A 72,089-nucleotide genomic window follows, 5' to 3' on the forward strand; every position below is an offset into this window, starting at 1 on the left:
TTCAAATACACATCAAAGCTTTCAAGCCATGAATAAGAATGACGGTAGTAGTCCAGACGCGCTCTGTCACAAAAACTCTACTGTCTATTACTAAAATTATTGTTTAATGTCTTAAAATCAATAACAGTAATTATATTTCGATCCGTTAAGCAAGCGACTCTCTCCCACACTATTAAGCTCTGGCTCTCAACGACATCGACAGCTCACAATAACTCACGACATGCCGCCTCCCTCGTTAGCGAACTGTTCCGAGTTCAAATTTTAAATTCATCGCGAGTCATTTGCTGTTCGCTTGCGATCGCGCTGCGCGGGACACATGACGTCATTAGTCAAGACTTGCAGTGCGACTGCATAACTTTGATACTTTGTTCAATTTTTTTTTCAATACTACACTACACCCCTTGCACTATTGTGGACAGGACAGGTTATAGAATGCTCCCTGCTTATACAATCTACGCTGATCTAATGCGAATTGGTGGGGTTGGTTCATAATATTTGACTCTATATTTAATTATTATTATCATTATCAGGTGTTGATGACGATGAACTTTGAACTGAGAAATTCTTAGAAGCAAGAAAAGGCCAATATTTTATAGCTCAACTTTATTTAATTAAGAAATTTTTATACATATTACATTACAAACACTCAAATTAAATTAAGACTAAGAATTAGAAGAATAATAAAATCTAAATTTTAAATAAATAAAATTATTTTATCAAATACACACCATCCAATTGTTCACCCATAGGCAAGGTACCCAATACGCTGGCGCTGTTACCTCTCTGGATGGCATGGCATGACTTATCCTTACAAATAAGCACCAGCTCTTGGGTCACCTGACGCATGGATCAATTTGTCGGACATAGAATTGAAAAAAAAATTGGTATCTGATGACCAAGGGCCTAAAGTCTCAAAGGCAAGCGCCGCAAAAACATAGTCATTAGACCAACTTACAATTCGACCTCATGATCTGAAGCCACCATAAGTAAACTACGAGGTACTACGAGGAGCTACGAGGTAGTTAAAAAACTTATTTACATTCCGACTTCCTTATTTGACACGTTTTGCTTATATTACCAACTTTCCTCTAGAGGACTATATGATTTAAATAGTTTTTTTGATTCAATTAATTTTTTCAATTAATTAATGTTCTTCTATTCATTATTTTATATTGTGTTAAAAGTAATTTCTGGAATAATTTAAATGTAGGTAACGAATATAATATTTTGCATGAAGATCGGGCGTGATACAGAACAGATTATATTTATTTGATAAGACCTTGTAAACTGTATCAGCAAATAAAGGATTTGATATTTGACTTACAGTAATAGGTAGGTACCTACTTACGAGCAAAAATTGAAACTAGATATTTGTGCAACGTTGCAAAAATATCAAGATTAGTCGGTCGCCGTGTATCGTGTCGCATTGGCGGCGCAGTGTCGCGGGTTGGCGGCGACATGACGAATGGCAGCAGAACGTTCCAAATTTAAAATCTGCCGCGTAACGCTCGCGTTAATGGCATTGTTTATGGAAGCGTTCCCGCGCAAAACTGCCAGTGACTTACGAATTTGCACAGCTGAATTACTCTTTTCCTTTGCTTTGGGAGTTCGTGTATTGTAATAAAAAAATACCTACTCAAAAATTGACGTCTTCTGTGGTCCTTAGACCTTAGTGGGTAGACTCCGCGCCACGAAAGAAGTCCCACGGCTAAAACCTAAACTAATTGATTGCCTTACACAAATGACAATGAGACCGTTATTACCAAATAATAATGAGCGTTATTAAGACATTAGCGTCGCGTCTTCCGGACTTGTTTCGTGGCGCGGAGTCTAGGTAGGTATTTCATTATAAGAAATCGCAATAATTTTACTATTACATTTGAACATTAGCTATTACCACGTTCTAGACATCCTGACCCTTTCAATGTCTTTCTAAAATAGTATACCTATTACATAAACCTATCTACAGTAGTAAGATTTCAAAACAGTGGCGGATCCAATTCTAGGCACTAAGGGCTCGAGCTAAAAAACACCGCAAAACAATTTTTAGCCTTTGAATAGACTTGATTGGTAATAAGCTGGTTTGTTTATTGTCATTTGTAATAGGCAGATTACTTGCCCAAAAAAACTATTGGTGACAATCGTATGATATGCTACCTTAATTCGTTTTTGATTTTCTTGCCGTCAGAAAACAGACATGAGAAAGTCGTTTTACAAGTTGTAGAATTTAGATACGATAATCGATATGTAGGTATGTCGAGAACAATCGATAGGCTTGCATAGGTAGTTTTAATCAAGAGACTTTAACTACCTATGCCTGATGAACAGCAATATTAAAGTCTAAGTTCTAATGCATTTGCCTAGCAACGCCTATTCTTATTCTACCGACTCTAATCTTGCTTTATCTCAATATTATTCGGCTCACTGATAAGCACGAGTCTCCTCACAGAATGAGAGGGGTTAGGCCAGTCCACCAAGCTGGGCCAATGCGGATTGGCAGACTTCACACACCTAGAAAATTCTCAGATAGGTACAAAGGTTTTCTCACGATGTTTTCCTTCACCGTTTGAGACACGTGATTTTTCCTTATTTGCACATAACTGAAAAGTTGGAGGGGCATAGGCCGGACCGGATTTGAACCTACACCCTCCGAATCGAAGGAAGAGGTCATATCCACTAGGCTATCACAGCTCATTAAATTCAGGCTTTATTCGGTGGCCAAAGATAAATCCTGAATCCACCCCTGTCCTAACTCACAGCGGGTAGCAAGTCAGATGGACATCGGAACCGACGGTTGCGCAAATTGGGAACTAGAAAGCTAGATTAACACGTCTTGTATGTAGTAGGTATCTACCTACAGGATTGCTAGTCTTAAATCATTTCAATGATCAAACCATGAATTTATTGTTTTTAAATAAAATATGCTTGTTTGTTCCTATAAGACAATTTACAAAATATTTTACTCATTACTAATTAAGCATTATCTTGAGATTAATGTTGTTTATTTTTATTTATCTACTAGCTGATGCCGCGCGGTTTCGCCCGCGTGGTTTCCGTTCCCATAGGAATACGGAGATATTATATAGCCTATAGCCTTCCTCGATAAATGGGCTATCTAACACTGAAAGCTTATAGATGGGTAGTTTTGCTTCACAAGACGTAGGTAGGTACCTAACTACGTGTGTGATTTTTTTATTTTATTTAACTATAATTACCTAATGATATGTAAGTTGGCACGACCAAAAACTACCATCAATGCGATCTGCATTTAGGCACAGAATACATTCTGTACCTACAAGTTAGGTTAGGTTTTGGTCGTTTCTAGTTAGGTTAGGAACAGACCTACCAGAAATAGCCTATATAACGTAAGTTAACATGTAAGCGAGAGGTAGGTCTATATATTTTGTTTTCTATTGTTAGCTAACATTGGTATGGTGCTTATCTATACCTAGGTCCTAACTAGCTAGGTATCAATATTTTTTTAAACGCTGCAAGTTACGGGCAAAAACCAACTTAGGTAAATAAACAAAATCATTCATTCAACTAACTCAAAAGAAGACCTATTAACTTTATAGACACACCGGCAATTTAATCCAAAGGAAAGAAATCTTTATTTTCTTTATACCGCCACTTCTAACACTCGGGCCGTTATCCCAAACTCATAAACCCAAAAAACAAACTGCTCAGCCCTTGAAGTTAACCCTCGCAATAATAAAAATAAAACGACAATAAAACGGGGTATAAAAGTGTCCGGGGGAAAATGAAATGGAATGCAAATGTGGGTGAAATAAACAGGGTAAGGTGAAGTGGCTAGTTATGGAGAGTGGCTTGGAAGGGTGCTCAAGATTTGTGGCCCGGGGACACGGAAATCGTGCTCTTATTTATTGGGTGCATCTAGTGGGTGAAAAGTGGGTGAAATCTTGCTGAAGTGTTGAAGGAAACTATTCAAAAGAAGTTGCAAATGTTTATTTTTTTTTTAATTTAGTTTTTGGAGTAATGGTTACAATTTTTTTAATAAACAGTACCTATATAGAGTCACAGGGTTCTTTGCGGCACCAATACAGAAGTACCTCGAAGTCGAAGTATTTTCCTGACTTGAAGACAGCACTTCTAAGACGAGGTCGTTTAAGTGCGTGCGAGTCGGACATGCCCTGTCCGAATTGGCAGAAGTTCAGAAGGGATTTGAATGAATTAATGAATGAAATATACTTTATTGTACACAAAAAAAAAATTAAAAGCACGAAATGAGACGGATATGACGTCGCTCGATCTCGTGTTGGCTCGTGCCGACACTAGGTAGCGCGACTTGTTTCCGTAAAGAGTAGAAAGTTAGTGTGTTGGTCACGATGTGCATGTCATCATGCCGATCGCGACCAACACACGATCAGTTTTATAGGACGGCAACGGGCGGACGACATTTTGTAGCGGTGCAGTCGCGATGCTATCGCGCGTAGCATCGATACAGACGCGAAGCTGTCGCTAGCTGTGTGCCCTCACCCACGGGACCAGATTCAGTCGCGATGGAAACGCGATTCGGTCGCGATGCAGTTCCCCCTCCGTTCTCTCTACCGATGTCGTCCGACGCGGTCGCGCGTTTGTATCGATACAATCGCGATGCACTAGCGCGTTAGTAGCGCGTTGCAAATGCGACTAACACGCGTTAGAAGAGATGCTGTCGTGCATTTGCTAAACGCGCGACTCCATCGCTACAAAATGTCGCCGTGGGCGAGGGGCCTTAGCGCTGCAGGCATGTGAGATTACTTGACCGTCAGTGGCTGACATTAGGTAGATACAGTTATAGGTAAGGTATTTGAAGTGAATGAATGTGATTTGATTCGGTATGTATTGAAGAGTGTATGTACCATAAGGTCAATCACCGCTATAAAAGCTAACGGCTTGCTGTAAACTGAAGCCCAGTCGGACTTAACGCGATTTACACTCCGAATCACATTTACAAAGGGCTTTCGAAAAAGCTTTTGATACTATTAACTAGCAGCAGGTATTTACTATACTATACCTTTTAAGTAATTAGGTAAATATCACGTGTCTCAAACGGTGGAGGAAAAACATCGTGAGGAAACCTGCATACCAATCTGAGATTTTTTTTAATTCTTTACTTGTGTGAAGTCTGCCAATCCGCATGGGGCCAGCGTGGTGGACTATTAGCCTAACCCCTCTAATTCTGAGAGGATACTCGTGTTCAACAGTGAGCCGAATATGGGTTGCTAATGATGTTAACTGTCTCGTTGTTCCAGTGGATCACGAAGTCTTGGGTTCCAGTCCCGGACCGAGCTATTTAATATTGAGTTATGTTCTTACAAGAAATTTTCATTATACTTAGAGCCTCAATAGCTCAACCGTAAAGCGGTCGGACTCATCACCGAGGGTTGGTGGTTCGATCCCCGGCCCGTTGGACTTTTGCCGTACCGACTCCTAATACGGTCTTTCCCGACTAGTTGGAGGGGAATGGGAATATTGGTCATATTTAAAATAAAATATGGCAAATATTCTTTTAACTAAAATTTAAAATCTCAGAGAGCACGCTAAGGCTTTGTTTCTCGGTAATAACATTACCATTTGAATAGTCATCATCATTAGGTATATCATTATCAACCCATATTCGGCTCATTGCTGCAGCGCTGCTGAGCTCGAATCTCTTTTCAGTATGAGAGGGGTTAGGCCAATAGTCCGCCACGCTGGCCCAATACGGATTGGCAGATGTCACACACGCAGAGAATTAAGAAAATTCTCTGGTATGCACGTAACAAACAAACGAACAAAAAATCAAATTAAGTAAGGTTACATTTTTGTTAGTTTATAATGCCTCCCACTATACCTACCTGCCTATGTAGGTAGTATACTACGTAAGTAAACATTTTAGGTAGATAGGTACCTAAGTTAAGTTATGTTTACATTAAAAAAAAATCAAAACATCAAAATTCTTTTATTTCAATTAGGCTTAGTTTTCAAGCACTTTTGAAAGGTCAAGTATAGGTATGTCAAAATTTAATTTAACCTAATGGTAATAATAGACGAAAACTTAAAATTAAAGTTACGAGGGTTCCAAACGTGCCTTGGTCCGAGAAGAGCCCCCAACAAACTCAGCCAAGGTTCATAGGGTAGGTATACTTATGTATACCTACCCTATACCTTATGGTATAATACCTTATGGTATAAACCAGTATTCTATCTGAAGCTAAGTGGCAGTATCAGGAATTAGCGGCATTTGTCACCGGAGCGGATCAATAGTTCCGCGCAAGCCTGCGCCGCCCGCCCGCCCCGCCGCCCTGCGACACGGCTGAAAAACCGAGCTCAGCTTAGATCAACTGTCCACCATATTTACGAGTATCCTACTAATATTATAAACGCGAAAGTTTGTATGGATGTTTGGATGTTTGTTACTCTATAACCCCGCTACTACTGAAGCGATTTAGCTAAAATTTGGAGTGGAAATAGATTTTACTCTGGATTAATACATACTTTTTATCTCGAAAAAATCCATGGTTTCCCGAGAATTGCGACAACGGATTTTGATGATATGAATGTTTGTTACTCTTTCACGCCTCAACTACTGAACCGAATTAGCTGAAATTGGTATTAAGGTATATTATAGCCTGGATTAACACATAGGCTACTTTTTATCCCGGAAAAATCCATGGTTCCCGAGGGATTTGTGAAAAACTAAATTCCACGCGAACGAAGTTGCGGGCGTCCGCTAGTATGATATAAACCTTTTCCAAACTAATGTTAAGAAGCTTAACTAGGCTAGACGCTTTTTTAATGGTCTTAAGTTGTTCATTAACGACAATGAACAACTTCTAGATTGAAAAAATAAAAAAAAATCATAAAAAATAGAACGACTTCAAAATCAGAAACTAATAAGCGAAAAATAACATCACACGTGCTACCTTCTGATCACTTTGAAGGCGGTGCTAACACAGGGATGCATTAACTGAAGCCGTTTATATTAGAAAGTTTTACGATTTTCAGATAGTTAGTTCCCGTTATTTCAGAGACGGCTTTAATTAATATTACGTCACTGGTTTGGCGGTTAAAAATTATTATAGTTTTTTGTGAACCTAGGTAAATGAAACACAACATTATCAGCCTAATCTACAGACCTTTTGATAGAAGAGGGAATATGGAGCTTCACCCCAGCACGCCTCTACAATGCGGGTTAGCGGATTTAGGGTGATAATGTCTGACTCGTTGAGGAGCACTGTCAGATGTTATCGACAGTTAAACATGCTCTCTAAGGCACGGGTGTATCACCACCTACTTTCTAACTCCGAGTTGAAGATTTATAGGTACTGAAAAATTATTGAAAGAAAAGCTTAGTATTCTATAGTTCGACATAAAATTGGAACCCAGGACCTCAAGATCTAAAATCACATAGCCTATATAAACAGTTAGGTATAGTAATACAGTTACAAATATATCTAGGTACATATCTTAAGCTGTAACTCTCTGAAATACAAAATAAATCAGCTTCACAAAATTAAGCGTTATTAACGTGCTACCGCAGTTTCCAATGAATGACACAAGAATTTGAAATTTAAAATTAGAACACGCGTGGAGGCGTGGCCGCACCAATCGGGAATGTCACGCACTGTGACACGGTGACACTTCCGACCAATGGGAGCGCGCGGAAAGTCGGCGGTGACAATTCCAACGGACCAATGACCGCCGCCCACGATGTTTGAATTGAACTAGAATGACATTCATTGAATACGTCCGGAAAGTGGGTGTTTTCCGACGTGCGCTGAAAACTTTTGTGTAAGTTACTTTCGTAGGTATAAATGGATTACATATGCTTCCTTCTTTCTTCTATTAGTGTTTAGGTAGATACTTTGACGGTGGATTTACAAGACAGAGGTCCTGAGTTCGATTCCCGGCTAAGCCGATTGAGGTTTTCTTAATTTGGTCCAGATCTGGCTGGAGGCATCGGCCGTGGCTAGCTACCACCCTACCGGTAAAGACGTATCGCCAAGCGATTTAGCGTTCCAATATCGTGTATAGAAACTGAAAGGGGTGCGGATTTTCATCCTAATCCTATCAAGTTAGCCCGCTTCCATCTTAGATTGCGTCATCATTTCATCAGATAGATAACGGCAATCTTGTAAAAGAAATGCTCGCTAATATTTGAATTTATTTTTAGCTTATGAGAGTTCAAGCTTTGGGTAGGGCTATTATCTGAATAAGGAGTTGCACCCATGTTTTTAAGGTTAAGTACTTAGCCTTTAAATACCTAAATGAATAAGGACAACGTAGGCCCTATACTGGGCCATTAAATAATCTGATAATACCTATAGCCTAATGTGAGAGCTACCTTCATATGTATCACTCATAAATGTGACTTGTTCTGACTACGTCTAAGTAAGAGTTAGATTAAGAAAAATTTGCCTGACTGGCATTTTCAGAGATTTGTGCGTATAAACAAACATACCTAGTTACTCTTGTGCTTTATACCTAATATTAGTTTAGTACCTACCTACAGAGGTTCCCAAACTATTCTTTAGTAGACAACGTAGACCCCTATTAAGTCTCCCAATTTGGGAACCAATGGGCTAGAACATAGATATATTAATTACTCCAAATCTATTTTAGAGCGGATATTGTAAGACACAGCTATTTTTTTTTAGTATAGTAGGATGAATATCCACACCCCTTTCGGTTTCTACACGACATCGTACCGGAACGCTAAGTCGCATGTCGCTACGTTTTTGCCAGTAGGGTGGTAACTGTGAAGGAGAATGGGAATATTGGTCATATTTAGGTACAAGATATGGTAAATATTCTTTAAAAAAAACCGTAATTTCCCACCAGCCACACCTGGACCAAAAAAGAAAACTCTCAAGGACTCAATGAGCTCAGTTGGGGATCGAACCCAGGACCTCTGTCTTCAAAATCCACCGCGCATACCACTGCGCCACGGAGGTAGCCAACGGCTGCCGAATTCTGAAAATGAAAAAAAAAAAATTGGATTAAAAATTGCGTGAACATCCACAAAGCGTGCGGGCGAAAATTTATCAAATTGAGATCAATTTGACTATCTCGGCACGAGCTTCTGATGTTGATCGCGGTCAAATTGCCCAACTTCACCAACTAGCCGTCTGTCTGTCCGGCTTCCGTGTGGGAATTTGTGCGTGTCCCGTCTGATTAACCGTCTGCTGTATCGATTTGATGGGATAATGCGGATTTTTTTTAATAAAACATAGTTGTACCTAATTAGGTACATATACCTATAGAGCCGTGATAGCCCAGTGGATATGACCTCTGCCTCCGAATCCGGAGGGTGTGGGTTCGAATCCGGTCCGGGGAATGCACCTCCATTTTTTCAGTTGTGTGCATTTTAAAAAAATAAATATCACGTGTCTCAATCGGTGAAGGAAAACATCGTGAGGAAACCTGCATACTAGAGAATTATCTTAATTCTCTACGTGTGTGAAGTCTGCCAATCCGCATTGGGCCAGCGTGGTGGACTATTGGCCTAACCCCTCTCATTCTGAGAGGAGACTCGAGCTCAGCAGTGAGCCGAATATGGGTTGATGACACCTATAGTGGAGTCTTGTATTAGTTACCTCAATCTCATAGAAATGCTCAATCTACAGTAATCTGTGCTATTATTATAAAGCTGAAGAGTTTGTTTGTTAGTTAATCTCAGGAAATACTGGTCTGATTTGATAAATTCTTTCAGTGTTCGATAGCCCGTTTATCGAGAAAGGCTATATGCTATATATTATCCTCGTATTTCTACGGGAACTGGAACCATGCGGGTGAAATCGCGCAGTGTCAGCTAGTAATATTCTAAATACCTAGGTAAAGTTTTTGGTGTTTTAAGGGGTAATCTCTGGAACCTATTTTGGAAATTTTCTTACCAACTATAACCACGTTATTTGTGAGTGTCATTGACTATATTTTATCCACGCATTTTCACGGGAAAGGGAACTACGTGCAGAAAACCGCGGGGCGTCAGCTAGTATTTCATAAACTGATTAGAACTCTATTAAAAAAGAATATCAACTGGGTACCTACTTCTTACTGGCTCTTTACATTAGACCTTGCGTTCCTTACCGGTGGTTGCCTTTCCTACCTATACCTACTTATGTAGTTTAACTTGACATTCCCAAAGTGCTTGTAAATTAAGCCTGTTTGAGACAAACTAATTTTCATTTTGAACTGATATAAGCACGTCTTACAACTGGTAAGATGTGTAAACATGGCCTTATGGTAATATAGTCTAATAGAATTACCTATAGACAACATATAGTAGATGCAACTGTAGTCGCAACTGTAGTGTGAACACCAACCATTAGATGCTACTAGAAATAAACAGTCAATCTAAAAATAAAATCGAATATTTAATTTTAAAAACAAAATGACGAGACACGTAGACTCAAAAGAATGTCGAGCGAGATATTTCAGTTATTCGTCGACATTTGAATATCGAACATCAGAACTTTCTCACGCGCTGTCAAACGTCAAATGCGCAACTTCGCTACTTATGCCAAGAATTTGAATATTTTTCTTTCGAATTTCGCATTATTGGTGATTTACCTGAAATTGTACCTTGAAGCACTATTTAATATACTTAAATACATGCTAAGATTTTTCAAGTTTTTATTAGGTAACAGAGCGGAAAAATATAAGAAACTGTAAACTTTTTGATAAAATATAAATTATTTGAGCTTGATGTTGATATTAATATGTGAAATGAAGCTTTAAGCGTCAATTTTTTGTTCTACAGTTTCAAGATCTAAAGTATTATTAATGTAGTATCAATATTAATATTTTGTTTAATTAGAGTTAGACAAATTTTTAACAATAATATTTAATTCCATACCTAAGTACATAAAATAGTAATTATTTTGTACCTACCTATAATTTTTTTAGATAACTTATTTCGGTTTAAAGATTTTTATTTATCCAAAAAAGAACGAAATTTAACATTAGGTACCTACTTACTTATAAGTAGCTAGGTATTGTAACTTCTATATCTATTCTTCTCTACATTATATTTTCAAACTTCAATGATAGGTACAGCGAATTTTGAAAACAAGGAATGTATTCGTATAATAAGTAGTATAAGCCGCTCTAAAGTTTTATTAAATCTCTTTAGGGGATCTTATTTTCAATGTAATTTTCATACTTTAGTGACAGCTCGGTAGGTACCTACCTAATGTGACTGAATGTTAATAGTCCTTTGCCGTCAGCTATGTATTCCATCGATCGCGATTTGAATAAAATATTTAAATCAAGTATTTCAAATTCGGTAGGAACGCTTACTGAAACGCAATTTCAAAATTCGAATTCTTTAGAATTTTTCAAGACACGCTTGTTTGTTCCCACAGAATATTATTAAACGTTCAAATTTTTTAATTCCTACTATTTTTTGAGGAAGGATATCGATTATCAATGGGGACAAATTTGAAAAAAAAAATAGATATCGATTAGAAAGATAATATTGAGAATTTCTATGGGAATAAAACCCACAGTCAATACCTATCAGCTTTGGCTGTTGATATTTTTTGGCTGGTGGGAGGCCTCGGCCGTGGCTAGTTACCACCCTACCGACAAACACGTACCGCCAAGCGATTTAGCGTTCTGGTACGATGCCGTGTAAAAACCGAAAAGGGGTGTGGATTTTCATTCTCCTCCTAACAAGTTAGTCCGCTTCCATCTTAGACTGCATCATCACTTACCATCAGGTGAGCTTGTAGTCAAGGGCTAACTTGTAAAGAAAAAAAAAGCTGTTTGCTCGACCAAGGAACCGAACCCAGGACGCCATGACTTCAAAAAAAAGGAGGAGGATCTCATTTTTTTAACACCTTTCTAATCACCTAGCCGTAATAGCCTAGTGGATGTGACCTCTGCCTCCAATTCCGGAGAGTGTGGGTTCGAATCCGGTCCGGGGCATGCACCTCCAACTTTTCAGTTGTGTGCATTTTAAGAAATTAGGTAAGTATATTAAATATCACGTGCTAATTACTCGTCAAATAAGTTGCTGCGATTACGGGACCCTGTAGGTAGGTAGATTCTATCTAGGTATATCCACTGATTTATTTTTAGAGATCAAATAAAATACACTGTATTTATAAATATATTAATATTACTCGTAACTTTAATATTAAGTTTTCGACTAACTTATCGCCATTATTATCATATCATAGCCTGATGACGTTTCAAAAGTGATTATAAACTGAGTCTACTTGAAATAAAATGGATTTTGACTGACTAAATAATTTTTGTATGACTCAGTTATTAAGGCGTCGCGTGCTATATGACGAAAATGCTCGCGGCGATGGCTTCGGCTTCCAAATTCAAAAATTCGAATTGTCCGAATTCGATTGTTGCGCGCCTTCCCCGCGGCCAGTGCTCGCGTGATCGTTCGGAAACAATGCTTTGAAAAAATATTGTGCTCTATGGTTTGAGTGTTTGAGGTTTTTATTGATGTCGCGTATGCATTGTTATGGCGTTTATGGATTGCAAAAGATTTTGTCATAAAATATCTACTGAATCTTTAATTTAGAAATATTTCTACCTATGTTGTGCAAAAATATCATTATTTTTAAACAGTTTGCAATAAAGTAGGTATCAATTTAGTATTCTTATAGATATTTAGCCGTCTGTGGTACCTACCTAGGTATCTCAATAAGTAGCTAGGTACCTGTTGTATATTATTGTCTATCATAAGTTGTGTATGATAAATTATCTATGAATAATATTGTAAAGCAATTGTACTAGCAACCCCAAAAGTCCTTCTTCCTCCCGGCTTGGCGAAATACCTACAATATGGTCTTTAAGAATTAATATGTCTTTTATCGAAACACCACAATATAGTACCTACCTGTTAAGACCCTATTATAGTTCTCTGCGAGATGGTGATAGAGACCGTAGATTTATCTTTCGTCCAGAAAAAAGTAGGTAGTCGGTTCTATCTTAGAAAATACATACCATACCACGTGCATCACCGCGACGGGTAAAATCTAGTTTAAATAAATAATTATTTTTTTCTATTTAAGATAAGACTATCCTAAAAATATTTTTTTTATATTGATTCTACGGCTCTAGGGTTTGAATATTGAAACTTTTTTAAATGACTTACCTACCACGGGTAGTAGGTACAAAAAGGCATTAAGTTTGTAATAAGTATACTAATCTAGGGTTAAATGGAGATGTGTAGGTATTTTCTGTCTTTCTTTCTGTCTTTGTTTAAAATTATTCGTCCTGGTAACTTTACCTGTTCATTAGTAAGACACCAACTCTAACATTATGGGTGTTTCTACAAAAATTGCCGAAACCAAATTGCCTATGGAAATAACCCGCGCTCCCTAAGAAGCCATATTAGCGGAAAAAAGAAACAAACCTTCTAGAAAGGTTTTCATATTCAAATTTCGAATTGGTGCCTAAAGGCGTGATCATATTGTTACAAATACGTGTTTACGCTCGGCACGTAATAAACTTTTGCAAACTGGATTCAGCATTAGATAATTATGAAGGTCCGTAAGTACTTAATACTTTAAAATTTTGTATTAAATGGGGCCAATATTGTAATTTGTCAAATTTTTTTTAATTATATCTATACTATCTCTACTGATGGGAACAGCAACCTGTCAAAGAAAGAAGCGTAAGTACCTAATATGGAGGTATCCGCTATATTTCAAGTCCGCTCTGAACACAACAATCAATTCATTATGATAATATTCATAAAAATTCGAAATAGTTCAGTGTCTACATAATATGCACGAGCCTTTACGTTCGCGTGACGATACTTTTTTAAACATAGGAGCGTTCTTTTTGCGAATTAGAAGTGTTCTCTCTTCAAAACAAATTGCTGACAAGCGAGACGTTTGGATTCTTATTTTGAATGCGCCAACCGCAACTCGTCCCGCAACCATAGATTAAATAAATGAAAAATATAGACGGAACAAAATAATCACGGGCAAGTTTTTACTATTTTTACATAGATACATATTATATACACTTATGAGGTACATCTTACGAGGTATATTATCTTATGATAAACCTGCTTCTTATTTGTGGTGTAAGTACCTATGTATAAATGAAGTATATAAATAATATATTATAATACAAGGCGATAGTACTTACTGAAATATGATAATGAAAGCTATTTAATTCGCCTATAGATCTTAAACGTTTTGATTTGCTAACCCGTCTATTATTTCTCTTAGTCACTGTTTGTGGCACTCTAAAATTATTCAATTTTCAATTTTATGATTTTAAGCTATGGTTCAATTTAATTTGTAATTCAATTTACGATTACAATGAAATTTTAGAACAGGTGAAAAACCAAAGGCTTTGTTTACAGCCGATCGTGCTTTATTTTTTAATATTTCGTTCATATTTTTAAAAACGAAGTTTGATCGATTATTTTGTTTAGGAGCAATGATTGAATGTTTGTTTTATTTATTTTATACTTTTTAAATAATAAAAAGCAGGAAGGTATCTAACCTATGTCTTTGCTGGTCTAATGGCTGTTAGTCTGTGAAGCTTCAGATTACGAGGTTCTAGGTTCGAGCCTGGGTCGCGTTTTCAAATTGGTTGGTCCTGGTCATCATTAATGATTAAATCTTTACTACAAATATTATAAAGCTGAAGAGTTTGCTTGTTTGCTTGAACGTGTTAGATAGGCCGAGGAAGGCTATAGGCTATATATTATTTATTTATTTATTTATTTATTTATTTATTTTCCCCGTATTCTTACGGGAACGGGAACCACGCGGGTGAAACCGCGCGGCGTCTGCTAGTAGTAAATAAACATAAAAACTGCATCTGTTTCAAATTATACCTACCTATGTATATATATTAATATCATTTATCTGGCGGTTTACCCAGGTCATACACCTTGTGCACACCTCTGCTTACCTTCGCAATCGATTTTAGATTATGTCGATTTGTTTGCTCAGTGCTTACCACGGTCACGCAACCTGTGCACGCCACACTACAAATCGATTAGTCAATGCATTATAGATGACAGTCTCCTATACTAATAGCATTAACAACTGAGTCTTAGGGCCATAAATCATTTCTCTATATCTATCTCGCTTGCACTTATGGGTCTTATGGAGCCGTCTAGTGAAGGGTGTAACAATGAAAGACATATTATCGATAAGTAAAGTTTATTATCGTATCTTGTTCACAAAATTAAAAAAATTAACAATATTTGATTTAATATAATACATATTTCATATTATATAATTATTAACTAAATAAAATTAATCTTCATCTGAGTCTTCATCATCAGAATCTTCGTCTTCTGCCAAATTTATTATATATTAGTATCCATAGTGCGCAACGAGTAACACATGAATGTATTTATTTAATTGCAGTAAACACATTTATAGCAAAAAAAATACGCAATGCAATTACATTAGAAACCGACCAATCAGAATCGTCCAAATCATTATTGACTCATCATTAGCACGTGCGCAGGTAGCCGTTTATCGATAATTAGGGTGCGCAGGTAGGCGCGCTGCACATTCCTATCTTTTTTGACTTTTATGACCGGACGACTCAGATGATAATGCGCATACTATAGCTACAGCGAGCGTCAACCGGCGTGACATTTCCGTCACACGGCCCGTCAGTGTCACGTCATGACGCGTGACGTCGCGTGCTGTCGCCGACGTCCATTATTAATCGCTCCATTACCGGGCGAGTGTCGGTAAATTGGTTTTGTTTCCCGGTAAACTGCCACCCTTGTATTAATGATGACAAAATAAACTGTGGATCACGGACTCCTATTGAGCTAGCATGCCGTTACTAACAATTATGATTTTATACTATAGATCGGTTACGTCCCTACAAAATCACCGCATAAAGTGATCCGAATAGGCTACAAGACTGAGCGCACACATGCACAATTTTGTCTTTAATTCCATTATTTATTTATGTATATATAATTTTTACACTTCCTGAACACACAACTCGACATTGTAGACGATATTTAGGTTTTATTTGTTTAAATAACATTGAGATGTGGAAATTTCCTCTTTTGAGCGCCTCATTTTTCATGACCTAGTATCTAACGTTAAGCGTTCCCAAGATATTTTGTGCACCCATTTGCCACACTTTTAAATGTCAAAGTAATGTCTAACGAGGCAGGTCTTTATATAGTTAGTCTAAGATATTTATCCTGATTTTTAATTTGTTTGTTGGTAAACAGAGTACATAGAATATGGCTTAAATAAAGGTATTTACTGTAAGACCGTGCCTACAGAGGACGTTACAGTTTTACCTACTTAAAATGCCACAGACTAATTAAAATACAGAATTCCAACTTTAAAGAAGTCTTCGATTTTAAAGACTAGGTAGGTACCTATGTGATTATGCATTAAATAGTAGACATGTGGTTTTTTTTATATCGGTATGCATAAAATTAAAATAAGAAATAGAGGTGTTGTTAAAATTACTTGTATTGGTGTAAGCGGCACTCGCTAGTGTTGTGTCTTTATAATAGTTCAGCCAATTTATCTACACAACCCTGTATTCTTATACCTACCTTATTCATGAAAATTATTCTTATTGGTGACATAAATTATTAACATGAAAATCCGTTCAGTAGTTTTGATATTATCAGGTTCAGAGAGATGAACTAACATCACCATAATGATGACGTAGCACTTATTTAAGTAAAATAATTATGTGGGAACTAAATAATTGAGGATAAATAAAAGAATGTGTTTACATATTGTAATTGTTTTAAACGTTTTATTTCATATACTTAGTAATGTTTGGCAAAAGGAAGAATAAAATGCTTCTCAGAGCGTTGGATACACTCGTCTTAAATACGTAATACTTTTTGGTTCTTACATTATATACTTTAAATTATTATTAATGTATAGTGAATTTATTCCAGAAAGTCCGTTTGGCTTGAATGTATTGACAGACAAAGCACCTTTGTATATATAAACTGATGGTTTGTTTCATAAGAACATTCTTTCAATATTACACACCAACGCTATATCTGTCTTCTGTCAAATTATATAGTTTACCACTACATCTAAAGCCAAAAAGACTTTCAAAAGTAGATAAATTATAACAGTTGTTTACACTTATCATTTAACACAGACCAAAGAAAAAGATATGTATCAAATTTTACTAAATTCAGGTAGTTCTTTTTATCTTTTCAGAGTAAAATATAATTTTTAAAGAAATCTTGATTTCTATAACACAGAAGAACATACAAATTAGACACTCAAGTGTTATTAGTTACATACTTTTTTTACATTTTGAAGAGTAACTTAACCAATAACTCCGTCTATCTTTTTACTTATGTCTGTGTAATGATATTTATTCACTAGGCAACATTTAACGCTATTTTTAATAATTATGTACATATTATAATGCGATGAAGTTAAGCTCTGTAGGAGAACTAACCAAAAATAGAATAACTATACCTACTGTAGGTATGATGGTAGTGTTTGATCTTTTTTAGAATACAGGTAAATGCTTCGGCAAATAATAATAATTATACAATTGCAAAGTGCCTACTTTGCACATCAGGAATTTCTGCAAAGTAACATCATTAATATATACATTAAATGTAGCCTAGTAAATATTATTGGTTTATTCGTTAAGTATTTGAAATTATAATTTTGTTGTTTAGCACCAAAATATTGTAGCTAGAATAGGCCTAAAATGGATTTACAACACATTAATATAATACTTAATGGCTAGTTTGACTCTAGTGACTAAAATCACTTTGATTATTTATTTATTTTAGAGTTAGATTAAGTCTAAGGACTAATAAAATACTCATACAAGTTAGACCTATTTACGATTTTAAAAAAAGGAAAAAATAATAACAAAAATTTAAATTCAATGTAGATTAAAAAAAAAAAGAAATCTCAAGGTTTTTTTTTCAGATATTGTGTATTTTTGTTTACGTTAATTTTAAGTAATCAATCATAATCGCTTAATAGTATTCAAAATTAATGTAAACATAAATCTCAGGTAAAAAAATGTTTTTGAGTATTTCTAACTCATTTATTGTCCCCTCTACATATATTTTCGGATGCCAGTAAGTCTTGTAAGTATATATATGTATTTAGCGATATAATAAACAGTTTTTCAGACGAATTAAAAAAAAATGATGCACTAAGCGCCAAACTAGCCTATCGTCAGTGAAAATGCTATTCGAGGTAAACAATCGGGTAACACATTTTGCTAATTTACTTATTTTATGAATCTCATAATTTTGATGGTGCCTAGATTCGCGTTTTCTCTTTCTGTAAACATTTCCGCTAACGACAATATGGGCCTAACCACGTTTGAGTAGGTTTATAGGTAGGTACATTACCCAACGAATTAAATAAGTAAAAACAGTTAAAGTTCATGTAAGATGATAGAATTTTAACATAATATTCGACTATTTTTAGATTTTCAAAAGATTTTGGATAGAAGCAGGCGTTACTTTGCGGAAGTTCATCATGATTATATAATGATTTATTTATTTTGCTATCATCCGCGAAAAGTCGACAACGTCACCCAGGTCCGACAAAATATTCTCTCTACGTACGTTTCACCCCGAAACCGGAGCATCCTCAGGAGATGTTGACTCTACAACGTGCAATTTCATCCGGTTTCGGGGTGAAACGTACGTAGAGAGAGTATTTTGTCGGACCTGGGTGACGTTGTCGCATGGGTTCGTCGACTTTTCACGGATGATAGCAAAATAAATAAATCATTATATTTCAAAAGATTTGCAAATTTTACCAACTAGTAGGCATTCAATGTATATTACCTAGAAATGTAATATGAAGCATACATTAAAAAAAAAAAAACAAAAAATACATTACAGTTTCGTATCTACAAATCCAGGAAGGCCCATACTATATAATATTTGACTTTAAATAGTAAATTTCTATATTATTCACATAAGTTTCAAAAGAAAATATCTATAAGAATTTTCAGCCACAAATTTGTACATAATTACAGCTATGATATATACAGTTTTATTGCACAATATTAACTATGGAATGTTGAAGTGTTTAGCAGTTAGGTTATATTATTATAATTATTAGGAAAGCTATTTTAATCTACTACTTAAATAATTACTTAATAGTTATGCGTTTCAAAAACTCCGCCATAATAGGAAAATTACAATTTCCAAGGAACAACAACTTTCTTTGCGGAATTCCGCGATGCAAAGTTAAAAGTATTGAAATTTTTGTATGTATTCACTTTCTTTTCAGCTTCAGTTTGTATAGATAAAGTGTTTCCTATTGATTATAGCAACGAAAGCTTGTTTTTCCTTGCTAGAGTATTATGGACTTTTGCAAAGTGATTCTTTATACAATATTAAATATTTACAAAGCTCTTAAAGGCAAATCACAAATGATGTTGATTTGTTTGTAAAATACACATTTCTCGCTATTTTTACAACATGGTTGTATTGAGAATTCAAAGGTACTGGACATGTACAAGATATAAATCTAACTAAAACTATTTGATAAATCTAATTAACATCACAAATGCACTGGATATTTGGCCGTGTTTAACAGCCCATAAACATATTCACAGATTCGGGTCACGAGGTAGGCTGGGCTCTGCCGTTTTGCCGGCGATTAGCATGACCCTCACTGTGAATGTTTCTTTTAGTCCTTGAGAAGAACGCAGCATTGCAGCCACTCACTGAACACCGGTGCAATAGCTGTACGTGAACACTTTCACAATGCAACTTCAAGCTTGACAAGTCTTTGTAACACTCTCTGCAGCCGCGGCACTGGTAATAACCGTCCTTATTCGGTCGTGGCGCCTCATCCTCCACGCAGTAGTTAAGTTTTTGTGCCAAAGGGGGCGAATAATTTGGATTTTGGCAACCAAACGCGTTCAGACTAGGTGGCAAGAAACCAAACGGCAAGGGAGGGAAATTTGGGAGCATTCCAAATGGTGTAAATAGGAAGGGATGTTGGTTAAACATGTCGCGCCCGTTTAAATAGCTCTCTGGCAATGGAAGAGGTGGGTACGGTGTACTAAAAGGCATAGCTCCCAGATGACTTTTTGGTTTTTCCGTTTCTCTAGCGCGATAGTATTTTTGCGAATCAATGTATGGACACGCGCGTTCTTCGTCGTTCAATTTCACCAAAAGCTCCATCTGTTCTTTAATTCTATCTAAAAGTCGTGATTCATCAAATATCCTCAAATCTTCAGCTAAAATTCGTCTGTGCAGATTCATATTTGAACTGTGTCGATCTCTACTTCGTCTAGTGTTAAAAGAAGCTCTACAACCTTCGTGGTTACATTTGTACATTACTTTTAAATGGGCATTTTGATAATGAGTTTTTAGTATATAAATATTTTGGAACATTTTATCACAAACTCTACATTTAAGTGGGTTATCAACGTCTATTGGAACATCAGTGGTTGTTACAAAGAAGCCACTATCAAAATGGCCGTAAATTTGACCTTGAATATCGTCCGATCCATAATCGTAACTTGATACTGACGACGACGGCGAACGATCGGAGAAATCTATATTATCATTTACACTTAGATTGAAAGGTGCTAAAGAACTATGTGTATCAATTTTCTTGGCAATATTAGGAAAATCACCTTTTGATAATCTTTCTAACCTTTTCAAGGAATTTTCAGACGAATATTGATCGTTATGAAGACGATATGGCTCGTGAGATTTAGGTGAATCAGTTTTATCAACAGGTTCTTCCTTTACTCGTAAGTCTTGAGCGCTATAATTTATTTCAGTAGTTTCAACTGGGGCAACTGACGGAGGTTCCTGCTTAATTTTAAGGTCCTCAATTTTATCATATGGAACTGAATAGTTAATACTACCAGTATCATTTTCTTCACACTTGACTCTTTTAAGGTTTAGCACTCTATCTTCATCATTGACGTGCTCGTCACTTTTACCATTATGTTCGTTGTCTTCGTTACAATCATTTTTCAGTTTTGTCGGATTGAAATTCTTTCTTTTCCTCTTCATTACTTCAGGACTGACATCTTTGTTATCTAAATGTTCATTATTGTCACTGATACTTCTTTGGTCATATTCTGCTTCAGAATCATCAATAGACCCTATAGATTTATTGAGGTTTGAATAATAGTCACTTGTATCAATGTGATCAGTTTCATCATCATCGTCGTCACCAGCAACAACCACAATTCCGTCATCTTCATCAGATTCTCCATTACCATCGAGCTCTTTGTTCTCAACAGAGCTGGATTCACGACGCATATGTTGAGGAATATCCATTGAAGGTGAATAATTTAGATTATTTTTGTATTCAAGTGGAATGTTTGATGTATATTGCCTCATACTCTGTGACGGATTGAGAAGTGGGTATGATCCAAATGGATGCAAAGGATTTATTCCTGGTGGTATGCTTAAACCAGCACCAGGTGGAGGAATCAAGACCGGATGAGCTTGAGCACTTCTTCCATCGTGTGGTGAGATTTTTCTTCTTAAATGAGGTGAATGCAGTTTTGGATTTGGATTAGCACTGTGCCTGTTCCTTGACCTTCTAGAGCTGAACATCATACTGCACCCTTCTACTGTGCACTTGTGCATTTCACGTAAATGAACTGCCGAAAAATGAATCTTTAGGGCACCTTTATCACAAAAAGTTTTAAGGCACACATTGCATTGTACTCGTTTCTTACCAGTAGTAGGATTAATAAATTGAGTACCTAAATTAAGAGGCATTTGAGATGCACCCCATTGTCTTTTCGGTGGGCTAATACATTTTCCTAACATCATATCTCGCGTTTTCTGAGCTGCTTCAACATAAGCATCCTTACTTAGGTTAAGGATATTTTCATCATCAGATCTGACATCATCGGATCTTAATTTAGCGTTTGAATGATTTAGTCGACTTTCAGATGTTTCGGCTTGTTTTGCAGATATTTGTGGTAAAAGTGCCTGTAGAGATGCTAATCCCATGGGATTTTGGCTGAGAGCTGCCACCATTGCTGCAGGATGAGTAAACGTTGAAGGCATTGATATTGGTGGCATGGGTAGGTTATTTGGTAGTTGAAAGTTAAAGAACTGGCTTCTCATCACATCCATAGCTGCTTTCTCTGTGGAGGTCATAATATTGTAGTTATTTTTTCTATGTTCTTCTTTATTTTCACTAACTTTATGCTTCCTAAAGTCAAATGGTTGCATATTTTGTAGATGATTTAATGGAGAAGAATTGACAGGACTAGTAGTTGATAGAGGGCTTGATGAGGTCGACAAATGGATACTGTGACTGGGGGAGGCTTCTGCGGATGGGGTTGTTTGGGGCGAACGTGTTTGGTCAGGAGAGAGCCTATTGCAATTTGGTGTCATTTTTTCTTTCTTAACTTCTACATCTTTGTCTACATTATTAGCTCTAGTTTCATTATCTTGGACGCTCTTCAAATAGTCAAAGTTTTGCTTTGCTTCCATCACATGTTGAAAGTATTTAAGTGATTCGTTGTTGCGTATATCTTTCGCTGATCTTTCCATAAGTCGTCTGAATTCAGCTTCGAGTTTTAGGTGTTCGTATTCTGTATTCTTCATTTGTTCATAATCCTGTTTGGCCCCTGGGGGTGATGGAAGACCGTTTTTCTTGTATATTGGTAAAAGGGAAGTCTTGTGAAGCGCTCTTGCTTCTTGGAGCTTCAGGATCTGTTGGAGAGCCAGATTGTGTTCTGGCCCACACCCGCTCCATCTTTCTGCGCTGCCTGACTGCGATTCCTGTAACAATACAAATTATAAAATTACTGATGTGTATTTAACTGAGCTTGTTCGGGGAAGTAATACAGCTATGCTCATTTCTGCCACCTAGTAGCATTGCTGTTCTGGTGTGAAGAGAAAAGTTGTTGTAATTATACGAACAATGAGGCTTACACATTTTGAAGGACGTGTTCTTTGCTTGTGTACATTGCTCTACTTATAAGCAATTCAAATAAATTCAAATACACAATTGTAGCAGCCGGTTTTCATTAGTTATTACACCAACATATTGGTGTTCATAAGTTTTTTATATTGTTGTATCTGTACTAGCTTAATGCAGCTATTATTTTTTACTCTAGTAACTGTATTAGTCTAATCACGTCAAAACATAATGTCTGTTTTTATAAATCATGACACTCCATTTGATATCCCATCATTTAATGTTAGCTCACGAAAACCACGTACCCATAAATATTCACAACCTTGATTCGATTAAATTAATTTGAATGTATCCGCCTGTTCGTATCTGTCTACAGCAATTTTAAAGACAGGTTGGTCTAATACCTCATCCAACTAACTATCGGGTCGACACATAACCACACCTTGCGTTTTCAAACGCTAATATCGAATTAATTCCAAGAACGGAGAGCAATTGGGTAAAATTGTGTAAAATGACGGTTTCGAGTCGACTCAAGAATAGAAAAGTGGTTTCTGTCGCGTGTTTGGAACGATTTAATCCGAAAACTAAATTACTATTCATTTAGTGAGTATTTGGGGCCCGTTCACATTGTCAAACTTGAGTTCGGGTTAATTTGGCCACTCCTTAATCTGAGTTTAATGCTGTTGTTGTTATAATTGAATCTGTAAGTGCTGAGAATCAACGGAAACTCACTTACTGGGTAATTTCAAATATGGAAGCGGTAATTTATATATAGGTATAGAAGTTTAAAGTGCAATGGTATTGTGTTGGTAATAAACAAAATCACTTGTCATGTTTTTCCGATTACAGTAATCAACAAAAATACACTTAATGAATGAAAATCCGCGAATTTCACAGTTTAATTCAACATAATTGCATTAATTAAATTGTTGCTGGCATATGCTAAATTATTTTCAATGTACATTATAATTGAATTCGGTTCATTGTTGGTAAACTTTTACCCAAAGTAAATGAAACAAAATTTGTTATTTAACTTTATGAGTAGGTAATCTTCATGCAACGTTCCTCGATTGTTTATGGTTTTAAGCTATAGAAATGGCATTGTTTTTAAACTCATATAGTTACTTAGAAATCTGTAACCTGTCTCTATCTGCTGATCTAACATCGGGAGATCTACTCCATGGCTTCCTTTTAAAATATTTAAATATTGTAGTGAATGAAACTTAAATATTTGCTCAATGAGTCAGCCATTTTGTCTTAATATTAAATTAAAGAATTCCTCTTATATTAGTTCCTTCTACTTGATAATTTGTAAGAACATTTATTATTATGTAACTATTCTCATAATATCTGCTTAATATATCCATCATAAATCATCTTTATTGGCACTAAGCTCGTTACGATGAATTAACTGTAAATCCGCAATTAATCTCCGTTTAAAAGGTACAGTGGTACAGGCCTTGTCGTTTAGAAGTTGAATGTCGTCTTTTAAGTTCAAAAGACAATCAATTATGAAAAGTCTTTCTCTTTAACAAAATATTGGACCATTGGGACCAAAACAGGTTTCATTGATATGCAAAAGGTACTTATGATGATAATTATGCTTCTCAATGTATCCGTCAAAAGGCGATATTTTGATTTCATATTCAGAATATTGTGCTCGGATGTTACTGGTTTTGTTTTAAAAGTCTGATTGCAACTTGCACGTCTGGCAGTAGGTATAGCATTCCGTTACTATTAAGTACAGGGCGTCGGGCCTGTTTGGATCTTTTTCAGAACTTTGCGAGTTTGCTCATCGCAATTTTTTTTTAGAATAATGTAAGTACAAAAAAAACAACAAATTCATGTCTCGTGTCAAGTGAGACATGAATTTGTTGTTTTCATGGCGATCTTTTTCATCGACACCGCTACTTGAAAAATCGTCTTAAAATATTTTAGTAGGAGGCATAACATACGTACACAAAATTTAGGTACATAATAATCAAACCTATGGAAAGCATTTTCGTCTCGATTCCCAAAAGCCACGTCACCTCGCTAGCATGTCGCTCGACGTTTAAATCGTTTGTCACTCGATTATGGCGTGTAACCCGTGTAAGTGATGGCTGCCATATCATTATACGTTTTCTGGGGAAAATTAAATTGTCGTTTGCCGCCCGCGCCGGCGTCGGCGGCAATTTCATAATTCGAACAAGAAAAAATAAGGCTTCAGTTTAAATTCTTTTCTAATGCCACAAAATGGATGCACGATAATAAAGTGTCGTTTAAACAAAGTATACGTTTCGTTTTACGAATGGGATTGAGGGTAATTTCACAATTTATGTAGGTAAATGTTTTGGATGCTTTTTTTCTTCATTATAATAAATGTTGATGTTTTTATAAATAGTAACGATAAGATGTCGTTCTAGAAAATTGAACATTAAACGTATGGGATACTTTTGTGTTTAACTTTTTTATAATAGACTTGAGAGAAGATTTTTACATGATTGAGTGCGTGCATGTGTTTAAATATTTGGGCCTTTGTCTACATATAGTTTGGTAATTACCTACTTAAATATTCAGTTTAATATACTTGCAGTAAATTGAAGTTAATAGCTAATTAATCAATCCTTTATTATATAAATAAAGTGTACGTCTGTGATTACAAAATATCTGTGTTTTCTTTAGTGCTTATAAATACACGTATTAAAACAAAAACAAAGTTTTCGAAATTTTTGTATGCCCGTCTGTTACGGGCTAATCTCTGAAATGGTTGAACTCATTTTAATGGACAATATACCTACCAAAGCACAAACAAACTTTGAAAATTTCGAATGCTTGTCTGGGCTTATCTCTGGGATGGCTAAAATGATTTTAATGGCACTTTCACAGGACAAGAGCGGCGATTGAATACCATATAGGTTATTTTTATAGACGTTCGCTAGTTTTAAATATTTTAATCAATACACTAGTTACATGTATCAGTTAATACAGGTTGGTAGGTGGGTAGGTGCCTATGTTAAACTGCATATTAATTCTTGAAGAAGTTCCCACGTGGAAAACGAAATAAATACAAAAAAGTACGCAACACTAAAAGGTGATTGACCGGTCAAATAAACACGCATTATATTTAAACCTTACGCACTACCGAATAAGTACTATTTTTAAACAACAGCGCAATTTAAATTTGCTCCGTATGACCCACGCCTACCGGACAAGCGGACATATTTCACTACATTTTTTCAGTTTCATCAATAAGGTAATTTGTACTTTGCCGTTTATAAAATAAGGTTTAAGGTTTGCAGTGGGGGAGTGTTGCTGTTTTTTTTCCAAAATGCCCATTTCGCGGTGATCGTTTTTGGTGTCGTGACAAGCCATATTGTTCAGGGTATGGATACATGAACTGAACAGGTTTGAGGACTGATGCGTAATGACTGCTCCCAAGGTAGGGGACTTTTTCTGGTGGGAAAATATGCTTTGCATTGAAAACGGTAAGGGCTTTAGTTTACTTTTGACGACCGCGTGGCGCAGTGGGTAGTGACCCTGCTTTCTGCATCCACGGCCGTGGGTTCGATTCCCACAACTGGAAAATATTTGTGTGATGAGCATGAGTGTTTTCCAATGTCTGTGTGTATTTATATACATAATTTGTGTCCAGTGTCTGTGTGTATTTATATATATAATTGTATATTAATATTATAATTATAATATCAACTATCTTAGCACCCATAACACAAGCTACTCCGTATGCTTACTTTGGGGCTAGATAGTGATGTGTATTGTTATGTATATTTATTTATTTATTATTTATTTATACTTATTATCTTCATACTCGTAGATAGAGTTGAATATACATTTTCGCCTATTAAGTAGGTAGATATACTTTTTATATTTAAGTAGCTGTAATGATATTCCTGTTTCGGAAGACAGTTTTGCTGCTGCGTGTGTAACTGAAGGATTGTCAACAAACCATAAACTTCATTAATAAAATAATCAAAAATCAAATTTAAAAAAAAAATATTTCAAGTATATTCTTTTTTATGAAATAAGTCCCTCAGACGTTTAGTTAACTTTTTAACCACGGGACTTCTTTCATGACAATGACTCATGTTTTACAAGCACTTTTGCAAGGTCAAGTTATGTCGTTATTATGATTTAAGTAAAATCGAAAACTTAAAATTACGGGGTTCCAAATGCGCCTATATTCGAGCAACGTCTACAACAAACTCATCTATATATCAGTGAGTGGTTGTCAAGCAACAGATTTTTGGTAAACGGGTTTCGATGTCACACGACTCTACCTGTTTCTGCTATGCTGCCTGCTATGAACTTTCAGTTTCTTCAATTTCAGTCTTTACATCTTAGCACAACCAAAGGTAAACTGTATTCCGAAAATAGAATATCAATACACCTAACAGACAGCTAACAGACAATAGATATAAAATAAATACGAAACTTTAAAAACACGGATCGCCAGAACATTAATTAAACAGTCGTCGCGTAGGGTAAATCAACCAATTGTCGACACGTCGGCTTCTACCATCCATCATTCGGTAAAAACCATTGTAGGTAAAGGTCAGGTTACGCCATCTATATATTGTTCCAACGAATCATATGCGTGTCCGAATTACTACGTTCGAGTATCAATATTTGTCGTTCGACAATCGCATTGCGCGCGGGTGGCCATTTTGTTTATTAATTCAATTAACATGGCTATCTGTATGAATCAGTTTAATATGTGGAGAGTGGGAAATCGCTTTCGTTCTATTGCTTAGTCTATTATATCTAAGTTATTTGATGACATTGTTCTGATTTTTATATTAATGATCGTGATTACTTAAAATTCAATATCGTTTATTTTAGGTAGACTTTCCAAGCACATTTGATAAGTCAAAGTATGTTTGTAATTAGTTATTATTAATACAACATGTTTGAATCCTATCAATTAATTGTACGTATAAAAGCTGGCGTGCGAAAGCACTTTAAGTAGGAATGCAAATAATAAAAAAGTTTTTAGGTTTTCTTAATCAACACGTCACACACGCAAATAAATATAAACAATCACCTACATTTATTAAACGTAATCTTATTTTCAAAGTAAAAAATATAAAACATTTTCGGATTAAATTTTATCGGCCGCGTTTATTAATAATTGCAATGGTCAAGTCACCATTAATAATCAGCTAACATTTAATACCAAGATGGCGTATACATGGTCTCTATCATTACAAAGACACTATAATCTGTCCGCGAGCCCATTATGAGTTTTGATATAATTTAGATTCCACGTGGAATTATCCGCCGCGGTCGTTTAAGTTAATATCTGTAATGATACACCGTGGACAAGTATGAGCCGCTTATCTCAATCTCGGCTTAAGGCACCTCGTGGCGTTATATTATGTATTAATAATAATTGGATTACGGGCAGAGGTCAAATATCGATTTGGCTCGACTCGAGACAGGCCAGTGATACCGGAGTATGATACACTCTATAACTACATACATAAGTATCTAAGTATGTCATTTTACAACCTTTCTTGTATCATTTGGTAGCCTTGTTTTGTTTTCTTTTTTTTCATTCTTTACAAGTTAGCTCTTGACAAGGGTGAGATTGTAATGACCTTTACACTCTCAACTGATGGTAAGTGGAGATGGAAGCAGGCTAACTTGTTAGCAGTAGGATTAATATTCACACCCCTTTTACTACTTTAACTAGCCACGGCCGAATCCTTTCACCAGTCAGACTAATCAAGAAAATCTCAATCTACCCAGCCGGAAATCAAGCCCAGGATCTCCATCTTATAAATCTACTACGCCACGAAGGCCGTCAAAAACTCAATTTCGTTTATTTTAGTTACTGAGAAGTCCTTTATTTTAATATATGTCGAAACTTTTGTGTAGAAATCAAACATGGGCATGTATAAGGTAAAATATACCTAGTAGTAGTAAAGACTGTATAGGTCTTTTACTTAGCCAATAACATATTATGCTGCATAGTCACTAAATAAACAATTTACAATTAACTGGCAAACCATTTCAAGGTGTTCCAGAACTTTTTCTAGAACTTAATTACAAAGCTATAATATCTAATTGACACATTAATAGCTGTCTTGCGAAGTAACCTTGTCACTTTTGGCTACATAAACTTTAAGATCAAACGCCGCAGCGAAATGTTATACGCCCACATTAATTATGAAAGACAAATAGTCGTACGTACTGAGTAACTCAATACCTACGGAGAGCTTAAAATAACTTATACTACGAACCTTTCGATAATCGTCTTCCCACCATCGCTTCACAAACTGTGTCAGTTTACACAAACTATTATCGATATCTTCACTCATTTTTTAAACTCACTGAAAATCCAACTAGACAGTTCTTTAGTCTATAAATGTGACATCAACATTTGAAACTGGTTTAATAACTTTACGCACTTATTAAAACGCAACGATTACGTTTGGAAACTTCAAAAATGTAACACAATTTAATAAACATAAAACTGCACTACTTAGTCCAAGTTTACGCACTGAAAAAGTCGACGTTATGCAAACTTTTCGGATGATTTCGCAAATTAGCTATGCGTGTCCGATCGCATCAAAAGCTTCACCGACTATGACATGACCATTCCTGTGACACGGAAGATCAAAGGACACACCGAACCTGGACAGGGTGGGGGTGGGTGACCCTTGACTCGTTTCACTGATAACGATAACAATAAGCGCCTACCTGAAGCCTTTACAGATCTATTGTTCAGGTTTGTAGTCACGTATACAGCGACGTTAAAGGAACTTCTTCAATAGGTACGAGTATGTACTGATTTGTGCAAAAATATGTTTTGCAATATGTTGCGAAATATTATTGTTCTTATTTAATAATGAAGAAACCTGGTACAACTTTCAAAAGGCTCAAGAGACAAGCACCTGGATTTTGCACCTAACACGCCATAGTATAAATACTTAAAATCCAGCTGAATGTTTCACGACAGATTGCTGGAATAATAAGAGACTAAAAAAAAATAATAATGAAGGAAAGTAACATTTACAGAAACAACTTGATTCTGAAGATTGACAACTAAAAATCGTTAAAATTTGCTATTTAGCTGAAGTCTAAACTAGCTAACCCGTAAAATATCTAAATATTTGATCCCAAATAGTAAACTACCTTTTTAATACAAAAATGTATTAAAAAGGTAGTTTACAGTTCCGTTACAATTTTATGACAGTAGTATACCAATATAATGTTGGTCATTATTGTTGGCGCCAATAAGTCTTCATCCCTAACGGAATAACTTCAATGGGATTAAGTACTGACTTAAGGTTGCAAATCCTTGGCACGCTTTTTACTATGCTGGTAGTTCGGTACTTCCTACTTTGCTTTGATATTCCACATATGTCTATCTTCTATACTAATATTAATTAATCTGTTGAGAGGTCAATTCTGTACATGAAATGTATTTTCAAAATAACTATCAGGGATCATTAGTGATCGATACTGATGCCAAAAATGCAATCAGGAAATTTTTTGTCTATGTTCGTTATAGAAACAAAATCTACTCGACGGATTTTAACGAAACTTGGTACAATTATTCTTCTGGGCAGGTTATAGTATAGGTACTTTTCATCACGCTATGATTAATAGGAGCAGAGTAGTGAAATGTTGGGAAAACGGGAGAAGTTACTCTATTTTTGCAGCGGTAAGCGGTAAGAGCTGGATTAAAGAGGTCTAAGTGCGAACGAAGTCGCGGGCGTCCGCTAATTGTTAATATCACTGTAGGCATTAGGTACTTGTTCCGTCCAGAACCATTAAGGTAAAGTTACGACTAAGCCCTCATACATTTATTTACAATTTATTTATCATTTATACCTACAACACATATACATTGAGGTATTCCAGTTTAGAGAAGAAAAGCGACCTATGTAAATAAATAACTAAAGCGAAGTATTTCTTTACATAACCATGGGTATTTTTACGCAAAATAGGTACAAATAACAAAGGATACATTGGTAGTACATTGTAACCATTTGCAAAATTAGTAAAAACACTTCCGCGAATGTAGGACAACATGGGCCAGTCTTTGCTTAAAAAGCTTACGTTTGTAGTTAGCGAATTTATGACACGAAGACAATAGGTTTCGGGTTTTTAGAAAAAGGGTCTTTTGAAGTCGACCGTATGTGAGACACATTATCAACAAAGCGTGGCACAGTGCCGACAAAAGGGCAGTTTACCTTACTGATAAGAAATTAGAACAATTTTTTTCCATTACATTCGCATACCTTGAATAAATATTGAACTAATAATAACTGTTTTTAGATTATAAGTGTAAAATTTAATCAATCACATTTTGACTACAATAAATCAAAGTGTTTTTAAATTCTTCCAAGTTTTTTTTTTAATCTTTAATGAGTAATAGGACCGTTATGATTGTGAGGAAATTCCTACAAAAGACCTCTATTTTTAACAGCAGCAGTGATCGTCTATCAGTTGATGTGATTATGATTGTGATGCTGAATTAATAAGAGCTTTGTTAACTATTGTAGTATCAATAAGCTTCATATACTTATTATATCAAATCCATACTTACTAATATTATTATCAATGCGAAAGTAAGTCTATCTGTAATCTGTATGTTGCCTTTTCGTACCACTAACCGATTTGGATGAAATTTGGTGTAGAAATAAATTAGAGATCCGAGAAGAACTTAAGCTATTTTTTTATAGACTTTTAAGATAAATAAAGATAAATATACTTTATTTGTACACCACAAAGACAAAAACAAGTGAAATAAAAAACAAATTAGGAAGAGATCATCATACAAAAGGCGGCCTTATCGCTAAGTAGCGATTTCTTCCAGGCAACCTTCGGTTTAGGAAAACTTAAGGACATCAGCAGGTGGCGTAAAACAAAAATAACCATAGTATTAGTAATACACATACATACAAATAATTTACATCCTAATACATAAACAATATTACACAAATACCTACAATAATGAGTAAAATACATATCAAAATATACTAATAAATACCTTATATTGAAAAGAAATAATATATACAGATCGTCTTTACTGCACCAGATTTTTCTGGGATAAATAGATTTTGATTGAATTAAATTTATTGTTTTTTTTTACAAAACACGGGGTTTGTAAGGATGGAAATTTCAACAACCTCTAGTATGTTATTAAGTTATTTAGTAACTTTTAGTAAACACCGCATTATTGTTCCACATCGGACGTTATTATACTTAGTTAGTGGAAGGGAAGCCTATTACAAAAATAAATAATAATAATTAATCAAAGTTCAATAATAACAATTCATTTCTATTATTGAAAATGTTTATAAAAACCAAGTACCTATATCAACTATTTTCTTACTTTAAATACGTCTTTCAATGTAAGTTTATTATATCATACAGACTGTAGAAAAAAAATTACTTTGAAAAGCTTTTTTGACATACAGATGAACTATGACTAAGTATTTAGTTAAACTGGAGCATAGTTTTTAAAGGACAATGGAGTTTAAGAAAAAAAATCCTTAGATGTCGACCGTATGTGAGACACTGATAACAAAGCGTGGCACTGGGTCGACAATGGACCGCGTTACCTTACTCCACACCCATTGATAAGAAACAATGTCAGAGTAGGTATGCCATGCTTTTGTATTTTTGCAAGTCACTGATTAGAAAATGTTGGTTTGCTATTTAAAAGCATTTTTTTGGAAATACTCAAAACATGAAGTAAACGTAACATACCGAGTAGGTACTTACCATATCCATTTTTTTTGTTCTATAACAAGTTTATTAATTTATTAGGTTTAATTAAAATTACTTATATTATCTAAAACAATAATATTTGACTACATTATAAATAAATATATCTAAGGTAAGTGTAGTAATTATAAATAATGGGGATGTAGACTAGGTTTGAATATATTGATTTTTATGATAGGTACATTCCGGTAAATAGGATCAATGTCAACTAATTTATACATAAAAAGCCAAGATTGCCTGGATATTTGCAAAATAAATAAGATTATAAAATTTCAAAATCTATTAAAATCTTTTATCGTAATTAGAGGAAAATTCATACAGTTTTAGCTTCATTACATTAAATGTGACATTTTTAATAAATGAACTATAAAAATAAACGCACAAATAACAAAGATATTAGTAATTGTCTTTGAACACCCATAGAAATCTAACGATCATTATGTACCTACGACGTCATAATTCGTACCATTTTGTATGGGGCGTTTTTCAGGGATCCGCGGCAGCGCAGCAAATCTGACCCTTTAAATCCCTGTAGCTCCGAAAGTAATGATCGCAGATGTTACTTTTAAAGAATTGCTTTACTGTTAAAATACTCTTAATTTATATACAATCTAATCTTGCACGGTTGACTGTTACTCGGGTGTTAACTTCTAAACTTAGTGTTGGAAATAAATAATGACTGAGTTTAGGGTTAAGTATAATTAGTACGAAATAAGAACTAACTTGGAAGCCCCCATGGTTTATTCAACCCTAGTAAACAACATAGCATACTTTAGTAATACAGAACTCTAGTAAACTAGGTATGTACTAAGCCACTAGGGTCTCAGTTTCGCTCATCACTTAGGCTGTCCGAATCATCAGATACGGTGCCCAGCGCGCCCGGGGCCGACAACTTCGCACCTAATCATTTCGCAAGCAATTATAATTTCGACGCACGTTCGCGATCTTGCACGGTTGACTGTTACTCGGGTTTTAGCGTCCATAACTTGTTCGAGATAAATGTAGACGGAGTTATTAAGAGAAATAACTTAAAAAAAAACATAAAATATTACAGTTAAGAGATAGTGGATATGACCTCTGCCTCTGATTCCGGAGGGTGTGGAGTCGAATCCGGTCCGAGGCATGCACCTCCAACTTTTAGTTGTGTGCATTATAAGAAACTGGCTGACGCCGCGCGGTTTCACTAGCGTGGTTCCCGTTCCCGTAAGAATATGGGGATAATATAGCCCATAGCCTTCCTCGATAAATGGGCTATCTAACACTGAAAGATTTTTTTAAATCGGACCAGTAGTTCCTGAGATTAGCGCGTTCAATCAAACAAACAAACAAACTCTTCAGCTTTATAATATTAGTATAGATTAGTATAGATTACAGTAAAGCTAAATGGATACGACCTATGCCTCTGATTCCGGAGGGTGTGGATTCGAATCTGGTCCGAGGCATGCACCTCCAACTTTTATTTGTGTGCATTGTAAGAAATTAAATATCACGTGTCTCAAACGGTGAAAGAAAAACATCGTGAAGAAACCTGCAACCAGAGAATTTTCTTAATTCTCAGCGTGTGTGAAGTCTGCCAATCCGCATTGGGCCCGCGTGGTTGACTATTAGCCTAACCCCTCTCATTCTGAGAGGAGACTCGAGCTCAGCAGTGAGCCGAATATGAGTTGATAATGATGATGATGATGAAAGAAAAGAGAATCATGATATAAGGGCACGGAGATAGATTCTAATCTGATTAAGCTGACATATAGGCTACTATTTACCTCGACATAGAATCCTACGTATGAAAATGCGGAAAATATAGAAGAAGTGACATGTTATTTATATTAATTAATTATGATATATAATACGGCTAAAAACTATAATAGTTTCGAACCCGTACAGAACCCTTAGTCATGAGCTGGTCTTTAATACCTGTTATTGATCGTTCACAAGTCCAACCACCACCACCAAGACCACGACTACGGCTCTAATGGACTTTCAACTGGCGAGGCCAGAAGTTATGTAAACCAACAATAAAAAATACGGTCTCCAATAATAGCCCTGAAGACTGAAGTGGTCCGTTAAAAATAATCATAATATTAATGATGAAGTCGGTAGCTGATACGTATTTATATCTAACGGTAGCAGAGTGGTGGGTCTAAGCTCCATATCTCTTGTCCAATATAAAGCACAACAGTTACGGCTCGTGGTATACGTACTGTACAATAAATCATCTCACAAAACCCAGGGCCGGACTGCACACATAAATCGTTCGCAGTTCCAATGACACTCACACCGCCTACTGATTGTATCCGGATTTCTGCGAGCCTTTCGTAACAAGCATGTTTATATCCCACCGATCTGTACTACGGGTATGAGTGGCGTGCACTAGGTTATTGACTAGGGTAAACACTAACACATATAAACACATACGGACAAAGTTGAGAATTCATTATTTAATACAGGTTTGAAAGCATCTTTGTATGGGTTTGCTTTGGTAAAAAGACAGTCACTTTTGTGTATGAGTTAAACGCTTTAGAAATCAGAAACATGATAAGTACTGGATTTTTTGTAAACGGGTTTCGATATCACACGCCTCCCTCCGTATCATCTATATCTAACAACTAATATTATAAAGAGGTAAAGTTTGTGGTGTTTTAAGGAGTAATCTCTGGATCTACTGAACAAATTTCGGAAATTCTTTTACCACTAGAAAACCACGTAATTTATGAATGTTATAAGCTTTATTTTATCCCTGTATTCTCACGAACACGGGTACTACGCGGGTGAAACCGCAGGGCATCGATTAGTTTTAAAAATTTAATGTATTTTTGGAGTACCGTTCCTTTAGTTGTGGGACTAGCTGCAACTAAAAATTCGCTTATACGGAGACCTACATAGCATAGCGAAGTTTTGTATAACTCGCAAGAGCGAGTTTCGAACTTACCTCTATCTTTCTCATTCTATAGTATCGTTTTAGACAGAGAGAGAAAGTGGCGAATTCGAAACTCGCACTCTAGCTATAAAGACATCGTTACAGAATAGCTTACTATATTTTAAAATGTAACATTGAAACTGTTTTCATTCAGTAAATTTTGTTATAGGTTACCTTCCTATAACGTTTTTAGTATCGATTGGTGATTTATTGTTCTGAGTTAGTGCTTAGGTATACTGTACCTACCTACCTAGATACTAAACTGTTTGAACACGCAATTACTGCGGTCCTAGCATTTACAGATCTAGGTGTAAATTATAGTTATGGCATTTACCTGTATGCTGACCATTATGAAATATTTGGGTATTGTTGAAATTATTTCTATTATCTCTAGTTATTGATACTGGGTATTTCGTTTTAGTAAAATATTACCTAGATAGGTGCGTTCTGTATTCACACCAATATCTAGTTGTAGATACAGAACACCTATTAGTTTACACATAGATACATACAACTCCATGAGTTTGGAAACTTCTTAGTATGCCCAACATATTCGTAATAGAAGCAATAAAAAAATAGAGAAAATAAATAAATAAAAGAAAAACAGTGTGTTAATCAATTGATTATTGGATATTAGGTAAAATACCTCACTTGTGAAGAGAATCATAAAATACTCGGAATTTTCATATGTAGAGTTTGTTCGTCTTTAGAAAACAACTAAAACTGAATCTTCAGTGAATAAGTGAGCTTGCAGCAACATAATTATTATATCATTATTCGTTTCATTGAAACACAAAGAAAAGAACTCTACACAGACAAAAGTAGTCAACACCAAACTCCAACCCCAAATATAAATATTTAGTTACAGCATCATAATCTAGATGGCGTTGTCTGTCGCAAAGAGCTGTTCAAATTCATTATCCGTTATTTAGTTCCAACATTATGTCCGTTTTGAAACGTCAATTTTTGTTATTTTAACATTATCATCACGGTGATAACACTAAAGTTGTAAGCTTAAAATGTAAAATATTTAATTTCAAGGTAACAACTAAACGACCTATTTAGGACACTAAAGGTGACTACAATCATTTTTTATTAACCTAACCTACCTAACCTAGGTATAGCTAAAGTAAATATCAAACAATAAATAGGTCGATACTATTAATTTGTAAATTAATAATTCGCAGTCAGTTTTGAGACCATCTCATTAAACCTTGATTCAGTAATTTGATAGTAGGACAATCTAAATGAAAATATCATTTAGATTGTCCAATATAATGATGTCCAATGTAAATACCTACCTATTTGTATATGTTATTATTCTTCTGACCTTATCTTATTATAAAAACCGCAAGATGTCATTTTCAGAAAAATACAACGCGTCCTTCGTTTCATAGACACTTGTTAGTGTGAATGTGTCGAGATGCTAGTTTATAACTAGCATCTCGACCTACAGTTTAATTTCTTTCGAATAAAAAAAAAACCTCAGTAAAAAGAAAGATCGCGATCGTAGTCACGAGTAAAGTAAATAAAAATCAAGGTCCCACCTTCGAACGGGAAAAATAATTTGCCTAATGGAGCGCCAGCAACGAGCAAACTATGCATTTCGCTGACGACCGGCGATTTGTTTCAATAAACCACGGCACTCGCTTCGATGCAACCACCAGTAAACCTAGCTTTTTATTATATTACCTGCCTTTAAGGCGTGGTTTGTTAATATAATGGAGAATGGAGATTAGTATGGTCTCATCTACTAATAAGATCTCTTATTATTTGATAATTTTGATTTAGAACTTTGGTTGTTTCACGGATCATTTCTGAGTCGATCAAAAATCTCTATACCTCTACGTCTGAGAATTAGATTCATATATTAACAAATGCTACAAATATAGCTCAATGAGTCGCGAAATGAAGTAGCGATGGGGAACTTAGTTTAACGAGCTGATGGACGTAGATTGGTTGGAAACCCAGCAATCTAGTGCTTTGTGTTTGTCTACTAAGACTAGGTATATGGACAAGTCAGAACCGTGGTATTATGAAGACCTTACAAGAGGTCTATGATCTGCAGTGTACATCGGCTGATGTGGTAATAACGATCATAAAGACTAATCGATTATCACTAAGAGGGGTAACTGAGTAATACTGACAGTAGAATCCATATAAGTGCTAGGCAATTGTAGATCGACCAGTGCATTGATCATACTATTCTAAGTGACAATAATCTGGTGAAAATTTTAAGGGAAAAAATATCATTTTGACCTTACTCGCGAAATTACCGCTTTGAAATGTAAAATCAAGCATTTTGTTTCGATAGTTGTTCTAGTCAATGGTCTCATTAACCAAAAAGAAATTTAAACCTGCCTATTGGATGAAGAGTTGGATTCCTAATGCAGTACTTAGTCTTTGCCAGTTCCAAATTGATATACATATTTAGATTCGGGCAATTAAAACTAGATGGCGTTTGGCGTAAAACAAAAACAAATATGGACGATTGGCGACTGAACCGTATTTTCTCGAACCTCTTACAAGGAGTTTACTTAAAACTTCGGAGTTTAAAATGCTTTCTGGCCCCAAAATTGTTGATACACAAAACTATACCATACACTAATAGCTTTAGAATGTACGATATTTTTCGCCCAATTCAAGTTTAGACATCGTTACAATAAATGGCTCTATAAATCTGTGAACACAAGATACTACAAACGCCCTGGTACGCGGTACGTACTTCCAAAAATACCCTGTCCAATAAACCACAGCATCGTCTAAATCCATCGGCGTAGAGATCTGATCTACGACGGTGGATCCGATGAATTTATTTCAACCCAGGGCCGGATTTTCAGGTCTTGAAGCCTTGAGGCTACAAATTAGTGGGGACACTTAATTATAGTTATTAAAACGGTTTATAATTAGAAGTTCTTAAGCGCGATTAGATAATTGTTCAGTTCAAATCTAAAAGGATTTAGAAAGAATTTTCCAAAGATACCTCGTCTAATAAACTACAATATAAGCAGTCTAAATCCTCTAATATAAGTCTGAATGTCATCAATAATGCATGTTTCGAATATACTCGTACTGATCCCAGGACCGGATTTTGAGGGCCTGAGGCTATAACTGAGTGGAGGCTCTTAATTATTATTTATTAAAATAACAAGATTTTTTAAGTGTTATTTCTTACCTTCACCGCTTTCGATCATCATGAAAGTGGATGAATGAGGATGAATTTTTATTTTTTTTTCTCTCATTTATTTATTACTTCCTTTTTTTAAAATTTTTAACAATATAAGTATAATAAAATACAAAACATTATTAAAAATTTATAAAAAAAAATTCACCCTCCCGCTGCGGGACATTTGAGTGTCCAAGCAACCGGTGGTCAGGGCTCCAGAGTGAGGAACCTCCTCACAATACGCGCCGTCTCAAGAATCACTGCCTTTTGTATCCGACTCTTGATCCAACAGTTAAGCGAAAGCTTCTTAAGATGTTGGTCGAAGCTTTTCGCTATAAGACCATTGACTGAAACAACTATCGGAACAATAATAGTTGACTCAACATTCCACATGGCGGTAATCTCGTGAGCAAGGTCCAAGTATTTTGATACTTTTTCCTTTTCGGCTTTAACCAGATTATCGTCATGTGGAACAGTAATATCAACAATTATTGCACGACGCACTGACCGATCGACTAGCACTATATCAGGTCTATTGGCTACAATATACCTGTCAGTGATAATCGTTCGGTCCCAGTAGAGCAATGCACTGCTATTTTCAAGAACTGACGCTGGGTCGTACCTATAGTAAGGCATCTCAAAATCGATAAGGCCATATTGAAGAGCAAGCTGTTGGTGGATTATCTTGGCTACTTGATTATGTCTGTGCAAGTATTCGCCGTTAGCAAGGTGAGAACACCCGGACACAATATGCCTGAGGGACTCCCCAGGACGATGACACGCTCGACAGATGTCTAGAGTGCCATCTTTCATAATGTGTTTCCGGTAGTTTCTCGTCTTTATAACTTCGTCCATAATTGCACAGACAAAACCCTCGGTTTCCCCAAAGAGGTCACCGAATTGCAACCAAGATACAGATGTTATTTGATCTACATCCGGCCCAGTAAGGGCCTTGTAGAATCGTCCATGCAACTCCTTGCTCTTCCATATTGCCACACGATCTGAGTTACTGATTACTATAGACTTGCGCCAGTTCTCTTTGCCTAGGGATAGCGGGGTAAGTCCCTTATCCACTGCAACGACATCCTGATACATACTCACATTCATCTTGAGAAAATGATCTCTGAGATTGCACACCTCACGATTATGGAGGTTCCTGGCGTTTAAGAAGCCACGTCCTCCACACTTGCGTGGGAGGTACAATCTCATTACAGATGAACGGGGGTGATGCATCCGGTATGACGTCAGCAGTTTACGGACTTTACAGTCCAGGGAATCCAGTTCGGTTTGAGTCCACTTTAGAATGCCAAAAGTGTATATGAGTAAGGGCATGACCCAGCTATTAAAGGCACGCACCTTGTTACCGCCTGATAAAAGACTTTTTAGGACTTTTTTCAGGCGGCCAAAGAAGCGTTCCTTCACTACCTGTTTCATATTCCCTGCCTCAATACAAAGTGCTTCTGTCATTCCAAGGTATTTATAGGTCTCGCCTTCAAGGAGTGATCTGAGAATGACAGTTTCTGAAATAACTATATTCTCGGAGCTCACTATCCTTCCTCGCTCTACATTGATGACCGCACACTTGTCTACACCAAATTCCATCCTTATGTCATTGCTAAAGGTTTGAGTAATCTTCAGCAATGACACTAGGTCTGTACGCTTTGATGCATACAGCTTGAGGTCATCCATGTAAAGCAAGTGAGATATGAGCTCACCACCCCTGCGAAGGCGAAAGCCTAGCCCTGAATCCCGCAGTAAAGTACTGAGAGGATTAAGGGCTAGACAAAACCATAAAGGGCTCAAACTATCGCCCTGGAAAATACCTCGCCTAATCCCTATCAGTTCATTCGATTCAGAACACTCAGAAGCGCCTGGGTGACGAAGAACTGTCATCCACTGTCCCATACATGACTCAAGAAAAGAGCATAGTGTTGTATCGACCTTGTACAACCGCAGGACCTCCATGAGCCATGAATGAGGCACCGAATCATAGGCCTTCTTGTAGTCTATCCAAGCAGCCGTGAGATTTTTTCTGTTTCGCCGAACCTGTTGGCAAATAGCAGTGTCTATGAGGAGAAGTTCCTTTGTACCACGAGACCGGGCCTTACATCCATTCTGTGTTGGGGCCAAAATATGATTTGCATTTATATGCATCGTTAATTTTGATGACAGGATGGATGTAAGGAGCTTATAGATGGTGGGTAAGCATGTTATCGGTCGGTAGTTTTTGGGGTCTGTGGTACTTCCGGATTTGTGTAGCAGGAACGTGACACCAGTTGTTAAAAATGCCGGTAGCGATCCAGTGTCAATGGCATTTTGAAATTGCACTGCCAAGATAGAATGGGCGCTACGAAACCATTTTAACCAGAAGTTGTGCAATCCGTCCGGTCCTGGGCATTTCCAGTTTGACGCCGGACGAATTGCACAACTTACATTTTCTGTAGTAATGGATATCGGAATCATTTTTTCCACCATTGCACACTCTTCCTTGACAGTACTCATCCAATCGCCTTCAGTGTGGCCTACGGGGGCCGACCAGATGCTACGCCAGAAATCTGACATAGCATCAGAAGTCGGAGGTTCCCCATCTGTCACACAGACACTGGATCGTTCCCAGTTCCTGTACACTTTCCGTTGGTCACTTTGGAAGATCCTATTCTGATTATACCGGTCAATACGCTCTTTATAACGCCTAATGCGTTGTGCCCATGCATAGACTTTCTGCTTCAAGAAGTCAATGCGTTCGGTGACACAAGCCAAGTACTGGAACGGACGTGTGTCGGTCCCAGCAAAAGCCTGAGTCACAAATCGCATAACTCTAGGACGATTGTTGCCCTCCTTGAAGCAGATTAGCTTAGCTATGAGAGTTCTAGTCAGTGTGATACGCCTTTCGATTCTGGTCCGCCAAGCTGGTGCTTGACCCGTCTTCTGCGGAGCCGTGCGTGGTTCAGGGAATTTGACACCCGCAATACGACACGCCGCAACGGCTCCACAGAATAGAATCGAATGCGTATCACTTAGGTCCTCAGATGTTACGAGATATTCACCTAAAATCTGATCTAGAACCCCCACTAACGCCATATTTCGTCTATGTACAGGCAAACGAGGCAATTTTGGTCTTAAATTAAGAGGCATGTACCTATATGTCATAATAGAATCCTCCAAAGTTCTCCTCAATTGCTCATAATTCTGGCTACTTACTTGCATATCGATACCATCCTGTAGCACCTCTGGGATGTTGGTTTGCATTGTTTGCTGAGGTAAGCTACGGATGGTATCGATTTGCACTGAAGTAGAGCGCAGTCGTTCAAGGTTAGCTTCATCCAGCAGATGACGTCGCTGGATTGCTCGCACCTGATCCGATAGTCGCTGCGCAGTCACGATCACTGTTGGCTCAAGAGTCTGAAACATAGACAACATCCTTGACCGGTACGCAGTAAGGTTAGTTCCCCCCTCTGTTGCCCCATAGTACGCACGCATGACGCTCTCATTGAGTGGACGAGACCATCTCATGCGGCGCACTATACCACCGGTAGCGGGAGCACTCACTGGAGCCCGCAGCTCCACTTGCCCCAAGCTCTCCGGTAGTATATCGTCGTCACTCTGCTGCTGGTATTGTTGCTGTTGTTGTTGCCGCCGCCGTGTGGTGACACCCCGATGAGTCCCCCGAACCGGAGTGGGTGTCACATCCCCCGCAGATGTTGGCGGGGTTTTAAATTCCTCCGGCGACGACGGCGATGATGACGACGATTCATAGTTCTTGATTTGTGCGCTCGTTCTGCCGCCTCCACGTCGCATGTTTTATCTTATTTGGGTTCATTGTATTATTTACTTGTTATATTGATGATAATTTCTATTTTATTTGAATTATTTATTGTATTTCTTTAAATTATTAAAATTATATTTAGTTGAGTGGAAAAAAACATGTCATTCCCGACGGGTGGCAGGTGTCAGTTATTATTATTATTATTACCGTATAGATTTGGGTTAGACATACACACTCTCTCACTGATTTTGTGTCTTTTTAGCCATGGCTATAACCAACCTTGCGGCAATGAGGTACCGCCAAGCGATTTGCAGCGTAGTAACTAGTTAGAAATATAACTGTTTCAAGTTTTTGTTGTTTTCTAAGTTAGCGTGTGACATTTAGAATGTTAGTTAGCCCCAGATTAAGTTAATTTATTATTAAAATTAAGATGAATCGCACACTAGTCGCTTGAAAACGATAACCCCCCTTTGACAGTCTTCCGATAGAGACCTCTCTGTAGGCCTCAACAGTCCACCCTAAGTCCGGCCCTGTCTCGAACTCTCGACCACTTGTTTACGACTCACATCTCAATCGCCATCCGACGAGATCTGTTTCAGCTCAGTCAGTTTAATGCTGCGTCTCGATTTTGTCAGGTTATTTAGTTGTTTTAAATTCGTTCGGTTTTTTCCACATCACTTCGATCTGACCGCTTCCATCCTATCTGCTCATTGTTGTTTATCTATTCTAAGCCTCAATAGCTCAATGGTAAGAGCGGTCGGACCTATCACCGAGGGGTGGTTGTTCGATACCCGCCTGTTCTGTTGTCGTACCCATACACCAATGTTTAGTGTTGCCAAATGTCCGGATAAAGCCGGACATAGTTAGGCTTTTCCGTGTCCGGCCAAAATAAACAGCGTCCGGCTTGTCCGGCTTTTGTTGAACAGGCCACATAGTTCAAAGAGCCGATGGACGTTGGGGTCCAAAGGTGCTGGAATGGCGACCCCGCACCGGAAAGCGCAGTATTGGTTGACTAGGTGGACCGATGATATCAAGAGGGTTGCAGGGAGCCGCTGGATGCTGGCGGCTCGAGATCGTTGTGCTTGGAGGTCTATGCAATAGGCATATGTCCAGCAGTGGACGTCTATCGGCTGATAGGGTAAGGTAAGGTACGTTATAAATAAAGCAGGTGGGTTTCAGATGCAATTAAACTTACAGAACCAATAAGTGCATGCACCTACGTTATTTCGCACAATAAAAACAATAATTGCAATTAATTACTTTCGCAACGTTTATTACGTTAATTAACTCATTCATTTGATACCTAAACATTAATTATTATTATCAATTAGGTGTAACCAAGGTGAGATTATATTTGGCTTCAGTTATTGTAACGCCTACTTATTTTATAGGAACCTACCTATGTAGGTACACTGTAGATTAATACTAACAAAAAGCCTGTCATGGCCACACTTTCGTCATTTTATAAAATAAGTAAGTTAGTCCGTGCTTGTACCATTTTTTGACGGCCTCCGTGGCGCAGTGGTATGCGCGGTGGATTTACAAAACGGAGGTCCTGGGTTCGATCCCCGGCTGGGCAGATTGAGATTTTCTTAAGTGGTCCAGGTCTGGCTGGTGGGAGGCTTCGCACCGTGGCTAGTTACCACCCTACCGGCATAGACGTACTGCCAAGCGATTTAGCGTTCCGGTACGATGCCGTGTAGAAACCGAAAGGGGTGTGGATTTTCATCCTCCTCCTTACAAGTTAGCCCGCTTCCATCTAAGACTACACCATCACTTACCATCAGGTGAGATTGTAGTCAAGGGCTAACTTGTAAACAATAAAAAAAAAACAAAACCATAGTCAACTGTCTCTAGTCCCCAGATTTTTTTTCAGACATCTATCTTCGTGGCTTCATTTCGGGCAGACCTTTAGACCCTAGTTTGCAGTGCTTTTTGGAGGCGAGTTAGTTGATCTAGGGTGAGGTTTTAAATGTGTTAAAACGCCAAGGCCCGGGGCCGACGGATATGTAAACATGCTCTATGAGGCACGGGGGCTTAACTTAAATTAACTTCAAACTGTTACGTTACCTACTGAAAACTTACAGTAAGAAAGAAAAAGAGTTTTCTGAATAAAATATTTCGTAGCCCTAAATCACGAACTTACCTACCTAAACATAGCCTAGACCTTCGATTCTCAAAGTGGTTAAGACTCGGCGGGGGTCTACGTCTCAGACAAATTATAGAAGGACCTGTATCGTACTTATAGTCACGAACAAAATTGTCTGTCATTTTCTGAGGAAAACGAGCTTATATTTGGTATATATCTTATTCTAAACTAGAAGTTTTTGCCCGTTTTTTACGCCATTGAATTACACAAAAAGGTATTTTTACGGAGCTCTTCAACCGACGAACATGATTACAACTATTTAACATCGGTTCTCTAGAGAGAGTTTTTATAATCGCATTAGATTGTTGATCATATACTTTGTCAGAAAAGTAACGTCTAGGAAGGCAGGTCCTATAAAATAATTGATCTGAGGTCTACGTAGATGTGACATAAAAATGGGGGTGGGGGGATAAAAGTGGGGGTCCACGAAAATTCATCTGGTTTCTTACCGAATGGGGAGTTTTCTAAATAAAATGATGATGTGGATTGATTCCTTGTGCTGTGACTAGAAATCAAAACTTAAAGTTGGCTGAAATAACTTTATTAAGTCTTAACTGAAGAAAATTGATACCTACCTAGATGGAATACTTAACATTATAACTTTTTTTTGGTCAAATTTGGGCAGGCATAGGTAGTTAGGTTAACATTTACTTTAATTCTTCCCCGAACCTGGCAACTCGACTAACTGGACGAAAACAGGCGAAATGCTTACATACCTACCTATCTGGTTACCTACTTAGTTAAGTTTAAAGCAATATTAAACTTGTTAATAACAGAAGCGTCAGTTTAAACAGAACAGTTTAAACAGAAGCGTCAGTTTAACATTTTATTTCATGAAAAAACATTTTATTTAAATTGAAAAAAAAAAAGATTCCGAAGAATTTCTAACCTCCTCCTTTTTTGAAGACGGTTAAAAATACTTTTACTACTACCTATAACCTAGGTTTAAAATCAAAAACACAATTTCCCGAATTCCATATCTATTCAATTGAAAGCAAGCGTTTATTAATTAACATAAAAAGATAAGATAGTTGAAATTATTTAGCTGGGTACCTACTGACTACTACTTACATAAAAAACATAAACGTAAGACAACATACAACGTAAATGCGTAAAACATCAACGTAAAATATACACCGTACTTAGGCACCTAACTATTAGCAACGCAAGATAGTGAGAAATGCAAAAGTTACTGGTAAAACGTGAATGACAAACTTAATATGAAACGTAAATGTAACTTAACGCGAAACGTAAACGTAAGATAAGTAGTGTGAAACATTAATTTAAGAAACGTAACGTAACTACAAGGAATAATGTAAGTTATAGTGTAGCTCTCTCCCCACAACTAGGTCTAAGTTAGCTAAAACAACTTAAGACGATTATTTATTAACAATATTAATTAATATTTAACAATATAGCAACAATTAGCAAACGCAGATAACCTAAGTTCACTCTTTGAACCCTACACTTCTAAAAACAGGTGCCCAAAAGCGTGAAACAATAACGTAAGAAACGTAACGTAACGTAACTACCTACAAGGAATAACGTGTCTAAATTATAGAGTAAAAACGCTCTCTCCCCACAACTTAGGTCTAAGTTAGCTATATAACAACTAACGACGATTATTTATTATTATAATTAGTTAATTAACATAATAAAACAAACGCATATAACTTATATGTTTACTCTTTGAACTCTACACTTCTAAAAACCGGTGACCAAAAAACGTACTTTTATTTGTTTATCCAAATAACAAAAGACACCAACTCCACAAAATAGGTGCTAAACAAAAGAGCAGTAAACACGCAATTGTAAAATCCGATTAAAGTATTAACAAAGACTCAAAAGAATATGCAGTAATTGAATTTTACTATTTTACTTTGTCTTTATTGAATATTTGGTAGCTTTTGATTTCGCTAAAGTGAGTTAGAAATAGAGGTTTTTCATCAATTTTTCATTTTAGACAATATAAATTCGATGCACACTGAAAATTTCTTCATGTTTGCGAAGTTTTGTTGTAGTTTTGCTACAAGTACGGACCCTTAAAAGCTAATAAGAATTTGGGATATCCCAAAATTGTTAAAATAATTATTAATTTAGAAACATAAAATGTATGTATGAAGTACTTAATTGTAACATGAGTGTTACACGCATAAATGACTAATTCTGTTTGAAAACAACTGTTTAATTAGAAAAACTAACCTGAATCATGAATGCTTCTTTTCAAAAACACCAAACACAGATCACTACACAGTGCATTTCACATCAAATTCTTCACCACATATAATACGTAATACAAATATACGAAATTACATATAACATACGGAGAACACACGACCGGCTGACAGTCTGAGAGACCGGACACTGGGCGCAGTGTCGAGAGCGGGATGAAAGATGTGCGGGGGTACATGCAAGCCGAAGGATGCCAAAGGAGCTGGGCAGATGCGACAGGACCCCGAAGAAAAGAGACGACTACACAGCGTGACATTTAAAAACTGTGTCTTTACGTTCCCGAAGACACTAGACACACATTTTGTTTTCTATTTGTAATACAAATAAGGTTGATATTACGTTGTAAGGATAAGTATTTACGTCGTTATGCATTGGTGTTATAGGTGTCGTCTAATGTGTCGCACAATTCAGAGCGTTAGCTTTTATGGTAATGGATTAAAGTTGATTTTTGAGTGGATTGTAAGGGTGTGTTGTGTCGTTCTTGTGTGTCGGTTATGTGTCGCATTGTGTCGCTAGCGTGTGGAGGAGTGTAGGTGCGAGCGGGATGGGCGCAGAGGGTGGGAGGGAGGTGTCACAGAGCTTTTTAGGGAGATCGAGGCGCGGGGTATGGTTTCGCGAGCTGCGACGGTGAAGCGAATGTTTTAGATAACGCGCTGGAATCGTGCCCGGGATTATCCTGAATTTTCAGTTTTGCTCTTTTATTGGTTTCTTGTTTTTGCGGCTAATGGATTTCAGCTGCTCTACTAATGCGGTTAGGGATATGGTCGGCGTTTTGTGGTCTTTAGTTCATTAAAATAATTACTTGTTAAATTCAATATAAAAGTCTCGTTTGTAGATTGTATCAAAGATAATAATCTAGATAATAGGTAATTATTTTTATACACAATTTATGTAATGGTAGAATTTTTCTGCCCATCGTCTGTTAATGATGATGAAATGATGAAGTAAGTATGTTTTAGGTATTTTTTTTATTCTCTAGATACAAGATAGCCATTGATTACAATCTCGCCGGATGGTATCTAAGTAATGATGCAATCTTAGATGGAAATGGGATGACTTGGTAGGATTAAGATGAAAATCCACACCCCTTTTGATTTTTACACGACATGGTACCTACCTACGTCTTTGTCAGTAGGGTGGTATTTAGCCACGGCCGAAGCTTCCCACTGGCCAGACCTATTATATTTTCCAATAGGTGTAGATAAGTAGCTATTATGTAGGTATAATTTTTGCTGTTTTCTACGAACATTTAAAGCACTGCATCCCCTTCAAAATTTTGGTACCTAAGTTCTTTGACAGATAAACATTTTCTGATGGGATCGCGTCAAACTTCCAGTTCGTTCGTTCCTGAACACAAAGCTGCACTGTAAAAAAAAACATATTCATACAAAAACGTATATATACTTACCTACGTACCTACTTATCCCAGAGCGGGGCCATTAGGTATAGGTACCTGCCTAGTTTGACGTGTACTAACTTTGACACTAGGATTAGGTTGCTATAGCTTGGCAAGTTCGTTGATCACACTTCCATGATATGCAGGCGACGGGGGAAAGACTCCGCGTTTATGAAATCATGCGTGCGGGGAAGTGCGGTGGTTTTTCATTCATCGCTACACTCCCCCCGGCCCGCGCGGACCATCTAGAGTGTTACGAACGAACTTGCCAAGTTGTAACTCTTGACAAAGACTTAGTGCACACTGCCACTACCAATTTTAAAACGTAGACAACAGTTGCTATCATTCATTATAATAAACGTTGAAGGCAATAGGAACGTCCACTCAAATTATAGCGATTTTAAAATCCTTATAATATTGTTGAGTTCACAATAAAAGGGTCTTCACACTTTTCAACGTTTTATAAGCGTTTTTTTTCGTCTCTACGTGTAGGTACTTTTGATGCAACACTGGTATAAAAATCCCTACGTACATTTCAGTGAAACACTGTAAAATAAAAAATATAAACTTCAAAGATAAACTTAATCTGCGATAATCCAAATAAATCTGTTTCTAGAGGTAAACAAGAACAAACGGCTGATGACAGGTTAAAAAGTGTCCCATGAGTTAATCCTAGCTTATACCTACCTAATCCTTGCGACAAAATCCATTCCATATCCACTTAGCCGTTTTGAAAGTGCGCTATACTTACAGTATACACTAAGTATTTGTTAATAATTTTTACATTTTTGTCACACGTCCACGTGGGCATGACCTTAGCATTTTATAGGTAACGTACCCTCACTATGAAGAGTCATCAGAGTTAATACGGGCCATGGCAGGCGGAGTGAGCGTTTAGGACGAGTTAGATTTAGTATTCTATGTGTTAATCCAAGCTTTGCGACAAAATCCATCCAAATCCGTACCTAAAGAATAGATACCCTCAGATAGCATGGGTATGGTGACAGTCGCCTTTCTGACGTTCATAATACGTACTATTATCGTGAATCGTGGCAAACTTTCAAGAGTGAAACGAACTGTCACCCGCACCAACCTACAACAAATTGTAGTGCTGATAGATGAGTGCGCGATATATTTTTAATAACTCTCAAGTTTTTTTGCAATAACTACTTACTGCCCTTGCGTTTTTGTTCATGCCAGGAGCGTTAACGTTAGCAGTATGAAGGGGCTCTAAGTAATTCGAGCTAATGCGGTTTTAATAGCGGGCTACAGCGGGCGGAGTGAGCGTTTAGGTCGAGTTATATATCGTGGCGATCACTATTGTTCCGAGGTTTTGACTGATGCCACTGATGGCCGTGTAAATAATCATTCGTTCTTTTCATTTCATTCTTTTTTTTTGTTTCGAAATATTTTTTTAAATTGTTTGTGCTATTTTAAAGTAGTTAAGAAAAAAGTTCCTAAGTCTGCCTGTAGGTAGTGCCTTAAAAACTAGTAGAGTTAGTTACCTTACCTACTACCTACCACTTGTACTATTGTACCTATGTGTTCTGTGCTTCGGTAGGTTTCCTAGGTATCCTACTTTTCCTGCTAGCATGAATGAAAACCCATCTTTCTTCTTAGCCGCGGCTGTTGTTAGAGATTTTGCCTTCTTAAATAGAGTAGGTAATATAAAGTTCTGGTAGAAGAGTCATTACAAATCTAATTCGTTATCCACTTAACGTAGCAGTAGACATTTTTATGATAGAGCTTTGCCAGGGAAGTACTACAGCCTTGCTCATTTGTGCCGGTAAGAAATGTTGCTATTTCAGTCTGAAGGGCATTGTTTCTAGTGTTATTGCATAAATTTTAGAGGTCTTTGGTGAAAGGTTGCCACGAACTTAACATTAACTTAACTTAAAGATTCTCATAATATACCTACTGTAGAAAAAAAGAAATTTACCTACTTATAGATCTTCACTTGCTACCTGCAGAAATTGAGGATCTTGTAACCTGCTATCTACCAAAGCCACCAAATATTGGCTCCTTACCTAGTAGGAGGACTTCATTCATCATCATCATTATCAGTCGATGGTCGTCCACTGCTGGACATAGGCCTCTTGCATGGACTTCCAAACATAACGCCAGCCGTCCATCCAGCGGCTCCCTGCAAATAGCTTGACCTATTCGGTACACCTCGGGAGATCGACCAACACTGCGCTTTCCGGTGCGGGGTCGCCAATCCAGCACCTTGGGACCCCAAAATTCATCGGCTCTTCGAACTATGTGGCCTGCCCTTTGCCACTATAGCTTCGCGACTCGCTGAGCTATGTCAGTGACTTTGGTTTGTCTGCGGATCTCTTCATTACTGATTCGATCACGCAGAGAAACTCCAAGCGAGTTTCATCGCTCGCTGAATGAGCCTTTTTATGAGGACCAAGGATACAAGGACCAATTCATTTGACCAAGATTGCGACCAAGTCTTCTCGCTGTCAAATGAATAGCAACTAAAAATTCACATAATAAAACGTCTGACACAGCAATACTTCGCACCATCTGTGCAAGTTAAAAGCAACTAATTGCCCCGCTATCATCAGATCGCACGATACCTACCGACACGCAATAAAATGCATAACGATTCTCTCCTAAGTCCCTGCCCGCCATTGTATTCCCGAAAAACAGAGAAAAAAATTAAAAAAAAAACATCGTCACCTGTCGTGTCATTTGGTCCCAATAAACATGCCGCCAAAGAAAACACGAAATTAGGAAAAAAATTGGAATCGCCGAAAAGTGACCCAACTTGTCTTATGACAGTTCGTCTAAGAACTGCTACGCCGATTTACGTAACGTACTTGAAAATAAGCTCTACGTTAAACACAATAGGGTTTGAATTTATTTGAATAGTAGTTTATTGTTTTAGGGCTAGCACAGACTGTCGACTGTGGTAGATCGATGACAACTATTGCTGGTATTTACATAAGGATAGATGTTTATTTTTTAAGACTACTTTGTAGGCATTCCCAATTGAAAGTATGGTGTATGATTTGTAATATACTCAGTATACAAACGATTAATTATTATTATACCTACTTTAATTTTCTGGATGTATTATAGGTACCACTACATTCATTTTCTGGATGTATTCTGTATATCAAGACAATCAATGTAGGAATGTACCTAATGTCATCATCATCATTATCAACCCATATTCGGCTCATTGCTGAGCTCGAGTCTCCTCCCAGAATGAGAGGTGTTAGGACAATAATCCACCACGCTGGCCCAATGCGCATTGGCAAACTTCACACACGCAGAGAATTAAGAAAATTCTCTGGTATATATCCTAACGATGTTTTTCCTTCACCGTTTGAGACACGCTACATTTAATTTCTTAAAATGCACACAACTGAAAAGTTGGAGGTGCATACCCTCGGATCGGATTCGAACGCACACCCTCCGGAATCGGAGGCAGAGGTCAAATCCACTAGGCTATCACGACTTATTACTTAATGTAAAAACAATTTATTAATCTCATTTCAACGTATAATATGGATTAGGTACGCGTGTGCTACATTTAATTTAACTAAATTATTCAATTCTTACGTGTTATTAAAAAAATGAAATTTCTAAAGAAAATTCTAGAGAAAAAAAAACATTAAACTGAATTCCTACATTTTATTTTGAAAACAAAAACAGACGCAAATTCATAATAGTTTATCGAAAAGGGTATCGTTACCTTTTGTCTATAGTCTGCAGTAGGTCCTAAAGTATGGTAGGGACACTTTTTTCGGCCTAATCGTTTTGACTGACGGAAATTTACGACGTGATACATTACCGCGGGTGAAATAAAACGTTGGCCGGACTTCATTAGGGGCGTTTTTGTTCGACGGATTCGCATTGTGAACTAATAATGGCTTTTTAGACTTGTCCTCCTTTGACTTTGATGATGCCTTCCGAATTTCATATTTACGAAATCGTCAAGGGCTTTTAGTTTACGTCAAACCGTTTTGATTGATGTGTAGGGTAGGTAGAAATTTTTTGTTTTTTGCGAGAGAAATTAAATCGATGACTTGGAACTATTTGGTCAAGTTCAAGTCAGTTCTTCTAATGCCGGCTTCTAATGCTTTAAAGTTTATCATTAATTATGAACAAACTTATACGTTGTCTTACAATCAGTGGCGTAACTACCGCCGTATCTATCAACGACACGGGGCCCCCGGTTTACGTGTGAAAGTAAAAATATGTAAAATGTAATCCATAATATCACTTAATCTGATGTTTCCAGGAAAAAATCATATAAAAAATCCGCCTATAGTTTCACTTAGAATGACAAAATTAAAAAAAAAATCCCCGGGTAAAGCGTGAAGTCAAAAAAATTAAACATAAGTCACTGTCTTATTTATTTTAGCATTTTTGTTTCTTTTGTGAGTAATCTTTACCACACATCACAATATCTCCAGTACACCATGACATCCAGGACAATACCCTGCGATGTGTGGCATACCTAACCCAAAAAATGGCCCCAGCTCAGCATAATGCTACGTGACCGTACGTGATTTGAATTTGGACACGTAGCGCTGATTTTCAGTTGGAACCACAAATTGGGTATCGCCACGAACACAGCCAACACAACAAAACCAGAAAGCACCGGATAACATTTGTTACATAGAATCTCAATTTCGTATGTCAACTAGCATACATTCAATTTATTGAATTAGCCTGCTGGTGGGTTATCTACTTGTTACCTTAGATACAAAAAAAAACAAAGTAATAAATAAAGTCCGTTTATATTTTTCGCTTAAGAAATACCGCTATACTTCATATTTAAACGCCTTGCTCTTATAGGTGATCGATGCGTAATTTTTAATCGTCGACACAGAGCACTGTACAATACACGAATCCATTTACGCATTATAATTCCTCTCCGCCGACAAGCGATGCAAGTACGTAATCCGCGGCGTCATTCTCTCTTTTTTCTCTTTTAACTCTCTCTCCGCTGTCATTTCACGCTACTCCCGACGTAGGTGGTCTCGCAAAAAAAGTGAACAATAATAAGTGGATTTTGTATTTGTACCAGCCTATTTGTTACTTGTTACAGCACAATGCAAATGTCACCAACTCATTGTTACATTATCTTGCGGTGGCGCTACTGCTTTGTGACAAAGTGGCCTAAGTCTCTCGAGCGAAAAAGTCATTTTTTGTGACATTTATTTTCTGACGGCGGTATCACAAACGTTCAGTGATGGGGGACGATTTTGTGACAGTCGGGTGAGTTTTAATTTATTAATTTTTACAATAAAAGAATTTGTATTATTGCTTTTGATATTTTAAACGCGAAATTGGATGAAGTCGGGCGTGTTGTTACTTAAATTTTAATGCTGATATCTGTGTAATACCTAGTATTTTTAATGTATGTAATTGTAACTACCTCTTTGGTCTAATCGGTTGTTCTAGGAGGTTGCTTAGGCAGTGCGGCTACGGATGTCAAGGTCCTGGATTCGAGTCCGAATCGAGACATATTGAGCTTTTCTTCCAAGAAAAAAGTGAAAATCCTCCGTGACGCAGTTGTACACGCGGTGGATTTACAAGACGGAAGTCCTGGATTCGATCTGCGGCTGGGCCAATTCGGATTTTCTTAATTGATCCAGGGGGGCCTTGGCCATGGCTAAACCCTACCGACAAAGACGTGCCGCCTAGCGATTTAGCGTTCCAGTACGATGTCGTGTAGAAACCGAAAGAGGTGTGGATTTTCATCCTACTCCTAACAAGTTAGCCCGCATCCATCTTAGATTGTATCATCACTTCCCATCAGTTGGATAATTTTATTTAATTCAAAGAAATCATAATAAATTAGTCGATGCAAAGCTAGGTGTCCACATGAGTCGGCGCCGGTCATTTGAACTCGTTCGGTACGACCCCCTGGCGCGGTGACAACCGCGACAGGCTATGTGGCACAGGCATGTACGTCATATGGACTACCTCATGGGTTCAGTAGTTACATGTCTAATTAAAGAGTCCTGATTCCTGATAAACACTATAGAGTCAGGCCTCCTATATTGGAGGAGATGGGACATGGCGCTTAGACCCATTAAGCTGCTTCAATGCGTGTTGGCGGGCTTAAGGTGATAATGTTTGTTTTTGTAACGATCACCATCAGATATTAATTGATTATGCAACGATTTAACGTATCAATAAGGGTCTGAGATTTTTTTCTGCCTTTTGCCCAGTGGCGGTAACATACAACTAACGAGATAATCTCGTGAAGAGAAACAGACAAAATTCAACCAATGGTGACGCAACCGGAAATACTTTATCTTGCAGACCAGGCAATGATTTTATTGTATTAAATCTTTGGGCACAGGCATGAGAGTAGTCATTTGTACGTCTTAATAACTACCTCATGGGTTTAGTGGTTATCGGTTACGTGGTACAAGAAAAGCTCAATATTTCTTAGTTCGACCAAGAGCCAACCCAAGATATCGTGATCCAAAGCATCTAACCTAACCACTGGACCGTCGATGCTGTATTATATAGAAGCCTATAAGAAACTAGATTAATTCGATTTTGATTAATTCAAAGCAATCATAATAAGTTAGTGGATGCAAAGTTAGTTGCCCACATGCGTCGGCGCCGGTCATTTGAACTCGTTCGGATCGACCCCCTGCGGCGCGGTGACAACCACGACAGGCTATGGCATGTAAGGGATTACCTTAATTAAAATACGGTAATATTACGACTTGCGTGACACGATCTTATTTTCAAGTATCTTGCAAAGGGATTACTTTTCTTGTTGATTTTTTTCGATATTGATGTTTGCTGATGTAGATGTCAGTATGTATAGTGCGTAACTGTCTTGTTGGATCAATTGTTTGTTTGTTCTACTTCGGTGATCGGGCTGTGAATTATAACGTTTTTTTTAAATCTTAGTTGGTAGATGATGTTCTACGACATCCCGTTGAGATATCGGTCTAGATCATTACTGTCAAATAATAAATATTATCACTCTCAATCAATATTAATGTCGCCAACTTGAATTGGCGCAAAGAGCAGGTCTATAGGAGGCCTTTAAATTCTGCTAGTGTGACCTCAAGGATACATACATTCATTTACAAAAAAAGTTCCTTTTTGAAGAAAATTCTCTGGTATGCAGGTTTTCCTCCAACTTTTCGGTTGTGTGCATTTTAAGAAATTAAATATCTCATGTCTCAAATCGTGAAGGAGAAACATCGTAAGGAAACCTGCATACCAGAGAATTTTCTCAATTCTCTGCGTGTGTGAAGTCTGCCAATCCGCATTGGGCCAGCGTGGTGGACTAATTGGCCTAACCCCTCTCATTCTGAGAGGATGCTCGAGCTCAGCAGTGAGCCGAATATGGGTTGATAAATAAATGAATGAATATTATGAATCTACAATGCAAGCAAAACAACGGACAAAAAACTACTAATAAATATGACACGTCAATGGATATCAATTAAAGTACAGAATAGTTAATACCCACGTAGTATATTCGTAGTACAAACTGTCCGGTGTCCCACAAGGCGCGTCTCTTGCCCCGATACGTTTACTTATCCATATTAACGTGGGTAGTTTATAACCTTTTGTCACGACACCAATTGGATGTCCCGATAATTTACTGTGAACGTGACGACATTAATACGGGCCTGGGGCGCTGGGTAATGTAAATAAACAACCTTTGAATAATCGGGCCTGCGGTGCTGGCGACAATATGGACACTGCTGTGATATATGAACGGAATTCGAGACTTAAGGATTTACTTACATGCGAAATATGGAATATCATATTCAATATCGCGATTTAAAGAAAAGCAGTCAAGCTGCAATGGTTAAGTGGCATAATAAATTGATTACCCAATTTGTCATTAACTGGTGGTCATTTTGTTTCTGAAGTACTTTGATGGTTCTAGGAGTTTCTAAAGGCTTCATTATACCTAGAATACTATGTTGATGTAAGCAGGTTTGATTAGAATTAGACGTTTGTCGTTTATACAAGTTTACAAATTTTCGCGATATCCTCAAAAACTATTTGTAATATTTTCGCATTTTTTCTGGGAATTTCCAATATATTTATAAAAATTTTTTGGACATTAATTAGGCTTTACTAACAGATCTCATCCAGAGATCAATGTTTATTTCTGCTTAACTACAGGCAAACCTTGATAGCCCAGTCCTTTGCCTTGGATTCGGAGGGCGTAGGATCGAATTCAAGAATTATTTTAGTATTCTACCTGTGTGAAGTCTGCCAATCCACATTGGGCCAGCGTAGTGGACTGCTATTTGTCTATCTAGAGGAGACTCGTGCTCAACATTTAGCCGAAAATTGTTCATGATGATGATGATGATGATGATGATGATGATGATGATGATGATGATGATGATGGTGATGATGATGTCAGACATTATAGTTATACCGCCGCATTGTTGCTTGTAGGATGACGCGACATTATTGTGTTATAAGTGATGGTTTTCCACTGAACCTTAAATGATCTACATTATTTCGTCACTTATTTATATAAAACATACAAACAATCGACGTGTAATTGAGCGGCGCTTATCAAGGCCACTATTAATGGAATAAGAGCCTGCGACATCCATACCTACCTCATTTTATGAATGCTGAGAATTAGTCAGCTCATGCTCCTACAATCCAAGTATACAGAATTATGAAAGCCATGTTCGTAGCGTCCACGTTATACTTACATGCAAAAATGCATTGCTTAATCTGACGACTCATTACTAATTTATATTGGAGTTTCTTTTACCTTACTTAAAAACTTTGTGCCAGTTATTATGGAATTTGGACTGTAGTATAGCTTTGGAAGGCATGTTTTAAGGGAACAGACCCTCAACCGTCAAGTATAAAAAGTATAAAAATAAATAAATAATTTAATATTTTCTACGGGAATATTAAATCCTGTCGCCAGTTGTCAGACCCTTACTTCGTGGTAAACAGTGGTGGATTTACCATTAGGCTAAGTAGGCTGGAGCCTAGGGCGGCAGATTTTAGGAGGCGGCAAATTTGACCCAAATAACTTTTTCTTCTACAGAAATAAAGAAAATGACAACGATAATTTTAATTAGTCCTGTACAGTCCTATACTAAAATATTAAAACTTTGCTTGCAAAAATTCAATAGCCTACTGGCGGCAAATTTGTAAATCCGCCACTGGTGGTAAACCTTCGCTAGAGACCCTACAAAATTGATCTATTTACAGGACTAGTGATTGAGGACAAGATATCTCATTACCTATATCTTGTATTAACCTATGGGATAAGCATGACAAACTTTCAGCCTTCATTAAATGGTATATCTGGTCACTGCAGGCTTTTAATCCATAACACCATTAGTGCAATAATACATCTTCGAATGACTGTGTTCTGTTCCACTTTACTGGCCCCGTATTGATAAGGCTATTGTACAATTGACGCTGAGATAAACCGCACAATTGAATTGACGTATCAATTAAATAACCACTTCTCTTAATAAGTGTTGATTGCTTTAAAAGCTTCCAGTTTCGTTGAGATAAAGATGATGATGGTACGATGGTTTATTATGGTGGTTGCATTTGCGCCTGTCAGGTTTGACAGGTGTTGCGTAAAATAATATTGTTCTGATTGCTTGTAATGCTATTGTTTAGTACTTCTTTTACTTTTTAAGGACTGCAATAGAGGTCGATAACCACATATGGAAGCTGTTCATGTGAATGGATTTTAACATGCTAAAAGTATAGGTGATGTATGCGTTGCTATTCTATTTATAAAAAACCCATTTTAGTAAATAATTTGTATATGAAAGTTCTTTAAAAAAAGCTATATAGTGCTATACTTAGTAGCACTATAAAGCTACAAGATGTAGACAAATGAGTTCCAGTAACGAAGACTGAAATTTTTCATGTGTTTTTTAGTTTATATTTGTTTTGGCTGAGTTACGTTGAATCGTCCGTAAAACTCGTGCATTTTTAAAAGGTAATCCGATAGGAGTCGGGTTGTTAGGAACCATTATCCCTGATGAGTTCAATTTCGATGGGTTATCTAGTTTGGATTAGGTAACCTATCATAACTTATACTTATAATTATTATACCACCCATACATAATTAATATAATGCATACTTATATTAATTATGTATGGGTGTAATTTCAGCGCGTTTTTGAGTTCCAAATCTGTAATTTGTTTTTTTTTATTTGTCCGCCTGACTCGCGAATCTCTCATACTCGGGGAGATGCGCAGCATCCAATCGGTTCAATCCAAGCTACCATCAGTTATGCAATAACTTGTTGAATAAAAAGCCGTTACTTTCGACATTTATAGAGCGATTTTATGACGTCACAACACATGGTAAGCGATGTCCATTAATATCAAAAACGACACCCTACATTTCAGTTACGAGCACTTATAAAACTATTTCGTACATCATCGGTACACGTTTCAATAGCAATAGTAGTGTAAAGCCTAGTGCACACTATGAGTCCTCGGCTTGGACATATAATATGGCACTTTGTAATATAAGTTTGTTCTTGCGTCTTCTTCTGGTTTAATTTCAAAGCTAGGGGTCGGCTTGATGTGCTGTAGTACCATGCCCTCAAGCACCAGCAGATTTTCCGCCGCAAAACTCCATTCATCGTAATTATCTCTTCCCTTCAATTTCGGGATACTTTTTTTTTTTTTTTTTTTTTTTTTTATTGTCTACAAGTTAGCCCTTGACTACAATCTCACCTGATGGTAAGTGATGATGCAGTCTAAGATGGAAACGGGCTAACTTGTTAGGAGGAGGATGAAAATCCACACCCCTTTCGGTTTCTACACGGCATCGTACCGGAACGCCAAATCGCTTGGCGGTAAGTCTTTGCCGGTAGGGTGGTAACTAGCCACGGCCGAAGCCTCCCACCAGCCAGACCTGGACAAATTAAGAAAATCTCAATCTGCCCAGCCGGGGATCGAACCCAGGACCTCCGTTTTGTAAATCCACCCCGCATACCACTGCGCCACGGAGGCCGTCAAATTTATGTACTTTGAATGTAATTCACTGCCATGATTAATTATTACGCGAAAAAACAACAATATTTCAACTGTACTATACTAAATACTGAAATATTTAACTAGATTAAAACAGATTATTTTGCCTATAACCTATTAGGATAAAACGTTCTTTCACTGCGTATATCACTTTGATAAAGGAAATCAATTGTGCCAACATACATGATACTTAACAATAGACATAGAGGATCAAAGACAATTGACATTGTACCAACTATTATTTTGTTACAGCATTGCTATACTTTAATAAACATGACGTGATCCTTGCAGTTGCTAAAGTTACAGCACTATTATCGGCTTAGACAAATATTATAATAATATCCGATAAATAATAGATAATATACACCTTGACTCATTGCACATAGTTTGCCTAGTTAAATCGTGACTAAACAATATATTTTTTTTAATTTATAAAAAAGAATATTCCAAAAAAAACATAAAACGCATTATGGTATTAGTCTAGTGAGTATAAATACTAGGTTCTATATTTGGAATGTAAATTAACCGAGAAAGCTGAATTGTGGATATGACGTGGGGAGAGCTTACCTACTTCAAAGTCTTGACTACGATTTTCTACGTGCATTTTCCGCCATCTTGTAAAGAGATTCTTCGATTCTCTGTTGCTCTTTATACGCTTTACAATTAAGGTCTCTTACATTTTTTACCTATCGTTCTTAGTTATTATATAATAATTATATAATAATGACATAATGACAAGCCCATGAGTCCTCAGCTTAGACAAATATGGAACATTAGGTATACCTGATATCAGCACACGAGATCCTCGCTGTTGCTACAGTTCGTCGTTATCAACCCATATACGGCTCACTGCTGAGCTCGAGTCTTCTCTCAGAATGAGAGGGGTTAGGCCAATAGTTCACCACGCTAGCCCAATGCGGATTGGCAGACTTCACACACGCAGAGAATTAAGAAATTCTCTGGTGTGCAGGTTTCCTCACGATGTTTTTCCTTCACCGTTTGAGACACGTGATGTTTGATTTCTTAAAATGCACACAACTGAAAAGTTCGAGGTGCATGCCCCGGGCCGGATTCGAACCCATACCCTCCGGAATCGGAGGCAGAGGTCATATCCACTGGGCTATCACGGCTCTTCGTTATCACGGTTTCTACAGTTACACCACTATAAATCCGCAGCTTAGACAAATATGGAACATTGTAATATCAGAACATGTGACCCTCGCAGTTGCTATAGTTACAGCACCATGAGTCCCCGGCTTAGGCGGCGCGAGCGCAGACGTCCCGTGTTGGTTTAGTGCCGATGTTCCGCCGCCCCGCGGGGTGCAACTCTTATCCCCTTTTTTATCCCTTTTTATCTCCCCTTCCTTTTTTATGCCGACCACAAAGGACGGCGACGTTTGTTCCCATCTCTCGCTCGTTAATGATTTGTACGTATTATTAATTGTTTATAAAAACTCGATTGAAAAATGGTGGTCGTACGATTTGGTGGATTGCATTCGGCTTCGACGTTTGGAACACATGGCCGATACCTGGCCTATTGTTTTGTATTGAAATCATTAATCAATCTGGTATTAAATGATAATACCAATAAATTAATTTAGTCTACTCTATGGCACAGTTGCTGTGGTTCGCAATATCCTCTACGTTATATACTGTGTTCGATTTTCAACTAGAGTCAATAAAAAAAAAACTAAATAATCTCAAGTCTAGGCCTGTACCTAGCCATGTGGCACGTCGATTCTTTTTCTACAAACGCTAACACTACAAAACTAGAAAAATGTATGGAATGACAGTTGCGATCGACAACTTGATCGATAGCAAATGTCATTCCTAAACATTTTTGAATTTTCGAAGCGTTTGCGATCGTAGAACGAGAAGCGACGTGCCACTTGGCTAAAGGCCATAGCATGTCTATTCAGTCAGCGGTGGTTAGTTACCCAACTGCGTGTTTGACACTGCTGTCTTTGCCGGTTTTTGTTCGGGTATGATGTAATATAGAAACCGCTAGAGGTATGGATAGTAGTATAGTGGTAAGAATTAACTTGTACCTACCTCTTCCAAGTTAGCTACTAATGCTACCAAAGAATTAGTATTGCTAATGCCAATACTGCCAGCCCTCTGGGCACTTTACCAATGATTGTCGATTTGGACGAATTCTACGACGCCTGAGTCTTTAGATATAATTTAAATTTAGTATAATTCCTTTTTTAATTTTTATAATATACTATGCACAAAAATTAAGGGAGCAGAAAAAAAATCCAAATTTTTGGGGGATTTTCAACAGGCTGTACTTATACAAAAATGGTCGTACAGCAAAAAAATAAAAAGCAAATTGTAGCTCTAAGTGTTTAGTTTTTGGATCTGAGTTTGAAAATTTTTTTTTGAAAATATTTTTCGAGTAATCATAAGAAAACCACCGTAAAAAAATTTTCGAAATTTTTTTCTGTTTTTTTTTTTAATCTACGAACGTGGAAAAAATTTTTTCGACTCAACCTCCATATGGACCGGATAGCTTGTTTATTCAGATTTAATTTCGTTTTTTTTAAATCTCGATACGAGCATTTCTCGCTGAGATATCGATGTTTGAATGGAAAAAGATCATTTTGTCTTTGATTACGAAAATTAAGAATTTCGCTCTGAAAATGTCATAATTTTTATCAAAAATGAAAAAAATTTTTTTTTTTAAATTTTTCTCTCAATTCTTAGTGACTTGAAACATTAAAAAAAAAAAAAAAAAAAAAATTATGACATTTTCTTCATTTTGATCAAGTGGGAAAAAAAAACGGTTGGCTGGATTGAATTGAAACTTTGTAGGGTTTTTGTGGGTATATTGAACAGTAAAAGGCACACTTAACGTCAGTGGTTTCCGCTATATTTTTGATTGGGCGCTTGATTTTCCAAAAAACGACAAAAAGCCCTTTTTTGGATGCTTTTTCAAATTCATGTAATGATTAAAAAAAATTTTTTTTTTCAAAATTCAATTGCCAATCCTTGTAGAAAATTTATTCAAGTTTTTAAAACCAACCTCAAAATTTCTGTGCAATCATTGGTTACTGAGATATTGGTAATCAAAGACAAAATGATCTTTTCCATTCAAACATCGATATCTCAGTGAGAAATGCTCGTATCGAGATTTAAAAAAAACGAAATTAAATCTGAATAAACAAGCTATTCGGTCCATATGGAGGTTGAGTCGAAAAAATTTTTTCCACGTCCGTAAATTAAAAAAAAACCCAAAAAAATTTCGAAAATTTTTTTTTCTTATGATTACTCGAAAAATATTTTCAAAAAAAAATTTTCAAACTCAGATCCCAAAATTAAACACTTAGAGCTACAATTTGCTTTTTATTTTTTTGCTGTACGACGATTTTTGTATAAGTTACAGCCTGTTGAAAATTCCCCAAAAATTTGGATTTTTTTTCTGCTCCCTTAATTTTTGTGCATAGTATATGTAGTTATAGATAGGTATGTATTTTAATATTATTGTAAAATTTTGTACATGTATTAAAAAATTTAAGGATTACGCCACGCTACGTGGTTTTACCGTTTGATTTTATTGGATGGTGCAAGTACATACCTAAACATATTTATCCAAAATGTTTTTATTACTTTTTTTGAACTTCACCTTTTGTTTAAACACGTACAGTAGAGAAATAGTAATCGCAAGATGTATGACTGGATAGGGCTGTCTCTTTTAATGTTTTCTACCACTTCAACATATTATATTAAACTTATGATGTGCCTAAATAAACTCAAGAAAAAAAAATTGAAATTGAAACATATACCTCAGAAAAACAAAAAAAAACATTGAATAAAATAACTTAATTAGTATTTACTCTGCATCACCAAGTTGCAACAGTTATGATATAGGTACATGATAGTGACACTATTAAGGCACCTTATATAGGCACGTTTTTGTTTTAAACCTTTGAAATTTACGCAAAACAAATGGTCTCATGAATAAGCTGTAACGTCACATTTAAATAAATTAACACAGCTAATAACGACGCTTTACTTAATTATACTCCTATACGTGTTATATAACTTAAATGTGATTAAATAATGTCCCGTAACCACCTGTTTCGAGCTGTGATAGCTCAGTGGATATGACCTCTGCCTCAGATTCCGACGGAGGGTGTGGGTTCAAATCCGGTCCGGTGCATGCATTTTACTTTTCAGTTGTGTGTATGCACTCTAATTTTTCAACTATGTGCATTTTAAGAAATTCACGTGCCTTAAACAGTGAAGGAAAACATCGTGAGGAAACCTACATACCAGAGAATTTTCCTAATTATCTGCGTGTGTGAAGTTTGCCAATTTGCATTGGGCCAGCGTGGCCTAACCCCTCTCATTCTGAGAGGATACTCGATCTCAGCAGTGAGCCGATTAAGGGTTGATAATGAAGCACCTGTTTCACTAGTAAGCCGCAGATAAAAAATCTCAACTTTGCGAATTAAGATACCTGTTTAAAATCGATGTTAAATGAAAAAAAAATAACCAATTGTATTATTATTGTTTACTTAGCTATAATAACCAAAATAATTATATTAATTAATTGTCTGTCAAATAGCCAATTCTCAAGAGGCAACCCTAGGTCCGTGCGACCGCGCTATAATAGCGGGGCGTAACGTCGATACATCGGGACGTCCCCCGACATATTCCACGTGAAAATAAATTAAATAAACTTCTGTCTAATAATTAACTTCGGTTCGGTTAGTTTTGATTAATGGCCCTGTGAATATTACGTTATTAGATTTCTGTTACTCTCCTTTGTGGTTACTACCCGGCTGGTGAAACGGTTGTGCGAACGATTTAGCGGTGTCATAGAGTCATCATTATCATTGGCGTATCTAGGATTATTTTACAGGGTGGGTCTGGCCCTCGGCATCAAGTCTATTCATATCGGTAGCTCAAAATCCTTTAGTGGTCATTGCTCCATTCTAGGGGGTGGGGGGGGGGCACGGAACAATACCTCCCACCCCCTCTCCTCCCCCCTATAAGTATACGCTTATGATGATTATCAGCATTTTTAACAGTTCTCAACTGGACCTGCCCCCTAGCCAAGCGGCACGTCGATTCTCTTTCTGCGATCGCTAACGTTTCGGAAACTAGAAAAATGTATGGGAATGACAGATCTTGATCACGTGACCTGTCGTTAGCAAATGTCATTACCGAACCAACTTTCTAGTTTTCGAAGCGTTAGCGAATGTAGAAAGAGAATCGACGTGTCACTTGGGTAGGGGGCGGGCCTCCTTTCATACAGTAGAGGGGATGTGGAGTTTGGAGCTTATACCCACCACGCTGTTTTTATATTGTTGGCGGACTTCGGATCATTCTTTAATCACTATCAGATGTCAATTATAGTGACCGATTGTTTACCGTGGTTTTAAGCACGGGGTGTGACCCTTCCCAACTCCGGATTGAGATATTTTTACTGAACATTTATTTGAAGATAGAAAGCTCAGTATCTTTCGAAGCCCGACCTAGGACTCGAACCTCACAGGCTCACTATTGGCCCAATGAGGTTGTTGTATATATATTCTGACAAATTTTCATGATTCATATCAAATCATATGAATCGTTAGGTAGGTTCCTAACTACCTATCTATTTATTTTGTTGTTAAGATTTAAGAAGACGTAGGTACCTGCATACTTCGCTCGCAATGTGTTAAAAATACAAATAACCAAGCATCCATCTCCTATTATAAAGTGGATGCACAATCAGCGACCAAAAAACGTCCCCAATCAATGAGTGCCAAACACAAGTTCTTGGCACTCAATTCAAGTAGTCGCATTTGCAAATTCAACCTTAAACTCAATCCTTAAGGTTTAATTTGCTCTGAATTAGATTTTATTAGATATTGGACTATATTTAAAGGCTTTTAGGTATAATTTTCTGTACCAATAATTCTAAAACTGTCAAAGCAAAATTGGCTAGTTTATAAGTGATTTTCTACATGATTGTGCGTCCTTTTATTATAAGAGGTCAATGTAACCAAGATAATTTTAATTATTTTTGAAGCAAAACAATACATCTCATAAACTATATCAAAATCGGTGTATCCAAGAGTTTTGCAGACTACCTTTCAATGGAAAATAAGTTTCTTAGTTTTACCGAATAAATGCGAAATACTTGGAACTTTATATTTATAGTCACGTTGATAATAATCCAATTTACAATATATCGCGAAATATGGCGCCATGGCCTGTACCACGAGGTGAGACCATCTCGAGCACGAGGAGAGTTTTATCTCTCGTCATCTATATCTTTACACAGAGTAAACATATTACAGAGGTAACAAGTACCTACTATGGTAGAAGCTACGCGTTCGCCTATTGCACCATGAAATCATCTCTAGCACGAAACTCATCTTTATTACTACTGTCTAAAACTGTCACAGAGCATATAAGAGACAGAGGTTACGGATTTTTGTAGGAGCTACGTCTACACACGAGGTGAGACCACGAGAGAGACCATCTAACATGAGAATAGTTCGAGTTTTATCCTTATTAATTTCTCTCTTCCATAACACATTATACCTACATACAGAGTTCGCCTCTTGCACCTTTAGAACATCTCTAGCATTAAACTCATCTTTATTACTAGTACTGTCCAAAACTGTCACAGAGCATATAAGAGACAGAGATTACGGATTTTTTTTAGTAGCTATGCCTACGCACGAAATTAGACCACAAGAGAGACCATCTAACATGAGAATAGTTCGAGTTTTATCTTTATTAATATCTCTCTTCTATAACACTTTACATACAGAGTATACATGCTACAGAGGTAACAAGTACTATGGAAGAAGCTACATGATCGTTCTAATGCACCGTGAGGACATCTCTAGGACGAACCTCATCTTTAGGGTTCCTTTAGGAAACTCACAAAGAACCCTTAGAATTTTGTCATGTTCGTCTATCCGTCCTCGTAACTTTAATTTCAAGTTTTCCACTAATTATTATGACCATTATCTTACAATATTAATTACTTGACGTTTCAAAAGTGCTTGTAAACTAAGCCTTATTTAAATAAATGAATATTGATTATTGACTATTAACAAAATATAACATTTCTATTGCCTTGTGTGAGACAATCTAAATTCTAAAGGAACAAACAAGTTAGTCTCATCGCTCGTCATCTATGACATTATGGACACAGAATACACAGACCACAGAGGTTACACAACGAAGGGGCTAGACGAGGTCTCGTCAATCACTGTAACATCTGTGTTGAGCTGCTCTGTGCAAAGGACGCTGGCCGCGGCGAACGGGCGAAACATCAACCATTTTAATTATGTTCGGGACACCATTAACAATAAATCTGTTGTTCGTACACACACACATACATCGATACATCGATACTCGAGATGGTATTGAGATTGGACCGACGGTCGCCACGGTCCGATTTACGACTAATTATAATTAGAGTTCTGTACCTACTTGATTTTAGAAGGTCAAAGAAATCAAAGTTCGTTTATTTCAAGTATAAATAAATATACTTATACAATACACACATCTACTTAGGCCCAAAGTAAACGTAGGTATAGTCTGGATACTGAGATAGTACTGACAAAGTAGACTCAGTTTACAAGCACTTATGAAATGTCAATTTTAACTATTTATCTTTATAGACTACCATCGGTTCGGATGGCAGATTTTGGTGAGAAGAACCTGCAATAATCTCAAAAGTTTGCTGTATTAAATCGTCATTATTTTCAATGTTTATTAGGTATATCATTATACAGGATGACCCGTAATTAATGGATAAAAAAGTAACACCACCTAATTGTCCAAACTAATTTGAATAATTTTCCAAAAATCCCTAGGCTGGCGCTGACTAGGCAAGTTAAATTTATTTTTCTAATTTTTATGTCTTGAATCAGTTTTTACAATGCTGTAGCCGCTGTAACTAAGTTTTTAAAGATTTTTATTTACCAATACTTTATTCATTAATAAATTTATTAGTTTTATAATAGGCTTGATGTAATTAATGTGTTTTAGAAATTTAACATATTATTTAAATTTATCAGGTTCAGACGTATATAGTACTCGGTGAACATACATAAAAAAAAAATTCCGACGAATTGAGAAGTCGGTTAAAAATATGTTAATTTGTAATTAATAAATATAGTAGGTACCCATTTTGTAGGTGAAAGCTCACATACGGAACCCATTAGTTCAAACTACTCTCGCTCCCGACATATTTTATTATGTTTCATCCATTCCCAGTCGTAAACTACTCTGTGACCAATTAGCTAATTATTACGTTATTGCCATTCGATGTTGTGCCAATGACATTTAATTTATCCCCCAAAAGATTTAATTAATGTAATAAACTTTATTACCAAGTGTAATTTACAACTATGGATTAACTTGTAACTATTCTTGATTACGGTATTTAATTACTAATTACACATTTTTACTGTTTTATTGGTGTACTTTTTTAATTTTCTTTTTATGTCAGAATAGATAGAAAAAAGTGGTGTTAATTTGTAGGTAATTTCGTTTGGGAAAGTTTTGCCACCACAACTTTTGTTGTATAATAATGCATTGAGTTGATTTTCATCATCATCATAATTATCAGCCGATGGACGTCCACTGCTGGCCTCTTGCGTAGACCTCCAAGCATAACGGTCTCGAGCCGCCAGCATCCAGCGGTTTCCTGCGATCCGCTTGATGTCCTCGGTCCACCTAATGGGAGGTCGAACACTGTGGGATATAACGGGTTGATTTTAGTGGGGTTTAAATTAAAGTATTATTAGGAAAATTAAAAGTTGCACTAGAAAGCGCAGGGTTGTTTGACCCCCACCAGGTGGTCTGACGACATTAAGCGAGTCGCAGGGATTCGTTGGATGCAGGCGGCTCAGTATCGTGATATTTGGAAGTTTTAGGAACTTGTAGAAAGGGCCTATTTCCTGCATTGAACGTCCGTCGGCTGATATGACGATGATGATGGATTTAAAAAAAATATGCAGAGTTTATGGTCTGGATCTTTGAAACCTGAGAGTTCGTAGGTAGGATGTAGGTATGGCCATCACAGGCTTCACGAGGTTCCTCACAGAATAAGATGAGAAGCTGGCCCAATGCGGATTGACTTCACACAAGTAACTTGAGTATTAAGAAAATTCTCAAGTATGCAGATTTCCTCACGATGTTTTCTTTCACCGTTTGAGACACGTGATATTTAATTTCTTAAAATGCATATACCTAACTGAAAAGTTGGAGATGCATGCCCCAGACCAGATTCGAACTTATGCCTTCCGAATCGAAGGCAGAGGTCATATCCACTGGGCTATTATGACTCTATCGTAAATCGTATCGAAAATGGAGAATAATATTTATTTAGCAGCGGAACCCAATCGACCAGGGTGGTATCGTATATCAAATACATTTAATGAAGATAATAATGGTCGTAAAACACGCATAACATAGTGTCGCGAATGACATAAATTCCGATAAGCCGATAACCCTGTTACTGTGCGCTAGAAATGTTAACCCACAGACACAGTGCGGGGTCCCGACGACCTTATCGCAGCCGATAAATTATCGAGTTGCCACTTCAAAGAACTAGAAGCAATAATGTGACACATATCCGTCAATTAGTTGGTCTTTTGTCGGTGATCGGAACGATATTCGTAAACAAGTCATGTACACTAAGACTAGTTGTTATGTATAATTGATATCGATGACTCAATCTTTATAGCTGCAACTTCAGTAGGAAGGTACATTTGGAATTTACAAAACTGAAGTTACCAATGATACGAATACTGTGTAAAGTCATTGATGCTCCTTCACTCGAGTGTTGCTTCAGCTCAAGCGTTGGTACATTGTACAATTGTACACTCATCTCAGTCACCGCCAATATGCAACGTTAAGTCTTTGAAGTAGACGATTGGGTTGAAAAGCGCACTTTGCTGCATTTACTAACACGTGGTCATCTGTTCCTGCGTTCATCTTGGCTGCGACAAATGTGGTCTGCCCACTGTCTATCACTTCAGTTTGCTAATTCTTTGCAGCGACTTTAGTTCTCTTACAGGTTTCATCATCGGGTAATGTTCAGACCATTCCTACATAGTCAGCTAATAAGCGCTTCTGATGAACGATTAACTAGAAATTTATGTATTCACGTGTAATATACGTGCAAATTATCTTAGCTTTATTTTTTGATTTACATTTTAAAAGTACAGTTTTATAGCGTCTCACCTAGCATATCTAAGGTTAGTAGAATTAGGTGCTTGTGTTGAAAAGTAATTATATTGTTGTAATGTCTGAAAATCACAACCATTGTTAAAAAAAAAAAACTCTTAAAGAAGAATATTAATTACTAGCTGACGCCGCGCGGCTTCACCCGCGTGGTTCCCGTTCCCGTAGGAATACGATAATATATAATAGCCTATAGCCTTCTTCGATAAATGGGCTGTCTAATACTAAAAGGATTTTTCATATCGAACCAGTAGTTCCTGAGATTAGCGCGTTCAACCAAACAAAGAAACAAACTCTTCAGCTTTATATATTAGTATAGATAATAATATTAATTATAATAATAGAACTCTATATTCGTTACATATAACCATTAATTCGTATCAAAACTACATCATCTTTAGCGCTATAGTTGTATCTGACGATTAAACGTGAATTTAAGAAAATATTGCACAAAATATACATAAACTTTGTCGGTATCTTCAACCATTATAACCCATCGATTACATAGAACACAATGGGTCACAAAGACCCGTAGACATCCCTTTTGTACATAGTCACATATCGCAGGGAAAACATGGTGGCTCAATAGAAACATAATCCACATCCGAAATTTGACAAAGAACATGAAATTGGATTACACAGCACTTAATATCTCTTTTCTACAATATTTGCTAAAATACTAGACCTTATGATTTGTGATCGTTCATTCGAAAATGTACTTTATTGTACGAAAAATAGATAATAATTTCAATTGATAGAAAAAGTGAATAGTTCCCACAATGATAATAACCCTTAGTACAGGCGTGCGACAAAAAAATATCACCGCTCGAAAAGATGTCATATTAAGAAACATGTCAATCATATTTTTATGACGGTTCTGAATAGGGCCCGTTGTTCACTTGCGCAGTGCATTTTTTTCCATATTTCACGCTCAGTTTGAGTAGTCCCAAATTTTGTTTGCCCATTTATTTGAGGGTTGTTTGGGAAAAATTGCCGGAATTTTTCGAGTTTGCCCAATTATACTTACAAGTTCGATGGTTTGTCGAGTGCTTTAATAAATATTGCACGCTTCCCGTTTTCGAATTTATTTTCGCTATTTAATAAGTAGCTACTTGTGTATCTTTAACATGCCGCCTTTTTTCAAAGTTTTGTGGTCTGGATAGGGAAGTGTGTTATTATTTTTGATAGTACTTTCATACCTATTGAAGTAGTGGTTATTTTTGAAGTGGTTACTCAATTATTATATTGAACTAATTTCAATATTTTTTGAGTAATGTTACTCGTATTTCCTGTATTTATTATCCTATTTACATCAGAGGTAGGTTTGGCGTTACGTTTATTTGTTTCCTACAAAAATTACTAAACCGATTTTTAAAATTCTTTCACCAATGGAAAGCTACATTATCAGTGAGTCACATAGGCTATATTTTATCCCCATATATCCACGGGAACGAGAACTAAGCAGGTAAAACCGCGGGAAAATCTATTAATGTTAATTTAAATCTCCAACTATCAAGTAGGTAACTGCTAGTTTAACATTGCAAAACGTGTAACAAAAATCAACATTTTGTTAATAGGCGTACCAATTAGATGAGTTTTCACGAACACGTGTTAAGAAATCGCGCTCGATTTCCATACAAATGAGCAACACAACTGTGCGTAGTGTACCTACACTGTGACCTCCTTGTACGTCAAACGCTTGAGCTGTTACGCTTTGTCTTGCAATTACGACGGTTTCACGAAATTTGCGCTGCGCAACCACCGGCGGTGAAGACCCGCCTTTATGCGTGACCTCGCTTTGACTTAGGCGTAGAACACATGATGTTGCGACGCAGATACTGATGCTAGATCACCTTTTATCCCAAACGCCACCTTTACGGAGATATGTCCGTTTCGATCAAGATGATAACAATACATTACATAACTATAATGGCCTGTCACGTTATAAAATCATGAAAGTCTGGGCTCTCGATCTAAATGAAACGCTTCTGAAAAATTTCTGATCGAGATCTGGTCGAAGACAAAACTACCTAGGTATAAATGTTGACGGGACTCCCGTCGTGACCACGATCCATGCAACTGGGTCGAAATATCGACAATAAAAATCTCGTCGTTTTATCGTGGTATGTACCCGTTTAAATAACATTCATAATGAACAACCACAAAATAAGTTTAAAATCATTACCTAGGTATAGATAAAGCCCTCATGGCGTCACTATACAATCTGCACAGCGTCTTTGTCATCGAAGACGTATTCCTCGATTTCTTACGTCACTGAATGTAGATTTTAACCACTGTCGCGGGGCGTCCGCACTGATCTCATTCTGCCTATCAACAATATTAGTCTCAAATATTCCTCAAGCTGAGACTTGAGAGGCACATTGGAGATTTTCCAAGAAAATCAATACGTCTCCCAAGGTTTCTTCTACTTCTCGGGCTGACTTCTGCCAAAGCTGCGCTGGCCCAAACGTGGACGGGCACTAATTTATTAAACTTCGTAGAAGCAAAAGGTTTTTTTTCAACATTTTGTTTTAGACCTTTATGCTTGAATTTTATCATTGGCGTATCTAGGATGTTTTCCTAGGGTTGGCCTGGCCCCCGACATCAAATCTATTATTAATATCATAATATAAGTAGCTCATAATCCTTGGGTGGGGACAGGTCCATTCTA

General features: G+C 36.9%; 1 protein-coding gene across 1 annotated transcript; it reads right to left on the reverse strand.

Annotated features, from left to right (window-relative positions):
• Positions 1 to 16,703: 16,703 nt before the first annotated feature.
• LOC112046383 (zinc finger protein basonuclin-2-like) lies at positions 16,704 to 46,978 on the reverse strand. The gene is made up of 2 exons (XM_024083014.2): positions 46,783 to 46,978; positions 16,704 to 22,702 (listed from the first exon to the last, which is right to left on the reverse strand). The coding sequence occupies exons 1-2, from the start codon at positions 46,789 to 46,791 to the stop codon at positions 19,553 to 19,555; spliced, it is 3,159 nt and encodes a 1,052-aa protein (XP_023938782.1). The 5' UTR covers positions 46,792 to 46,978; the 3' UTR covers positions 16,704 to 19,552.
• Positions 46,979 to 72,089: the final 25,111 nt, after the last annotated feature.

This window comes from Bicyclus anynana, chromosome 17 (assembly GCF_947172395.1).
Source record: "Bicyclus anynana chromosome 17, ilBicAnyn1.1, whole genome shotgun sequence".
Classification (NCBI taxonomy): Eukaryota; Metazoa; Arthropoda; class Insecta; order Lepidoptera; family Nymphalidae; genus Bicyclus; species Bicyclus anynana.